Genomic DNA, 72,089 nt, shown 5'->3' with positions numbered 1-72,089 from the left:
CAGGATACAACACAATCCATTAAACTCAGTACATGGCCCACATAGGGCAACTGCATACCTCACAATACGTGACCCACGTAGGGCAGCTGCGTTGTAACGACCTTCTATTTAACTAGGATTTTTTTTTTATACTGCAAAATTTATAATGCTCTGATACCTACTAGATCAAACCAATCCATAAACCTAAACAGTAAGAAGCGGAATTCATATAAATACAATCAATAAAATATACAATACCAGAGTGCTAAAAGGTTCCTCAAAATATACATATAAGACTGTTACCCAAAATACCCTCAACTGGGCTAGGGCTATACATAATTTCTTTCAAAAATACTCACTCTACCTTTAGGGTAGTACTGAAGCCCCTCTATCTGTGAGTCTGATTTGCTCGCCTACCCATATCACCTGAAAAATGTTAAAGTAATGGGATGAGCCAACGCTCAGTAAGAGGAAATATATTATTGCTAATGTGTGGCAAATGAGTTACATTACTGAGAAGATCTATTTCTATATAAACACATATAACTGAATCTGAAAATATAGTACAAATAATATAATAACCATCATCCCATGTTGCTTAACATTACTGTATTTTTAGGTTTCTATACATAATACATTTACTATACATAAGTACGCCCTCTGTTAATATAAAACTGTATATACATATAATAGCTGAAAACTTCCCTGGATGGCTGTATGTCATGATTTAACCCCTTATGACAGGGTTGTGCAGCCCGAAGGCGGGATCTACCATGGCTGGCCAACTAGGAATAAACCACTATACTCCATCAATCTGATCAACCCTCCTCAACCCATATCTGATGGGAAGTCTGTCCGCTCCTGGGCATTTGATCGACCTACATACCACGTATTATCTGAATAGTTGGTTGCATTCTGTACTAAATATCTGTATATAGTAAAGGTACCAACTTTGCTGTCTGATCCATCGGGGTCTGATACTAAATAATACATTACTATATTCAATCTATCTCTTTTACCATGATTCTGTAATATTTGTATTAACCATGACGTTGTGATAAACTGTATCTGTATCAACTATATTTCTGAAATGAACTATAAAATTGTATGTCATCGTACTGAAAACTATTTAATCATGGTATTCTGTAATTTCTTGTAAAATATATTCACTACCTGTATATTCTATAAAACATAGCTCTGAAAAATACTATAAAGCATGTCTTCATACTATATCTATATTCTCAAGCCACACAATGATTTAAAACATATAATACATAATTGATAAACTGTATAAATTTCTGTTGGGAATAATAATCTGGTAAAATATACATTTCATACTGAAAATCATTATAAAATTGCCTAGCATAGCATATTTCTCTTACCTGATTTCTACTAAAATCTCCCTACTATAAAAGGTCCTACACCCGCAAGGTTCTCCACTTAACACCCTGAAAACCATAAATCTCATAAAAAAACATCATTATTTCTACGTCTATTACATCTCCTACAACTGCTACTAAACCAAATTTTGCATAAAAGACCTTACCCTGAATTTAGGATGAAATCCAACTTCGTCCCACCGACGATCCGCTCCAGCAGACTTGGAGAGAACTTCCCCAGGAGCGTCGTGGTGGCCTCAGATCGTTGATTCGGCGAATGACGAGGCCAAAATCGAAGAGAGATGGAGGTGGAGCCGTAGGAGAGAGAGAGGGAGTGAATTTTTGTAAATTTTCGATGTAAAAATCCAACTTTCAGTTATTTATAGAGTCAAATTCGTCGACGAGACATATCACCTCATCGACGAGTACTGTAGAAAGTTCGTCGACGAATCTGCACCCTCGTCGACGAATTTCATACTTCCAAAAATCCTCTCTCGGTATCTTCTCGTCGACAAGATCTTGAAGAACCCTCGTCGACGAGATCTTGAAGAACCCTCGTCGACGAAACCCCTGTGTTCGTCGACGAGGCCTGGAAAATTTCTTGAAATTATCACTTCCAAAATGTAATGTCGTTGACGAAGTCGGCTGCCTCCTTCTTTTATTGTTTCCATTTTCCTCCCTCTTATTTTTTAAATATCATTATTCTTTGAGTTGTTATATGCGTACCTCACTGTACGTGACCAACGTAGGGCAACTTCTTATCTCACAAAACGTGGCCCACGTAGGGCAACTACGTATTTCAATGTACATGGCCCACGTAGGGCAACTACATATTTCAATGTACGTGGCCCACATAGGGCAGCTACATACTCCACTGTACGTGGCCCACGTACATGGCCCACATAGGAGAGTTATGTAATTCACTGCACATTTACACTCACAACAGACAATATTCACAATCAATCCATATTCACCATCAAACCATGTTCACAGCAAAGCAGTACTTGCAACTGGATAGTATTCACAATTGATCAATATTTACAAGCAAACCGTATTCTCAACCAGCAGTATTCTCAAGCAAACAGTATTCTCAAACAGTTAATTATAAAGGATTATTCTTATACCACATAGTTTTTTCCAAAATTATAAATTATTACCAAATCATTATTTTAACTTGGTTGATCCGTCCGAAAAATCATACTATAATTATACAATTTTTATATTTGAAAATAATCGATTTAAATTTAAAAAAAAAAACCTAGTATAATTTCATTTCCCCTTACCTGCTCCTCGAAACTCAGCCTAAAATGAATGGGAAACCGAACCCTATATTCCAAAAATTCTAACTTAATCAGCTCAATCCCATAATATTTATCATTTAACATCTCTTAGATTCACACACTCTTAATACTTAATTTAATATTAAAAATATCCTACTTATCCTAGTTTTGGAGTGGTGCCCAAGTACCTCAAATCAAGTTTCTGTTCTGGCTAACTTGAAGAGAAACTCCCCATGAACCTTGTGGTGGTTTCTGATGGTCGAATCGGGCTAAACTTGGGCTGGATTTGAAGAAAATAAGTAGGAGAACTGAACTCTAGAGAGAGAAAATGAGAGAGGAGAGAGAATTCGCGGAAGAAAAAGATCAAGGGCCTATTTATAACCTAGCCTTCATCAATAAGCTAAAGAAGGACATTCGTCGACGAGGTCATTAGGTTCGTCAACGAATCCATTAAAAATCTAAATTTTCCCTACTCTCGATAATTCCTTGTCAACGAAACCCAGAAGGACGTTCGTCAACAAAAAGGACGAATTCATCGACGAGTGTAGTGACCCGAAGAATTATGGTATTTAAATAATAAAGAGGGAGAAAAAGGAAATTAAAAAGGGGGCACAACAGGTAGCGTTCGTCGACGACGTGGCGTATTAGGCTCGTCGACGAGAAAATACCGAGAGACTATTTGCCCATCTCTGAATTTCATCGACGAAAAGCAAATGTTCGTCGATGAATGTCCTTCTTGACCTCGTCAACAAGGTGACGTGGCTCGTCGACAAAGGCCACTGCATAAGTATGCTAAAATCGGATTTTTCAGCAGAAATCACGCGAGGAACTCTTTCTCTCTCTAGGTTTTCATCCCTTCCCCTTCTCTTTAAGATCTCGGGCCAGATTCTCGCTGGTTCGACTATCTGAACCCACCACAACGCTCCTGGGAAAGTTCTCTACAAACCTACCGGAGTGGATCGTTGGTGGAGCTACTTTGGAATTCATCCCTGATTCAAGGTAGGACTTTTTATTCAGATTTTGGTCTTCTCATAGTTATAGGAAATGTTACTCACGAAGAAATACTGAAGTTTAGTTCTAAGAGTTGTCGTTTTCAGGGTGTTGAACGGGAAACCCTGCGAGTGCAGGACAAGGATATTTAGGAGGTTTCTTTTCAGAAATCATGTAAGGGAGTAAACTAAAGCAGTCATTTTACATGCAAATTATTATTATTTATCAACAAATTAATTTTCAGGAAGCATGTATTTTATATATATATATATATATATCATGAAATGCTAGAAAATATGATTTTAGAATAGAATATATGGTTTTATTTAGCATTGTGTGGCATGAATATTATTTTACATGGAAAGTATTATGTTATAACAATTTTACGAATACGGTATGTTTTCAGAGATTATGAAATAATTTAGTATATTATGATTTCAAAATACATGAAAAATGAATTATTTATTCAAAATGATAAGTATGAAATGTTCAGCGCAAGGCTGTGATTGATAGCTGGCACAAGGCCGTGTATTATGTATGATTTCAGCGCAAAGTCGTATTTATGAATGTTCGGCGCAAGACCGCAGATAAGAAAGAAATCGACGCAAGGTCGTATGTATGTATGTATGAATGTATGTATGTATGTTATTTCAGAAAATGCTATCAATCTACTTTTGTTAGACAATTATATTATCATGTATTATATATTATCAGAACCCAGATGATATTTCAGTTAAGTTTCAGGTAAGGGTGTACAAAAATTATTAAAAAATCGAAAACCACACCGAAATCATAAACGGTTCAATTTTTCAATTTTCGGTGTCGGTTGCGGTTTACAAAAATAAAAATATTCGGTTTCAGTTTTGGTTTTAAGTTGAAACTGAACCGAAAAAACTGATTTACATATATATAATTATATATACACAAACTGACGGACACGGTAACACAGGGTTTTAGTTTTTAATTATATATTTTCACTTTCAGTTTTCACCTTTTTCAGTTTTCAATCAATTGATTCAATTTCACACCGCCTCCCCCCTCCTGCCTCCTCCTCTTCTTCTTCCTTAATCCTCATTCCTCAGTTCTTCACTGTGAGTCTGTGAGCGGCGTGCGTGCGCAGCGGCCGTCGGCCAATGTGCCTCCCCCCTCCTTTTTTTTTTTCATTTTTCTTCTTCTCTTCTGATCTTCTCGGCTCTCGCTGTGAGCCCGTGAGTCTGTGACTCCGTCAGCCAATTGTGTGCTGTCTGGCGTGCGTGCCTCCCTCCTCCGCCTCCGCCTCCTCCTCCTCCTCCTTCTTCATTTTTCTTCTTTTCTTCTCTGCTCTCGCCTCTCGCTGTGAGTCTGTGACTTCATTGTGTCGTGCGTCCATCGTCACTCGTCCGGCCTCGTCTGAGTCATCTCTCAGACTCTCACTCATCACTCTCACAGTCTCACAGGCTCACTCTCTCAAGTCTCGTCTCTATTGCGCCGTGCGTCCTTCGTGCGCCTGCGGCTTTGCCTCTCTCTTGGCTCTCATGTCTTCAATTCTTCAGATCAGAGCACCACCTACATCCTGCTGCTACTGTTGTAGCCTGTAAGGTTTTTTTTTTTTGTAAAAAAAAATCAATTTAAAATTGAAAAACCGCAACCGAACCGCCACATTTTTGGTTTTCAATTAAAGCATAATTTTGGTTCGGTTTCGGTTTCGGTTTCAGTTAGGAAATCACAAAACCAAAAAATTTGGTTTGGTTTTCAATTTTATCCAAAACCGAACCGCACCAAACCGTGTACAGCCTTAGTTTCAGGAGCATGGTACCGTAACTATATAGATCATATTACTATGTTCAGACTTGTGCTAACCGCCCCTGCTAGTAGAGGGGGTGAGAGATGGATAGTCGATGTGGCTTTCAGTGTAGAGTTGTAGACGTCCACCCCGCAGTTCAGACCAGGGTGTGGCAGGCCCATCGTACTTATAGACATTTTTGACTCCGCAATGGTCGCCTAGCTATTGTCGGGTCCCGCCTTTGGGATGCACAACCCTCCATGGGGGGTAATACATGACATCAGTTAGCTATACATCCTGGATAAATTTTCAGTATTATTAGCTATACCAGACAATTTATGAATAATATGATTTATTAAAAATATGAAAGTATATGTTTATACAGTTATTGAATGATTAATGTTTTCTGGTATGCAAAATGTACTATATATCTATATTAGCATTAAATATTTATGTTATCACACAATTGTATTTAGTTTATTTTCCCTTACTGAGAGGTGTCTCACCCTCAACATTAAATCATTTTCAGGAAACTTAGAAAGACCGTCAGATGAGGCCATCGTTGAGTTAGGTTGGTGCCATCCTGTTAGGAGGGTAAGTTTTGTACTAGGACCAGGAGATTTTTGTTGCGGGATCCTAGATATATTTTTGTATTTTTGGAGATTGTATATAAATACAGTATTTTGGATTGTAGTTGACTCTGGTAATATGTATTTTATGATTTGGAAAATATGATTTATATTTACTATTGCCTAGGTTTCCGCTGTGAACGTCAGATGTGTCGGCGTTACCCACGAGTTCGGGTGACTTTATTATTAAATATGTTTTATTATATGATAAGATAAACAGGTCGTTACAACGAGTCCCTACTATTGCCTCTTTTTAAATTTCTTTTCTCTTTATTTATTTCCCCTTTTTCCTTTTGTTTATTTTTATTTTATTTTCTGGGTTCGGGTTATTACGTTTAACTTGTGGTTTAGGTTCATTAGCCGATTGTTGTCCTTCAGGGACATCAATACGTGCTGGAATATTTGCAGTAGATATATGAGATTTTAATATAGCTTTGATATCTGCAAAAGAATCTGGAAATTGATTTTCAATCCCTTTTAAATGTATAATCTTTTGAACTTCAAGTTCACTTTGATTTGTGTGAGAATCTAAATGAGATAAATTCATGGCATTTCATGTGATTTCATGTTAGGCTTCAGACACTGATTTTGCTCCCCCTAATGTAGATAATACTGTTTCTTAAAATAACAAAGTATTTCCTTAAGAGCAAGCAATACACATGAAATCATTTAATAAAAGAATCTTGTTCTTTAGTAGATGACCATGAAAATTTTCAATGATTCTTTGCATCATTACATCTCCAGGATGTCCAATATATTCAGGCCAAAGTGTAAATAACTTTGGGTTATTGCACTTTTGGTGCAAGACATTATATGATTTTACCGCTACTTTTAATCTTTGGATGATACAGTCCAAAAGATAAAGTTAATTTTTAAAAATTCATTTCTTCCTATAAATAATAGAAGTAATATAAAAAAATTCTTTACTACCTTCATTTGTAGTTTCGATGTGATATCATTGATTATCCCACTTCTAGGGGGTCATCCCTTTTTTAGGGGTTATTCCTCTTCTGGGGTATCATAACCTCACATCTCGATGCATGTGATTATTTCAATCATAGCCACAACCATGCCCACGACCATACCTTTGACCTTTTCCTTGACCACAAAATGTTTTCATAATCACTTCAGGGAATAGGATCGACCCAGTTTGACAAGTTTGATAATATTTTATCAAAAGCTCGTTATTTTACTAAGCAACAAAAAGACATGATATGAATTCATAAAATTTACTAAATTTTCTATCCCTATATTGCTGCTACAAGAGCATATTAGTGAGATGAAAAGTGTTAGTAATATTTTTATCACATAATTTTAGTTTTTAACTAATTTTATGTAGAACTAAATTATATTTACTAATTGTTTAAAAATCTTACAACTTCAGGTGCAACTATTCATATCGAATTTTTGGTAAAATCTGATGGTCAAATAAAATTTTTTTCATAGGATAACTGGGCTTTTAACAATGATGTATTCAATTTTTAATTCATCCTCTAATTAGAGAGATAACACTTAAGAGAGAGAAGAATTATTAATTACATGGGAAGCTAAATATAAAATAAAGGAGGCAAATATGTTTGAGCCCACGCATGATTATATATATAATAATATATAATATTTTCTTAATAAGCTGCTCAATCCATGCAGCTCCCACACACCATCATACATATATGCATAAGGAAAATCATGGCTTTTACGCTACCCTGTAGGGATGTGATATTTCCATCTAAAATAGTATTTTTCAAATTCATTGTATTTAAATGGATTTTGACATCAATACGATATACAATTATTGTCTTTTGATGTCAAGTAGAACAAATTTAATTATCCATCTAAAATGTATTTTTCAAATTCATTGTATTTAAATAGATGTTGATCAAGAATATACGATATACAATTATTGTCTTTTGATGTCAAGTAAAACAAATTTAATTTTACTTATGTTTGACATGTAAATAAATTAACAATAAGACAATTTGTAAAAACAGAATGTAAAAGATTAAATAAAACTGTGATAATAATATTATTTTCACCCTTCTGAGGGACACTTAAATATGTTTATTTAGGAACATTATTTTATTTTTCTTAAATTGTACTCTTCAGAAGTATGATCCTAATTTATAATATTAAATTGGGTAATAATTTAACACCTCTTCCGGAGGTTAAATATACTATTTTATATGGAGAATAAATGTTTCACCTCTTCAGGAGGTCGATTTGAACATCTCTTCGAGAGGTTAAAAACATGCCCTCTTCATGAGGTAAATATTTAATATTTCTTCTAGGGATTAAATATATAGATGGAAAATTTAAATATATAACATCTCTTTTGGAAATTAGATATATAATCTCTTCAAGATGACTATCTCTTCGAAATATTAAATATATATACGGAAAAATTATATATATCATAGTCTTTTCAGGAGGTCTATATTTTCGGGAGATTAAATATGTAGACGGAATATTAAATACAATGCCTCTTCAGGAGGTCTATCTCTTTGGGAGATTTAAATATATATAGTTTCTTCAGGAGAACTATCTTACCATCTCTTCTGGAGATTGATAAAAAAAAAACATATTCTCTTTTGAAGAATATTATATTCTTGTGGGAAATAATTTATAAGAAATAAATAAATTAAATAAGAATTAAAGAAATAACTCAAATGGTTAGAGTCTTGTGCCGATAGCATGTTATGAAAAAATGTAGAAAATAAATAGAAAATTAATAGAGACGAGCAGACAAATAAATGAAGATGAGACCGAATTTTACATGGTTTCGGATATATCTACTCCATAGGTGGATTAAATCAAAACTTCACTATTTCGGTCGAAATTATAATATGATATGGATATGACCTTATACAAAATATCTCTCCTTAGTTATTTTATATCTCTCCTCTTTCTTTCTTCTTCTTTTCCTACTCTACTGACTATGTAGGAGGAGGTATTTATAACCTTCACAAGATAGCTAATGCTAACTTTATTAGTACAAACATATGGTCAGGTTCACATGAAGATATAATTAGTGCAAACATATGGGTCAGGTTCATAGGGATATGAATTAGTGCTGATATTAAGGGTAAGTTTATAAAGATATGAATTAGTGCGGACGTTAGGAGTAGGTTCATAGGGATATGAAAATGTGGACAAGATATGAATGAATGACAGCCACACTCATCCATTCATAACAGTTTATATTGTTAGTTTTTACTTTTTGTTGTTGATTTTGAGCTATTTGTCAAAAAACTAAAAACCAAATTTTGTAGGTTTCAGTTGTTTTGGCAGCCTGTTGTCAGAAAATTTAATATCCAACAATAACTTTTTGGGTTTAAATTATTCATTTTATGCACGTTTAAATTGAAATTCAAAATTAAATGATCATGTGAATTTAAATATAATTAAAAGAAATATATATATTTTAGAAAATAATAATAAAGTTAATTACAAAATACTTTTAATATATTTCAATTGTCATGTCCAATATAATTTTTAATTAATGTAAAATAAATTTTGAAAGTATAATAATTACATAAAATAATTATTATAAATTTTATTTTTATTATAGTACTTTTTATGTGTATTATTTGTAATTTTATTATTTTAATATTTTTATAATATTATATTATTTAAATATGAACATGAGCATTTTTAATTAAAATTTTAATTTGTAGTAGTTTTATAAATGTTAATTAAGTAGGTTGCTAGTTTTTAGTTTTTATTTTCATTTTTAGTTTTCGTTTCTATAATTTTTTACAATAATGTCAAATGGTCCTTTAGATTTTAGATTTATTCTTCCCAAAAAATAATATTTTTTTTACTATACATGTTTACTTTTTTTTTTATTACATAGGAACTTCAACCACCAACAAGCCCTTCAGACCCCCTGGTGCGACACCAAACTTACAGATCAGCGTCCTCCCCCTAAATTTGATAGCATGAAATTTCAGAGTTTATATTTGAATTTTGAATAAATTTAAACAAAATATAATATAAAATTATATTAAATTTCTTTCAAATTCACATAAATTCAAATTTAAGATTTGAAATTCATGATATGAAGCACTAATTTAAGATTTGAAACTCATGGTTTCAACCAATATTTTAATAAAAACTTTTTTTAATAATACATAAAAGTTCATCTACAATCCAATATGAGGCTTTAAATCTATGCCTAAGTGGATTAGACGCTAGTGTTAGTCGGGTAAGGGTATGGTTGTACATAGAGGGATTAGAGTAGGTTGTGTGGTTAGTTGTGTACAGTTTTAATTATGGATAGTCTTTGAAAAATTTTGTTATGATTATTGTAATTTCTCAAAGGTAATATTGTAACCACGATATTCTTCCGTCATAAGTGAGGGTAGTTAATAAACGTAGAACGGGGCCGCTATGTGGGTGGCAACCGACTCTTCTATAGACAGAGATCGTGAATTAAGGAGATAATTGGTAATAGTTAATGAATTTCGATGACGAAATTTTTGTAAGGAAAGGAGAATGTAGTAATCCTTAAAAAAAAATCATTATTAAAAAAATTAATTAAATTAAATTAAAATTTTAAAAATAAATAAATTATTATTATTAATTAAATAATATAATATAATATTAATATAATATTATAAAGATATATATTGTAACGACCTGAATTTAAAATGGAAATTTGAGTAATAAAGAGAGAGGGAAATAGAGATAGAAACAGAATGAGGCCGTAGACTTCGTCGACGAAGGCTTTAAGAATTTCGTCGATGAACACAGGGCTTTGTCGACGAGAAAATACCGAGAGGGGTTCTGAAGCAACCTGAATTTCGTCGACGAATACAGGGTCTCATCGATGAAATTTATGAAGAACTCGTCGACGAAGATCGGGCTCGTCGACGAATTCTGCTGTCTATATATATGAAAAATCTGATTTTTATTTCATTTGAAGCTTCCTTTCCACTCTCTCTCTCTCTCTCCTCTTCGGCCCTTTAACTCTCTCTCTTTGATTTTGAACCAGTTTTACACCGGATCGAAGATATGAGGCTACCACGACGCTCCTGGCGAAATTCTCTACAAATTTGCCAGAGTGGATCATTAGGGAAACGAAGTTGGAAATCATCCCAGAGTTGAGATAAGACTTTTTAAGCCAAATTAGATTTTATGGTAGTTATAGAAATTAATGTACGCATGAAAATATTGATGTTTAATACTGGAAGTTTTGAGTTTCAGGGTATTGATCAAGAAAGTATACGAGGGTTAGCCTAGGATTTTTGGGGGCTTTCTCAGTAGCCAGGTAAGGGAATAAAGTAAAGCAGTTATTTTCCACGCAATTATTATTGATTATAAGTAAATTTATTTCCAAAAAAGCAAATGTTATACTTGTATATTATAGATGAGATGTATGTTTCAAAAATACTGCTATTATGATTAAAATATATATATGTATATACGAGATGCTAGAAATGATGACTTTTAGCTTATAAAGCATGACTTTAAACGGCATATGTGTGGCATGAACATTGTTTTTTATGTGAAGTGAATCAAGATATAAATGATTTTGCGAGCAAGCACATTTCCAGGTATTTTGAAAAAACGAGTTATGTTATACTGAGTTTGACGAATATATGAAAAATGAGTTATTTTCAGAAGTAAATACCTGAAACGTATCTGGCGCGAGGCCATATTTATATTATCAGCAGGAGGCCGTATTTACGATGTTGGCGCGAGGCCATGTATTTATGCTATTGGCACGGGCTGTATGTATGATTTCGGCACGAGGCCGTATCTATGTTTTCGGCATGAGGCCGTGATGATGTTATGTATGTTCATGTATTATATGTTATTACAACCAGAATATTAGTTTAGTTCAGTTCAGGGCTCGATACCGTAGCTATATATATGTAGATCAGATATCTACATCAGATTAGTGCTAACCATCCCACGAGGGGATGGGAGATGGATAGTCGATGTGGCTTTCAGTAGAGTGTGGACGTCCACCTGGAAGTCCGGACCAGGGTGTGGCGGGCCCATCGTACTTACAGACATATTTGATTCGGCAGTGGTCAGTCAGCCATTGTCGGGTCCCACCTTCGAGCTGCACAACCCATCATGGGGGGTAATACATGACATTGCTAGCTATTCTGGGTATATTTTTAGTATTACAGTTATAACAGATGCTTATGTATGTTATGATTTATTAGCAAATATGAAAGTATATGATTATCTAGTATGATATTATGATTATTTCCAGAATTATGAAATGTACTGTATTTATATAAGCACTTTAAATGTTTATGTTACCACACAGTTGTATTTAGTTTATTTTCCCTTACTGAGAAGTGTCTCACCCCCAACATTAACACATTTTTCAAGAAACCCCAAAAAACCAGCAGGTCAAGGGCGCCGTTGAGTGAGTGGAGCTTCCTTACTAGAAGGGTAAGTGTTGAACTAGGACTAGGAGATTTTTGTTGCAAGGTCCTAGTGTCATTTTTGGATTTTTGAAAGATTGTAAATAAATACATTATTTTGGAATGTAAATAACTCTAATATTATGTTTTATGATTGGATGTTTAAGATTTTATATTTACTGCTGCTAGGTTTTTTGCTGTGTTTGACAGATATCCCCGCTACCCATGGGTTCGGGTTGATCATTTTATCCATTATATTACATTATATATTAATAAATTTAGGGTCACTACATTTGGTATTAGAACCTAGGATACTAAGTTCTGTAGACTCAAGAATGCAGCAGTAATAATACTAAAGTGTAGGATAAGGAAATTTGAGGTCTGGTTTTGTAGGTTAGATGCAGAAATTCCGTGGTGGTTTGTGTGATTTTCCTTGGGTGACGATTTCAGGAAATTCACTATAAACTATCGTCGGGTCGGGTATCTAGATTGCAGGATTGAGCCTTGAATAAAGATCCGGAATGACGAGTTAATTAGGAGAAAATATTATATGAGTTGAGTAATATGTATAGAGAAGGAGGTTTTGAGTTAAGTTACTTGTTTTTAGGATGGACCTTGGTGGCAATAGTGCCCACGCCAGTAGGAGTGAGGTGCTGGACCCTCAGGCACTACAGGTAGTGATTCAGATGCTGTTTTACGCAGCGTAACACAACAAGTTATGGCAGAGATTGCCAGGAGTTCGAAGGAATAAGGTGGTCCGTCTGTAAGCCACGGTAGTACGATTGAGAAATTCCTAAAGATGAGTCCTCCAGCTTTATCAGGAGGAACGGATCCTACAGTCGATGAGAATTGGATGCAGGAGATAAAGAAAATATTTATAGTGCTGCAGTGTTCAAAGGAACAGAAAGTGCTGTTTGCCACCTATAGACTGACTGGGGAGGCCGAGAGATGGTGGACAGTAGTGAGATTGTTAGAGCAACAGAGGACTGTTCCTGTGGAGATGACATGGGAGCGGTTTAAAGAGATATTCTTCAACAGATATTTTCCAAACTCTTCCAGGGAGGCTAAGATTGCAGAGTTCCTGAATCTGAAGCAGGGATAGCTGTCAGTACAGCAGTACGCGGCGAGGTTCATCGAGCTATCACCCTTCGCCCCGTACATCATTCCAGATGAGGCGAAGAAGGTACGACAGTTTGAAAGAGGCCTGAGGAGAGAAATTTACAAGCAGGTATTGATATTGAAGTTGCAGGATGTTGCTGAGTTAGTAGATAGAGCCACTATAGTAGAGATTGGTGATCGGTTGGAAGCTAAGGAATAGAGATAGAAGAAGAGATTCGCACCTTCCGGTTCCCAGCAGGGAGTCAGTTGGCTGTGCTGCGTGGAAGAGAGGTGGCCATTATAGAGATCAGATACAAGAGACTGGGCATCGTGGTTTTCAAGGTGTGCAGCCATCTCCAGCTTGCCCATTTTGTGGGAAGAGGCACCTGAGAGAGTGTCGTGCCGGGCGAGGTGTCTGCTACAGGTGTGGGGAGCTAGGACATATGATGAGGGAGTGTCCGACACAAACTGGTACTACTCTTGCTCCTAGACCTGCACGAGGAGGTTACCAGGCACCACGAGGAGGCCAGTAGAGGAATACGGCCCCGGCCAAAGTTTTCGCTTTGAAGCCGGGCGACGCTGAGGCGGCCGGCGACGTGGTGATAGGTACTGTTAGTATGTTTTCATTTAAAGTTATTGCACTTTTTGATTCTGGTGCCACCCATTCTTTTGTGTCCTTGGAGTGTGTTAAGTTATGTAGGGCGAAAACGCAATCATTAGATGTCGAGTTATTAGTGGCTACACTGACCGGGTCAGCGGTGAGATGTAGTAGGGTACTCCGTGGTTGTCCAGTTGATGTTCAGGGGAAGATTTTATCTGCTGACTTAGTGGTATTAGATATGCACGGGTTTGACGTTATTTTCGGCATGGATTGGCTAGCAGCTAATTCTGATATTATAGACTGCCGTGCCAGGGAAGTGATATTCAGACCTCCAGGGAAACCAGAATTTAGATTTACAGGGTCACGAGTGCAATCCTTACCTCAGATGGTCTCAGCTGTTCAGGTGAGGAGACTGCTTCAGAATGGTTGTCTGGGATTCATGGCTTTCGTGAAAGAAATGTCAGAAAATGAATTGAAGCTTATTAATACGCCTGTGGTGAAAGAATTTACAGACGTGTTTCCAGATGAATTGCCAGGTTTGCGGCCTGACCGTGAAGTATATTTTTCCATTGATCTACTTCAAGGTACAGCGCCGATCTCTAAAGCACCATACCGAATGGCGCCAGCAGAATTGGCAGAACTGAAAGATCAATTACAGGATTTGCTAGATAAAGGCTTCATACGGCCTAGTGTATCGCCGTGAGGAGCTCTAGTGCTGTTTGTAAAGAAGAAGGACGGGTCTATGAGGATGTGTATAGATTACAGAGAGATTAATAAAGTGACTATCAAGAACAAGTATCCTCTATCCCGTATAGATGACTTGTTTGATCAGGTCCAAGGTACACGGGTGTATTCGAAGATTAATCTTAGATCAGGTTACCATCAGGTAAAAGTGAGAGTAGAAGATGTATCGAAGACGGCTTTCAGGACCAGGTATGGGCATTATGAGTTTCTTGTTATACCATTTGGTCTGACAAATGCTCCTGCGATATTTATGGACTTGATGAATGGAGTCTTCCACCAATACCTAGACCAGTTCGTGGTTATTTTTATTGATGATATACTGGTCTATTCGAGAAGTTATGAGAAGCACAAGATACATTTGAGACGGGTTTTACAGATGCTCAGGGAGAAGAAGTTGTATGCAAAATTCAGTAAATGTGAGTTCTGGCTCGAGAAAATTGTATTTTTGGGGCATGTCATCTCAAGAGATGGAATTTCTATAGATCCCAGTAAGATTGAGGCAATAGTAAATTAGGCTAGACCGAGGAACGTCTAGGAGATCAGGATTTTCTTGGGTTTAGTCGGTTATTATCGTCGTTTTGTCAAGGGGTTCTCAGCTTTATCAGGGCCTCTGACACGACTGATGAAGAAAAATTCCAGATTTGAATGGGACGACAGCTATGAGTAGAGTTTTCAGGAGTTAAAGCAGAGATTAGTCACAGCGCCAGTATTGATCATCCCATCTGAGAGTGAGGGGTATACTATTTACAGTGATGCGTCTTTGAAGGGACTTGGCTGTGTGTTGATACAGCATGGCAGGGTAGTGGCATATGCATCTAGATAGTTGAAAGAGTACGAAAAGAACTACCCTACCCATGATCTTGAGTTGGCTGCAGTGGTACACGCACTGAAGATTTGGAGGCATTACCTATATGGTGAGCAGTGTGAGATCTTCTCCGATCACAAGAGCTTAAAGTATTTCTTCACACAGAAGGAACTGAATATGAGGTAGAGAAGGTGGTTGGAGTTGATTAAAGATTTTGATTGTACCATTAGTTATCACCTAGGGAAAGCAAACGTGGTTGCTGATGCACTAAGCAGGAAGTTTGGAGTATCAGCGTTGGCAGCTATGGAAATCCAGCGTCCGATCATGATGGATCTAGAGAGACTCGGAATTGAGTTGATAGAGAGTAATACTCCAGTATGTATCGCCAGCCTAGTGGTACAGCCTACTTTGCAGGAAAGAATTAAAACTGCCCAGAAAGAAGATCCAGAATTACTAGAGGTGATGGACAGAGTGCAGAGTGGTAAGGGAGAGGAATTCAGTATCGCAGATGTCGGAGCCTTGCGGTTCCATTCTAGATTATGTGTTCCTGCTGACACCGAGATCAGGAAGACCATTCTAGAGGAGGCTCACAGATCTTTGTATACGGTTCATCCCGGGAGTATAAAGATGTACAGAGATCTACGAAAGTCGTACTAGTGGAGTGGTATGAAGAGAGAGATCGTCGAGTAAGTAGCCCAGTGCTTGACGTACCAACAGGTGAAAGCTGAGCACCAGAGACCGGAAGGGTAGTTGCAGTCGTTATTTATCCCAGAGTGGAAGTGGGATCACATATCGATGGACTTCATGTCAAGACTGCCGACGATCTTACATGGCCAGAATGCCATTTGGGTGATTGTTGACTGGTTGACAAAGACTGCCCACTTTATTCCTATTAAGATCAGTTACTCCCTCAGCCGTTTAGCAGAGATCTACATTCAGGAGATAGTTCGTTCTCATGAGGTTCCTGTATCTATTGTGTTAGATCGAGACCCACAATTCACGTCACGATTTTGGAGGAGCTTGTAGGAGGCTCCAGGGTCTCAGTTATCGTTCAGCACGACATTCAACCCTCTGTCAGATGGACAGACTGAGAGGACGATACAGATATTAGAAGATATGCTCCGAGCATGTGTTTTAGATTTTTGGGGTAGCTGGACTCAGTTCATGCTAGTAGTAGAGTTTGCGTATAATAACAATTACCAGGCCAGTATTGGCATGGCACCATTTGAGGCACTATACGGTAGGAGACGTCGATCTTCTTTATATTAGGATAAAGTGGGTGAGCGGCGTGTAGTGGGACCAAAGCTTGTGTAGCAGGCATACAATAAGGTTCGATTTATCAAGGAAAGAATTAGTGCAGCTCAGAGCCGACAGAAGAGTTATGCCGACAATCGCCGTAGGAATTTGGAGTTTGATGTTGGGGACCACGTATTTTTGAAGACAGCTCTGTTAAAAGGAGTTATGAGATTTGGTAGGAAGGGTAAACTTAGCCCTAGGTTCATTGGTTCGTTTGAAATTTTAGAGAAAGTGGGACCGGTAGCCTACAGGCTCGCTTTACCACCTTCATTATCCAGAATTCACAACCTATTCCACGTATCGATGTTGAGGAAATACGTCTCAGATCCTTCTCATATTATCAGTTATGATGAGTTAGAGCTTAGTGATTCACTGGGGTATGAGGAGGTACCAGTATGTATTCTGGATAGGAAGGTACAGGAGCTACGTAACAAGAAGATTCCTTAGGTAAAAGTTTTGTGGAGGAATCATGCGGTAGAAGAGGCTTCTTGGGAGTCCGCGAAGCAAATGAGACTGAGGTATCCGCAATTATTTCAAAAAGTTTAAATGTAATTAGAAAATGTGAGTAAATATGTAGTTTTCTTTTATAGGTACATGTATGGTTTTAGTAGTGTAGTATTTTGTTTTGGGAGGAATTTCCTTTTAATATGTGTAATCTCCCAAGACTTGAGTTGTAACCACAGTATTCCTCTGCCATAAGTGAGGGTGAGTAATAAACAAGTAGACCATTTTGCCTAAGGGATGATAAATTATATGAATAGTAAATTTTGAGGACGAAATTTTTATAAGGAGGGGAGGATGTAACGACCCGAATTTAAAATGGAAATTTGAGTAATAAAGAGAGAGGGAAATAGAGACAGAATCAGAAGGAGGCCGTAGGCTTCGTCGACGAAGGCTTTAAGAATTTCGTCGACGAACACAGGACTTCGTCGACGAGAAAATACCAAGAGGGGTTCTAAGGCAGCCTGAATTTCGTTGACGAATACAGGGTCTCGTTGACGAAATTTATGAAGAACTCGTCGACGAAGATCGGGCTCGTCGACGAATTCTGCTGTCTATATATATGAAAAATCCGATTTTTATTTCATTTGAAGCTTCCTCTCCACTCTCTCTCTCTCCTCTTCTGCCCTCTCACTCTCTCTCTTCGATTTTGGGCTAGTTTTACGTCGAATCAAAGATCTGAGGCTACCACGACGCTCCTGGTGAAGTTCTCTACAAATTTTCCGAAGCGGATCATTGGGGAAATGAAGTTGGAAATCATCCCAGAGTTGAGGTAAGGCTTTTTAAGCCAAATTAGACTTTATGGTAGTTATAGAAATTGATGTACGCATGAAAATACTGATGTTTAATACTGGGAGTTTTGAGTTTCAGGGTATTGATTAGGAAAGTATACGGGGGTTAGCCTAGGATTTTTGGGGGCTTTATCAGTAGTTAGGTAAGGGAATAAACTAAAGCAGTTATTTTCCACGCAATTTATTATTGATTATAAGTAAATTTATTTCCAAAAAAGTAAATGTTATACTTGTATATTATAGATGAGATGTATGTTTGAAAAAAACTGTTATTATGATTAAAATATATATATGTATGTACGAGATGCCAGAAATGATGATTTTTAGAATATGAAGCATGACTTTAAACGGCATATGTGTGGCATGAACATTATTTTTTATGTGAAGTGAATCAAGATATGAATGATTTTGCGAGCAAGCACATTTTCAGGTATTTTGAAAAGACGAGTTATGTTATACTGAGTTTGACGAATATATGAAAAATGAGTTATTTTCATAAGTAAATACCTGAAACGTATCTGGCGCGAGGCCATATTTATATTATCGGCAAGAGGCCGTATTTACGATGTTGGCACGAGGCCATGTATTTATATTATCGGCACGAGGCCGTATTAACAATTTTGGCGCGAGGCCATGTATTTATGCTATCGGCACGAGACTGTATTTATGATTTCGGCGTGAGGCCGTATCTATGTTTTTGGCACGAGGCCGTGATGATGTTATGTATGTTCATGTATTATATGTTATTACAACCAGAATATTAGTTTAGTTCAGTTTAGGGCTCGGTACTGTAGCTATATATATGTAGATCAGATATCTACGTCAGATTAGTGCTAACCATCCCACGAGGGGATGGGAGATGGATAGTCGATGTGGCTTTCAGTAGAGTGTGGACGTCCACCTGGAAGTCCGGACCAGGGTGTGGCGCGCCCATCGTACTTACAGACATATTTGATTCGGCAGTGGTCAGTCAACCATTGTCGGGTCCCCCTTTCGGGTTGCACAACCCGTCATGGGGGGTAATACTTGACATTGCTAGCTATTCATCCTGGGTATATTTTCAGTATTACAGTTATAACAGATGCTTATGTATGTTATGATTTATTAGCAAATATAAAAGTATATGATTATCTAGTATGATATTATGATTATTTCCAGAATTATGAAATGTACTATATTTATATAAGCACTTTAAATGTTCATGTTGCCACATAGTTGTATTTAGTTTATTTTCCCTTACTGAGAAGTGTCTCACCCCCAACATTAACACATTTTTCAGGAAACTTCGAAAAACCGGCGGGTCAAAGCCGCCGTTGAGTGAGTGGAGCTTCCCTTCTAGAAGGGTAAGCGTTGAACTAGGACTAAGAGATTTTTGTTGCAAGGTCCTAGTGTCATTTTTGACTTTTTGAAAGATTGTAAATAAATACAGTATTTTGGAATGTAAATAACTCTGGTATTATGTTTTATGATTGGATGTTTGAGATTTTATGTTTACTACTGCTAGGTTTTCCGCTGTTTTTGACAGATATCCCCGCTACCCACGGGTTTGGGTTGATCATTTTATCCATTATATTACATTATATGTTAAGAAATTTAGGGTCGCTACAGATATATATTAAACCTTCCTAAAGGATCTTGATCCTTCAGGATTCACGCATAGTAAAGGAGGAGGCATCCTTCAGTTCCTCGTTCCCTCTCTTCCATTTTTTTCCATCTCATCTTTGATATTCGGTCGATCAAAAGTCTGAAATTACCATTGGATTCTGCTCGCCGCCACCGACATTTCTACAGGAACATATCTGTCGTGAGAGCGGTGTAGGCATATCTCTTCAGATAAGGTCAAATCTCAAACTTACCTCAATTTCTCTTAAACTATAAGCCCCATTAACGAACAAAAATTGCCAAGATACTCGTGGGGAGATTCTCTACAATCTAACCGAAACAAATTTTCTAATTGGAGCCCCGAGATACCAATCCTAAATCGGGGATAAGTTTGATAATTTAGACTTTTATTGGGCTAATTAAGGTATTCAGAACTTAGGGAAAGTTACTCTAACAATTGTGATGAATAATATGGTGAAACTTGAATTTCCGGGCTTAGGGGTTTTGAATGCCGTGGGGCGTTAGGTGGGCTTTTGTTGGGCTTTTCAAAAATCAGATAAGGGGATTAAGTTAAATCAGAAATTTTATGAAAACTTGAATCAATTTAATTGTTATGTTTATATAAATATTTATTATTTATTTATTTATTTGAAAATTTAAGGGTTATTTTGAAAACTAATCGTTTGAAATGGATTTTACAAATCTAAGATATATGGTATGATATTTTTGAATAAAATGAACGGTGGAAAGTTTGTTTGTTTATATGTATATATTAAAATGTGGAAAATCGTGTGGCAGATGATTTAATTTGTATGGATTATTATATATCTAGATTTGGGATTGTGAAATACTGAATTGTTTTAGAAATACTGGAAATGCTTGTGAAAATACTGGAACTGTTTATAAATGCAGGAGTTTGAACTAACGGCCAGTGGCCGGGTATCGTTTGATTGGCCAAGGACCAAGATTATTATTTGACGGTCGAGGGCTAAGTTTTAATTGATGGCTATATGTCGGATTGTATTGTGTGGCCGGGGGCCAGGTTTTTGGAATAATAGGAAATATATGTGAATTGATATTTTAAATGATGATTTCTATTATCTAAATTGCATGATATGCTTTAGGAACCCTATGGATCAGTGTATTGTGAGCACGGTACCGTTACTAGTTAGACCATGTGCACCCACATTGTCTGGATAGAAGTGTTGGGGGTCCAGTTGACTGCCTGCGTGAGGTTGAAGTAAGGGCGTCAGAGCTGCAATTTTGCTATGGATGCCTATAGATGTGTTTGTAGAGGATATTGTTTTTAACTTTGTTTAGGCTGATCACCCAAGTCTAGTCAAGCCTTCGGGTCGCATAACCCGTGTCATGGGGAAAGTAAATAGCATGTTTGTCACATGGAGTGTCTTATATACATATATGTGAATTTATGTGAATACGAGTAATTAATAAGATAACTTCGAGAGCTTATTGAGAAAAGTGAGTGCTCTGGTAGTACAATGGTATTAGAGCAGATGGAAGCTACTTGTATGGGCAGGCAATCTTTCCTATCCTCTGCTAATTGTGTGTGTGAGTGTAAAATAAGAATGTTTTCATAAATGTGATTATCTGTTTAGTGAACTGATTATTTTCTATACACTGAATGCATGTTGGTCACACACTAGCATTAACTTAGTCTTTCCCTTATTGAATTGTGTCTCACCCCTACTTTACAAACTATCTTTTCAAGAAATCCTAGAGATCGGGTCTAGTGGGCTAGAGGAGCCAGGCTAGAAGTGTAAATTCTATGTAGGTAGTGTGTAGATAGAGATTTTATTTTTGTTTAGTTTTATGGGATGTAATTATGTAAAAATGGATATATTTGTGTATAAAGATAGTTAGAATTCTGGTAATGTAATTTGAGGATTTTATATTTTATTTTCGCTACGTATGTGAGTTTTATTTTTTATAAATAAGGTATCAGGTATACTGACGTCACTAAAGTAACACTCCGGAGCCACGTGGCACGTCGGGGTCGTTACAATAACAGTTTATATTGTTAGCTTTTAATTTTTGTAGTCGATTTTGAGCTATTTGTCAAAAAACTAAAAACCAAATTTTGTAGGTTTCAGTTGTTTTGACAGCCTATTGTCAGAAAAGTTAATATCCAACAACAATTTTTTTGGTTTAAATTATTCATTTTATGCACGTTTAAATTGAAATTCAAAATTAAATGATCATGTGAATTTAAATATAATTAAAAGAAATATATATATATATATATATATAAATTTTAGAAAATAATAATAAAGTTAATCACAAAATACTTTTACTATTTTTCAATTGTCATGTCCAATAAAATTTTTAATGTAAAATAAATTTTGAAAGTATAATATTTACATAAAATAATTATTATAAATTTTATTTTTATTATAGTACTTTTTGATGTGTATTATCTGTAATTTTATTATTTTTATATTTTTTATAATATTATATTATTTAAATATGAACATGAGCATTTTTAATTAAAATTTTAATTTATAGTAGTTTTATAAATGTTAATTAAGTAGGTTGCTAATTTTTAGCTTTTAATTTTTGTTTTTAGTTTTTATTTTCATTTTTAGTTTTCGTTTCTATAATTTTTTACAGCAATGCCAAATGGTCCTTTAGATTTTAGATTTATTCTTCCCAAAAAATAATAATTTTTTTACTATACATGTTTACTTTTACACTACATTTGAGAGCATGAAATTTCAGAGTTTGTATTTGAATTTTGAATAAATTTAAACAAAACATAATATAAAATTATATTGAATTTCTTTCAAATTTACACAAATTCAAATTTAAGATTTGAAATTCATGATATGAAGCACTAATTTAAGATTTGAAACTCATGGTCTCAACCAATATTTTAATAAAAACTTTTTTTAATAATACATAAAAGTTCATCTACAATCCAATATGAGGCTTTAAACCTAAGCCTAAGTGGATTAGAGGCTTGTAATATTTTTTCAACTTATCTTAGCTTGATTGGTGCATCCATTCACTCTCTTCCCAAGAAAAAGTTATGTGATTTTCTCCAAATTTTCCATCACTTTCTTTTTAGGAATCGGAATTCTCGAACCCTTGAATCCTATTGAGTGCAAAACATATATTTTTTTTTCATTAAAGTCTACCAACGTAGCCCAAAGGTAGTGTTTGTGTGCTTAGTCTTGAGGCAGGCTTTGATTTGAATTTTTCAGTATTTGGAAGAAATTTAATATTTTTTAATACTATTTTTTTTTTATTTAAATTAGCATAAATTTGGATCCTAGCCCCAAAATTTATGCTTCTAAATGCTGAAAAAAAATTTGTGAGTTCAAGATACAATTTCACCCATAGTTTTGTTAGTAAGCATGTCATGGCCTTGCTTTTTAAATAATTTGAATAATTAAAAGACGAACTAGGAAGTTAACGGAACACTCAAAGGCATTGCAAGTTTGAATAATATTAGTTGTTAATAAGCTAAAATGTTAGAGCAAAGGAGAGTTGACTTTGAAGGGTTGGTAATATGCTTAATACTAATATCACAATCCAAATCGATATAGGAAAACAAATGAAGAGAACACCAGAAGCAGAGACAAGCAACAATCTCTGTTCATTTAATATGAGAACTTTAAGGTATGATGTATTATGAATTCCGAGTTTCCTTATATTTGAGATGTTTGTGTGACACTTGTCAATAACTTTCCTCGACCTTGTTAGCAAAGTTTTACCTAATCAAGTCTACAAACATGAAGATTACATAAGTTACCTGATCAATTTTATTTTACCAAAATCCCTTCCAAACACCTGCTAATTAATAGAAGAAGAAAAATTGTATAAAACATTTTATAATTTATGATAAATTTTTTAACGAGTCTAGGGTTGTGCATTTCTTAAGCAAGAGATGCAACTAACTACGTTCAATTTTAATATTGAATGTCTCCACCATAGATTTTTTTTTTCTTTGAAACTTTAAGGTTTTGAAATTTTGAATATCTTATATTGGTTATCAAAATATGTTTTATAACTGAATTATTAAAAATATAAATAATATTTTTATTTTTGAATTATATCAGAATTATCGTCGTTGATATTGAAATTAATTATCTAATCAGATATTCCTCAAACTTGTTAATTAATACGATTAATGATTTATACTTATTAATTATATTTAATAAATATAAAATTATCATTTAACGATCCTTATGAACTAAAAAAGTAGGAACTCAGAAAAGATTCTCTACAAAAATTTATTAAGGAACAATTTCAGCACACAACATTTAGTACTTATAAATTACAAGGCGTCGTATAATAGTTGTTCGTAGTGGGTCCACACATTATTGTACCAAATTCTGATTGATGGATTTTAGATCCATATATTAAGGATCTGCTGTTTCAGCGACAAATATTGTTGGTCGGAATTTAGGAATGTGCGCTTTGTCGGGAAATGTAATGCTATGGAATGCCCAAAAGATGTTGGATGGGCTACTCGAAGATTGGGCTCCTCAACAGTACGGGCCCGATCAACACTGCAAGCCCAAGTCCAAGCCCAAGCCCAATAGAAAATTATAATTTAGAAGCAACATTATTTTATTGTAATTGGGCTGGGCCATCTTACTTTGATTGTATTAAGCATTATCTCAAATGTCGAGCCAATAGAAATGTTGAATTATTCCAAGTCATCATCAATTTTTTTTAATTATTAATGATTAATTGGCCAGTAGACTTAAATTACACGATAACATATAATCGATCTTTCTTAGCGATCGATAGTTTAATCTGAGTAACTTTTAAATAGATGTTATATCTGAACTGAACCCTGAAATAAGTAAACTACTCGAACATTAGACTGTTGGATGAGAATAAAAAATTCTTTGACCAAATTAAACATGGAAATAGGTCTAAAAGGGAAAATATAAATATGTAATGATGCATCAAAATTATTAGATTGGATAATCTAACCATGCTATATTTTAGACAATCAATCATATAAGTGGATTTTAAATGATTCTGAAGTAAAAGTTAAATCATTTGATTGAAACTCTTCAAAAGTCACTCAAGTAATTTAAAATCCAATGATATAATTAGTTGTCTAAAACATAATGTGTTTAGACTGTCTAATTTAATAATTTCTTTATAAGAGGAACCTTATTCAATGCAGTGTCGGTATTTGAGTGTACTGAAATTAAATAAAAAAAATTATTTAATTAGCACAATAAAACAAACACTTTAAATAGCTAAATAAAACCATTTTTCATTTTAAAAATAGTATTCTTAAATTAAAATACCATATTTATTTTTTTAATTTCTATTATTGTTAATAGGTAAGAATTATTTATAGTGCAACTTGCAACAAGCATGAAACAGCTACAATCCTCTTTCTCTTCTTCTCCTCCTCCTCTAACTTGTTTCTAAATTTTTCTAACAACTTCATACCTATAGCTTGCTTTCGCAATTTTTCAATGTTTTAATTTGTTAGTATTAAATAACATATATATCCTCTTAGTAGAAGAACAGTGATCTTTCCATTCAGAAACTTTTAGTAAGTATATAATTATTTTGTTAATTTCTTAATTTTTTGAAGCTATTATTCTTATTTTGTCAACATACAATGATACCCAAGACCCATTTAGAGCTTAAGAAATATTTTTTTTAAAAGAGAAAATTTTAAGTAAAAATTTTAAATTAAAAAAAAAAAAGAGAGAAAGAATTCACTTTTTTTATATTTGATTATCGCGAAATGTGAAAAAGAAATAAATTATATAACAATTAAGGAATAAAATTTTAATTATATAAAATTTAATGAATAAATTATTATATTTTTTAATTTTTAATTATACAAACATTTTAATTTTAATAATATTTTATATAAATGTAAAATATGATGCGAAATAAATTATCTTCATATCTATATATATTTTTCATGTAAACTCTTTAATTTAGTGCACTAGAACTTTTTTTATTTTTTTATTTTTACAATTGGGCCCCAATTCATTTGGGCCTGAGGCCCATGAGATCCTCAATCATAGTCATAGATTCTGAGATATACATCTGACTGGGGCCCAGAACCTCGGGAACCAAACCAATTTGCAATGACAAATGCTCTGTTTCTTTTCATTCAGCGAAAGACAGAGACCGACGACTTATCTGAGTTGGGGAGTCTGAGAAGCCACACCCACCTTCTTTCTTTTCAAATCAAATCTCTCGTACAGCCTTTCTGCCCTGCCCGTCACAGATCCCGCCGCAGCAAAAAGCTCAGGTGCTCTGCTCCAATCTCCATTTCACCCTCTTTTCTCTTTTTATTTTATTTTATTTATTTTTGTGCAATGATGATGATCTCACTTCCTGCATCTCCAACTTAATTAATTCATTAATTAATTAATGATTTATTTATTTTCCATTGTTGCATCTCCTTTCACCTTTTGACTAACATCAATTGCTGGGGCTCATGCGTTACGCTTGTCCGGACTCCGTTCCTCTGTTCCTATTTCTTTTGACTTTGAAAGTGCGTTTGCTTCTTTTCGTTTTGGATAATTTCCCTTCCCCATCTCCTCCTTATACCCACTTCTCTTTTGATTTCTGGGATTTTCCCTCGCGACTGCGGCACCCATTTGGTTTCTTCATCTGTATTTCTGGGTAATTCTCAGCCGTTGGTGTTTTGGTGTTTGAATTATCTGATGTCATCGTCGTCGTTGTTGTTGGTACTTTTACTTCTTTTTTCTTAACTCTATTTTTATGGTGATTGCTTTGCTCGAGCTTGAATTTTTTTGTTGGTATCTTTGGAAAAATTGTTTGAAGTTGTGTTTGTGCCTTTAATTGCTACTCCACTATGATCTACAGTAAGTGATAAAATTGGCAAGGTTCTCAAGTGAATGAGTTATCTGTGTTAAGCAACAGAATCAGTCCACTTCCTCAAATCTTGACACAACCGATTTCTCTCCAACGGCTTCAACATCTGCAACAAACATATCAGCTCCAACAACCTGGTTTAAATTTAAATTTTGCTTCCGCACATCTTGTACTCAATATTTATTGCTTGTATTTCAAATTTCAAATGTAACAACCTGCATTGTATAAATAAACCAATATGCAGACTGATTTTGGCATTGAGGCCAGAACCTTTTATTCAAATCTTAATCCTTTCATGGTATCAGAGCCAATCTGCTCACGCACTTCTACACTGATCCTTCAATTTTTCAACCTCATCTAATGGCTGCCTCATCACCTGTTAATTTTGTCGCCCCCAATTTTAGCCAACTTGTTTCGGCCAAGTTGGATGAGACCAACTATCTCATGTGGTTGTCTCAAATTGTTCCGGTTCTCAAGAGCCATGATTTAATGGGCTTGGTGGATGGTTCTCTACCGTGCCCCTCTCAGTTTCTCATTGATGATCAAGGGAAACCAACAACTACTCTCAATCGTGAGTATATCCTATGGAATCGAAAGGGCTGGATTAATGCTACTCTTTCTGATAAAGTGGCACCATCTGTGTATGGTATCAATTCGGCGCAACCTGCTTGGCTTGCCTTGGCCAACAAATTTGCTTCTCCATCTCGATCTCGCATCAACCACTCGAAGCGGCTCCTCCAAACTTTGAATCAAGGTTCCATGAAGTGTGCCGCTTACCTTGATTCGGCAAAGCAACTAGCAGCACAACTAGGAGCTGTTGGTAAGCTCATTGATGATGATGATTTAATTGCTTACATTGTGAGTGGTTTGAATCATTCATATCACCTCTTTGTCACTTCTCTGTCTCTTGCCACACGAGACAAAGCTCTCTCCTTTGAAGACTTCCAAACCAAGCTACTATCCTGTGAGTTACTTCTAGAGACTCAAATTCATTCAATCCCACTTGAAACCAATAATTTAGCCTTGTTTGCTCCCAAACATCCCCAACAGCCTTACAACCAAAAGCTAAAATACCCCACAAAAACCCACCCCAACACCTCCCATTCTCCGTACTACTCCAAACAGCCAACACCTAATACCCAATCTTCTCCTTCTCCTCGACCAAACCGACCCCAGCAAACCTTTAATACTCCACGAACTCCTTCATCGCATGGACTATGCTTATCAAGGTCGCCATCATCCTACTCAATTAGCGGCTATGGTTGCCCAAACTAATGCTGTTCATGTTGCCGACAATCCTTGGTTCGCTGACAGTGGGGCTAATCAGCATATTATAGCCAATCTAGAGCAGCTAACTCTTGTGCAACCGTACATTGGACAGGAGCATGTTGCTGTTGGTAATGGACAAGGTTTGAATATCAAAAATACTAGTTCCATCGTTCTACATACCCCTACTTCTTCACTTAAACTTAATCATGTTCTTCATTGCCCTCAAGCCTTTGCTAATTTACTCTCCATTAATCAATTTTGTATTGATTATCACCGTTTCTTCATTCTAACTGATTCTCATTATTTTGTCAAGGACGACTGCACGGGGAAGACACTGTTAGAAGGACAAAGTAGTGGTGGACTTTATCCCATCAATTTGCAGTCATTAGTTATCAATAAACCACTTGCAATGGCAGCGGTAGTAGGAATCAAAGCGTCGGTTCCAGTTTCGCATTCTAGATTAGGACATGCTTCCCATTCAGTTGTCACTCAATTATTAAATATTCTCTACCTTATGTTGTTTCATTGAATAATAGTGACTTTTGTGAGCCTTGTCAACTTGGTAAAGGCAAACAACTTCCCTTTTTAAGATCTCATCGAATAACAAGTTCACCTTTGGAATTTTTTCATTATGATGTTTGGTCTTCCCCAACTCAATCTCTTAGTGGTTGCCATTATTATGTTGTTTTCATTGATGATTTCTCTCGGTTTATGTGGTTTTATCCTCTTCAAAATAAATCTGATGTCTATGTATGTTTTCTCAAATTTAAAGTTCTTATTGAAAATCAATTATCTTGCAAAATTAAGAACTTCCAAATTGATGGAGGTGGGGAATACATGTATAAACCATTTCAATCATTCCTTGCAATGAATGGCATTCATCATCGCATCACATGTCCCCACACTCCACAGCAAAATGGTACTGCTGAGAGAAAACATAGACATATTACTGAAATTGGATTATCCTTACTCGCTCAATCTCATTTACCTCTCACATACTGGGTTGATGCTTTCTTAACTGCCATATACCTTATTAATCGTTTGCCTACATTGGTTCTTAACAATGACACACCTTTCTTCAAATAGTTTGGCAACCATCCTGATTATACATCTCTTCGAACCTTCAGATGTGCTTGTTATTTGCTTTTGCGGCCATATGCATCCCACAAACTCATGTTTCGTACTAAAAGGTGTATATTTATGGGTTATAGTTTCCATCAACACGGCTATGTGTCTAGATCCAATTTCTCATAAAATTTTTATCTCTTGTCATGTGATTTTTTATGAACTTAGGTTTCCTGCAAAAGATGGCTTGACGTCCTCACAACCTTCCATGGTGGCTACCTCTCCTAGTAATTCCTTCCCTATCTCGTTCCCTTCAAATTTTAATTCTAATTTACCTATATCTAATATTGGTTTTGATCTATCTCTTAGTACTCCTGCAGATTCACCTACCCCTCATAATTCTCCTGACCGAACCCCTTTACCATCTCCACATGCCTTCGTTCCTCCCACATCTAGTACATGCCCTGTAATGCCCCGAACCCGAAAAAGGGGTCCGGAGGGTTATTTTAAATAAATCTTTGATGCGAAGTAATTACATAGCGGAAGATTTCCATAACAAATACTAGAGTACTAAAAATCATCCTTTATTACAATAAAAATCTCAGTATCACAATAATAGATCTGAACTTATTAAAACATAAATAAGATATCAACAATAATAACATCAATATCAATTTAATACATCCTTAGGAATTTTAGAATAACCCAAAATAACAAGATTAACATTTTATCTAAACCTCTCTATCTACTCCCACCCACGCTTCCACTGTGCTACTCTCATTACTGTCATACTCCACACGACATCTAAAAAATGATATATAATGATGGGGTGAGACACTTCTTAGTAAGAAGGATTAAATTATCATCAGTGTGTGGCCAATGAGTTTTAGTGTATCATTTATATAAATAACATTCAATGCGTGTATCTTATAATTAACTCTGTATACTGTAGGTCATGTAGACATATAAAGTAATCTATCCTTTGTTGACCACATCTAGTGCATACCCAGGCACTCACTGACATTGGGCCCTCTTCTAGCACCCTACCCCATACGGTAGGCCTACTCAGCAAGCCTTCCCAATCCAACAAGCCCTTGGGCTAAATCCCGAGGATCAGAGCATTATGTATCGCTGTCCTCCTCTGCCTTCATATCACCAAACATGTCCCTCAGATAAGCAATTGCACAATACTATGGTACCATACTCATCTAACCTTATTTATCCATTTATTCTCAGGCTGGCCTGTACACGGGAGGAATAATCCCATGCTGACCCGTATGCCCATTCATACCATTTATCATTTCAATATCCATGGATTCTTTTTAACAATCATAATCTCAACAGGTTTAATTTAAACAATAACTGAAATATTCTCATGCCACACATTTAAATGATAAATCATACTTTGATAACATTCATATAATCATATACCTCATATTATAATCATATATTCAGGTTTGAAACCAACATAATATTCATACACTCATATTTCATACTTTAATCGGTTAATATTGTAAAACAGCTGACTTAATTTATTCTCCTTACCTGTTCCTGAAGATCTACCTATCACTTTCCTGAGAAGGTGCCTGTAACTTTGAAGAACCAAAACCCTAGCTTCACTGGACCTTGTTGCGGAGAAAGACAACCGGTAAGTCGCGAGGAGAAGGAGAGAAAACCGACCGGAAGCTATGCTAGAGACCCGGGAGGCCTTAGAAGAGTGAGAAACACGAAGGGGTAAGGGAAACACACTGGAGGGTCGAAACCCAAGCAGAGCAAAAGAAGGGAGAGGAAGAAAATGAAATAAAAACGACTTGAAACCTATTTATAGAGATGCTGGCCCGCAGGAAACCCTCGATGGTTTTTCTGGGTTTTACGAAACCATCGATGGTTTGACACTTAAATTACTCTCGGTAGTTATAACCGTCGACGGTTTTTCTAAGACTCCCTGAAACCGGCAACGGTTTGATCCTGTGTCAAACCAATTTCCTTCTTTTCTTTTCTTTTATTTATTTTCTGATTTTGGGTCCTCACATGTCCGAATATTTCTCCACCTCCACCTCCACCTCCACCACCCTCCTTACCCGCACCTATAATTCTTCTTGCCTCTCAAAGATCCCATCTGATGACCACTCGGTCTCAAGCAGACCATCTCAAGCCCCGCACCTTCCTTGAGTATACGACATTCTACTCCACAAAACATCCTCTTAAGGCTTTCATTAGTATAATAATGCCATTTGAACCTCGTTCTTACAAACAAGCCTCATTGCTTCCTGAATGGTGCATGACTATGTAAGAGGAATATGATGCTCTGGTTGCAAACTATACATGGACACTCTGCCCTCGACCCTTGAATCATAATGTTATTGATAACAAATGGGTCTAAGAGATTAAGCAAACATCCAATGGTCAGGTTGATTGGCTTAAAGCCTAATTAGTGGCTAAAGGTTTTGAACAAGAATGTGGCATAGATTTCACTGAGACATTCAATCCATTAAACCTTCCACAATTCAAGTTTTTCTTGCTCTTGCTGTTCACTTTGATTGGATATACGACAATTGGATGTTTCTAATGCTTTTTTGCATGGTGTTTTACAAGAGGAAGTCTATATGAAGCAACCTCAAGGCTTTGTTCATCTGGATTTTCCTACCTATGTTTGCAAGCTTGAGAAGTCCTTATATGGACTCAAACAAGCCCTACGGGCTTGGTTCATGCGCCTATCTCGATCTCTACTTCAGTTTGGATTTATTTCCATTGGTGGACTCTTCATTATTTATTTATCATCAAGGAACTATTCACTTGTTCTTTCTCATCTATGTGGATGATATTCTTGTGATGGGCACACATCCTTCCCTTATTGCTTCTCTGATTGGCAAGTTGCAAATGGAATTCAAAATGAAGGATCTTGGTTCATTAAATTATTTTCTTGGCATTCAAGCTCATCGAGACTCTACGGGCGTACACCTCGGGCAATCAAAGTACATTGGTGATCTTCTCAATCGCACTAAGATGATTGGTGCCAAACCTTATCCCTCACCATGCTCCTCGAGACTTCAGCTTTCAACTCACGATGGTGAACCTCTATCGGCAGCTCAAATTACTGAGTATCGCCAAACTGTTGGTGCTCTACAATATTGCACTTTGACTCGCCCGGATATTGCTTTCTTAGTTAACCAACTATGCCAACATATGCATTGTCCAAGATCCTCTCATTGGTCTGCTGCTAAGTGGGTTCTCCGCTATCTCAAAGGAACAATTGACAATGGCATATGGTATCAAAAAGGATCTCTTACTCTTCAAGCCTATTGCGACTCCGACTGGGCCAGTAATCCTGATGATTGCCGTTCAAATACAGGCTATGGTGTATTTCTTGGTCCATGTTTAGTGTCTTGGACTGCTAAGAGACAAACTATTGTAGCACGCTCCAGCACTGAAGCTGAATATTGGACTTTAGCAATCACCACAGCCGAACTCTATTGGGTTAGAATGCTTCTCAAAGAACTATGTATCCCTCTCTTTATTCCTCACACAATTTGGTGTGACAACATTGGTGCATTAGCCTTAGCTTCTAATCCTGTCTTTCATGCTAGAACCAAGCATATCGAAGTGGACTACCATTTTATCCGTGAGAAAGTTCTTAATAAAGATATTACACTCAAATTTATTTGTTCCAAAGACCAGATTGCTGATGTTTTTTCCAAAGGATTAAGCACAAGCCGATTTTATGAGCTTCGGCACAAGCTGCAAGTGTGCCTACTCCCTTCTAGCTTGCAGGGGGATGTTAGGCAACAGAATCAGTCCACTTCCTCAAATCTCAACACAACAGATCCCTCTCCAACAGCTTCAACATCTGCAACAAACATATTGGCTCCAACAACCTGATTTAAATTTAAATTTTGCTTCTGCATATCTTGCACTCAATATTTATTGTTTGTATTTCAATTTTGTATTTCAAATTTCAAATGTAACAACCTGCGTTGTATAAATAAACCAATACACATACTGGTTTTGGCATTGAGGCCAGAACATTTTATTCAAATCTTATTCCTTTCAATCTGCACGTCTTTTGATCTGAATTATGATTAGTTGCATGATTCCAGATTGAAAAATTGAAACTTATTCCGTGTTGATCCGGCTTCAAATCGTCATGCCTTAATTATTGTGCGTTGATACTTTTGTGTGTATCTCCTCAAAATTTGTTATGAAGTTTTATCATATAGAACTAGCATCTATAGTTGTAAAAAATTTTAAATTTCATCCAGATTAACTACTACGGGTTTCATGGGGTTGCTGAGTTCTTTTGAGCATTTTAATTTGATCAGAATATATGATGATGATTTTGCGTGATTCTAATATGAACTTTTCATTGATATTCTAACAAACTATGAATTTTCCATGCTGTGCTTTAATAATACTGGTTCTTTAGCTTCTCTTTGATGTAATTTGCCTGCTAGATCTTGAAATTTGTTGTTGTCTTCTGAAGATTTATTGGAATTTCTGTAGTATATAAAAGCTTTTTAATGGGAATATGAATGTGATGGTTTCAAATGGGATTAATGAGTCTACATGGGTTTTTCTGGTCAGATTCAATCTGAATTATTTCAATTTTGTTTTGTTTTCTTTCAAATTCTTTAATATTGTTCTATCAATTGTGTACCTTGCTTGCCTTAACTTGATCTGCCATCGGCATTGATAGTTGTCATTATTTTTCGGATTGTTTGACTGAGCTGCATTTTTTTAAAAGTATTTCTTGAAAAATTTATAAATTGCATCATGTTGAATTGTGGAGTTACCCTTACTGCGTGGATGTTATTTTAAAACAAGAGGACTAATAAATTTGGTTGGTTTGATGAGTTAAATAAATCCTTTTTTTGGATATCTTTCTTATACTATTATGATTTTGGACCATCGAATTTTGAAATTTTAATTCATTTGGTGTACTATAAACCTCGAATACCTTGATTCAACTACATTGCATTGATCTTTTGCCTTCATGTGCTTGCAGACAGCTTGCCAGAGCTTCGCCATACTGTGGGTATATCCTAATTAAACAGCCGAGAGAAAGCTTCACCATGTAAAAAATAGTGTCTGTAGCTTACTCTGCAACCTACCAATATGTTCTGGACTTGGGACTAATGATTCTTATAGTTCTTGTGCATTAATTGTTTTGTTTGTACATAATTAGCTTATACTGAATCTGGAGGATTGAAAAGTTTTGTACCAACTGCTCATGACTTTGAGGAAGAGCATGGGACGGGCTTCCCCACTGTTGCTGGTTCTTTTGGCTCTTGGGTTTTTCTTTGCCACATATAATTTTTTAACTATAATAACTCCGAATAGAGGTAACAGTTCAAGGAAGTGGCTGGCCGTTGATTCAAGCAGTCAGTTATCTTCTGATCCCATAACTGAGATGCCTGAGAATGCGAAAAGACCGAATACTGCCAAGTTACCTTTCCATGTGGCCCTAACAGCAACTGATGCACCTTACAGCAAGTGGCAGTGTCGCATTATGTACTACTGGTATAAGAAGATGAAGAACTTGCCTGGTTCGGAGATGGGAGGATTCACTCGAATTCTGCATTCAGGAAAGCCTGACGACTTGATGGATGAGATCCCTACTTTTGTAGTTGATCCTCTTCCACCTGGCTTGGATCGGGTAGCGTTCTTGCTTTTCTTTTCGTATTTTCTTGCTTCTCTAGTTCTTGTTTTGTTCTGTAACACTATATCTAGTTTGTTGAAAAGTCTTGGGCTAGTTTCTTACAAGTCACGACACAGAACACTTTTGTGTGATCTTTGGGCCATCTTATTTTTCCATCCACAAGCTCAATTTTTGGTGCTTTAGAATCATTTAGATCTTGAAACAGTTGTTGTACGTAATTCATAATTGATAAAGAAATACCCGGAGAAAGAAAAGAAAAGAAAAGGAATGGAGCTAAGTGGAGGAAAAGAAATCCAATCTCTAAGAAGAGGTGGCACATTTCTTATTCTGGAACCAATTTAAATTTTTGGCATTCTTGAATAATTCAATAATTATGGGATAACACAGCATAAATCCCATAGTTGAGCCATAAAAACATTTTCATATGTTGTATCCTACACAGGAGACAGCATACTATGGATTCTGCAGATTCCAGTCTTCTACTTTTTGTGAATTTGAAGCAGGGCTTTTCTATCTCATCTCAATTCTAGAGTTCTGTTTTAATCATCTGTGAACTTTAATGTGCTTTTTTTTTTCACACATCACTGACATTTAACTGAAAATACAAATATGTGCTTGTGAGTAGAATGGCTACTTCCAACTGTATGTTCAGCAAAAATAGTCTAATGTTCTCCATGCTGATTTTCTTCTTTTAATTTGATATATGGTGGTGATCATTGCATTCTTTGAGTCATTCTTTTTGCTGGTAAATTTTTATTTGTTCTACCCTTGATATATTTTCACATGCTATATGCAGGGTTATGTTGTTTTGAACAGACCATGGGCCTTTGTTCAGTGGCTGGATAAGGCTACAATTGAGGAAGAGTGGGTTCTCTGTATGATTGATGTGCTGGAATTGATTTGCATGTTAAATATTGAAGAATAACCTTGTTTGTTCTTCTATTGGTGCAGATATATATTGATGGCAGAACCAGATCACATTTTTGTAAAGCCTTTACCTAATTTGGCGCGTGGAGGATATCCGGCTGCCTATTCATTTTTCTACATTAAGCCTGAAAAACATGAAAAAATCATAAGGAAGTATTATCCCAAGGAGATTGGCCCAGTAACAAATGTTGATCCTATTGGAAATTCTCCGGTCATTATCAAGAGGGTAAATACGCTTGTCTGTGGTGTACCTACTGAACAGTGGCTGATCTTATTTTTAATGACTTGGCATTGAATTTCTCAAACATTACGCCAAATTATAATTATTTTTACCTTGCTTTTGGGCACATGGAATTCAGGTCTTGGATTTGGATTCGTGTGGATTTGGACAAAACATAGTCTAAAATTGCATTGAGTTTCTTCAAGATCCATACAAATCCAAATCCAAGGCCCAAAATCGATATTCTCATAAACTACCTTAAAAAATTTTAGATAGAATGATGCTAGCTTTCCACAGTTAAAATATTTCACTCACTTCAGAAAAGTGAGTTACACGAATTGCTTGAATTGACTTATTCAGGATTTGCTGGAGAAGATTTCTCCTACCTGGATGAATGTTTCTTTGAGAATGAAAGATGACCCAGAGACTGATCAAGCTTTTGGATGGGTGCTAGAAATGTGAGCAGAAGTGGAAAGTTAATTGTTGCCTATTTTGCAGTCTAGTTTATGATCCTGGTATAGGGATTAATGTCGTGTCTTTGATTCTTCTTGGTTGAATTAAGGTATGCATATGCTGTAGCATCTGCTCTTCATGGAGTGACGCACATTCTTCAGAAAAACTTTATGATACAGGTTTGGCATCTAATATAAATTAGCCTTCACAGGACAGTATATCTTCATTTTTTAATTTCTCTTAAAAGATCTCCAATATAACATTGATTTGTGTATATAGAAACTGTTCCTAAAGAGTCCTTGCAATGCTACTGTTTCAGCCTCCTTGGGATTTGAAAATTGAAAAAGCTTTTATAATTCATTTTACTTATGGATGCGACTACAATCTAAAGGTGAATACCTTCTTCCACCCAATTTCTCCTAATTATGGAAAGTTGATATTCTAACCATGATTATGTACTTTTTGTCTTCTTTGATTTTGTCTTGGTTTTTCACATTCCCAAAGCTTAGTTTCTTTCTTTCTTCTTCCTCTTTTATTCTTTGGTTTGTTCTGCTGTGTTTGAACCAATGTCTGTATGCTCATGTATCTTCTTTCTTATTTATTGTCACTTCTTTGTTATATATTGAAATCTATTAATGTTTAGGGTGAGCTAACATATGGGAAAATTGGAGAGTGGCGATTTGACAAGCGATCTTATCTGCGTGGACCACCACCAAAAAACCTTTCCTTGCCCCCTCCAGGAGTTCCTGAAAGTGTGGTATGTCTATACTAATTCCAACATCTATGTCTTACTACCTTGCAAGATTTTCCTCACATGCATTTTCATATTTTATTCTAATACTGAATTGTGTTTAAATAATCTGTCTTCAAATTAATGTGAGCTTACTTGAATATGCTTTCACATTCATGCTGTGAATTCTGATGTCTTATCTACTATTGTTGATATGGTGTTTACATGAATTCCATTTTGTATTATATGATCTAACGAGTCAATGACACATTTGAACTTCATCACTAGTTTTGACCTTATTCCATGAAGATGGCCAGACTCTTTTTCACTGTTTGCTCTAGTTGTTTTACCTTGCACTGTTGTTTGTCACAACCTTGCATGAAACATTTACTTCTTTTTTTTCTTTTTTAATTTCTTTCCATCATGTGTTGCAATTCTGATATTTAGACAATATACCATGCTCGAAGAATTTTTGGTCTAAAGGAAAGTGCAAGGACGTTTTTACTAATTCCTTAGTTTCTGTAAGTGGGTTGTAATTTTTTACGATAGATTGTACTGCGGGTCAAGTTATATGTGTGATGTAGGGCTGTAATATCAGAATTAGAGAGAGAGAATTAAGGGAGCGTGACAGAGAGAGGACAAGAAGAAGGGAGAGACATTGGGATAGAACAGAGAGAGAGAAATAGGGGAAAGGAGGAAGGAAAAGGAAAGAAGAAATGAGGAGGAAGAAAAGAAGAGGGCACACGAGAAGGGGGGGGGGGGTGGAGGGTTAACCAGTTCTGGAACCGTTCTTAATTCAATTTATAACTTTAATACAATTCGAACAAAGTGCTTATGCAACCAATACTACAACCAAAAAAAAAAATCATAAATTAACCCTAAAATATTTAAAATACACACCTAAATTAATTAAATTTCTAAAATATCTAGGTTAACTAATTTTTTAAATCTTCAAACTGGATATGATCGCCTAGAATTATCCACCAGTTTTTCCATCAGTTTGATTTGAACTTAATTGGTGAAGCCTGAAATACTCACCTGCGAAGCATTCTTTGCTATGAATACAGTTTCCCAATATTATGTACGAAATAAGATTTCAAGAGGGTTGTTTTTGACAGATTCATGTTTCATGTGTTTTCTGTTGAGTACTTAGTCTGGGCTTAAACATGTAGTCCTTTAGCTCGTAACTTGGATCTATTTGATGGAAATGGCATAAAATCTGCACTAAACCTGGTTTTAAACATGCAGCCATGTCTTAAATTAATTTCACTCCAATTTATCCGGGCAGCTTTAGGTTTGAATCTTAGGTTGCATCTTTTTTGCCTCTACAGTGTTTATCAGTGATGATGTGAGAAATACAAGCAAAATAGGGATCCAGTGGTTTCATGAAATAAGAGGTACAATAAATGAGGGAAATGTCAAATGTGGAAATAAAAGAATAAGAAATGGGCATTATCTTATTTGTATGATATTGTTCCTTTTTGTTCAACATTTCTGACATCATCTCAAAGTTGGTAGATTTATTTAGTTCACCGATTAATTAAGCAAAGAATCAAGCCTCGCCCATTCAGATATTTAACCTGATCTTGGAATTATCTATGCATACACAACCAGTGTACCCTGGGTGTCATGGGTTCAATCACCATCCATTTGATCACATTTTTTGTGGCAGTAAGGTTTGATGGCACTTGAGGAATGCGTAGCAGGAGTATAGACATGTTTAAAAGATATATATAGAAAATTTAAAATTTACATATAAGCTACACAACGTATGTGTGTACTTGTGTGCATGGGTATGTGTGTGTGCATGTGTACCTTTTTAGGAGTTTGTTTGGATGCTCTTTAGACCCCGGCTGCACAATGCTGGTAGTCCAATCCCTTTCCCTAATCCTTCCCCACCCTATTTTAAGTTTGAAGGATGGCTAGAGTTGTTTGACAGACAATGAGCTGATGACTCGGATTGTGGAAAGTGATTTTGACAGTGAGTTTATGACTGATGGTTGTGCATTACGAGATGAATTTTGCACTCCTTAACTCTGTGAACAGTGTCTCTCATAAGTTGGAGAGTCTGATAGGTCAGGGAGGATTTCCTGTTTTCAGCGACGACGGCTTGAGAAAGGAAATAGATTGTGTTTAGGTTGAACATCAAACAAATGGGTTTATAGGGATGGTAACTTGCCCAATTCTGTCTTTCAAGTGCAGTAAGTCACATAAAAGGATACAACCACTTTTGTGTAGGCTGCATATTTGACTGTGAAGCCCCCCCTCCTTCTTGAAGGAAAAGAAATCAGGGTTATGGTAAGAGTAAGATGAAAAAAAAGAAAAGGTCAACATGAGCTACCCAATTTAGAGTGGTCTATAAATTATGAAGGAAAGGTTTGAGAAAAGGGCCTTTTCATGTTTTTTTTTTTTTTTAAATGATTTAGTTTCATTTTTTTTAGTCTTGAAGACTTTTTGTCCTCTTTGAGATTGTAATTCTTTCCTCTCTTAATAAACTTCTTTTGATCTTGGGGGGAAAAAAAATGTTTATAAGCTTTCTAGTTTCTATCCAATTATATATATGCTTGATTGAAGGCAACTATGGATCTACTCTCTTTGCTTGTACCATGTGCAGGTAACTCTGGTAAAGATGGTGAATGAAGCTACTGCTAATATTCCTGGCTGGGAAGCAGAATAGAAAACGTGTAAGCCAATGTAACCCAAATTTTGGGGAGCGTCTTCTGGTTATAGTATAACATCTTGAAAAAAGACTTACAAATGGAAAATAAAAAAAGGTTTGATTCCTTAAAATAGGACCATCTCCTATCTATCACACACACACACACATAGGTACATGCATGTATGCAAACATACATAGATGCAGACATTCATATATACACCTATTCAACTCCAAGCCAACGCTAAGCACTGTATGTAACCCAAGGTTTTGAGGGAGAAAGGTTTCTGGTTTTGATGGTCTGTGCAAAAACAGTGAAGTGCACACATGGAACCAATAAAAGAAAAGAGAAATGAAAATGTTTTGATTTGTATGATGCCTCTAATGAGTATTATCAATTATTGTTCAAGTCCAAAGCAACAACAAACACTGTAGCTTACATACATAGACACATGAAAATTGAGAAACTGTAATGTTGTATTTGGAAGCATCCATATCATACCTCAAATTTGGATTTGTCAAGTGAAACTCAATTCAAATTTTGTATTGCGTTTCATCCAAATTCTAGCAAATAAAGATCGGGGGTCCAGACTTCAAGCCTCCCTCAAATGGGATGTGCGTTTGATTCTGATCTTTAAATTCTTGTGACTAGTTTAGTTCTAAACAGCTCTAGAGTTGGGTTTTGGGAAATAGATGTTAAATGTCTCAAAAGTAGGAAGACGTGGAAAAAGCTTGAATTGCTTTCTGAAATGGTTAAGTTGACATGCTAGAATTTGCTTATAGGAGAAGGATTGTCCTTACTTTTTAGGCATGGGGAGGTTGTCTATGTTCACTCTCAAACCTGCCCTAAAGTTTGTAGAGATCATGGTATGTGAACCTCTTGATAATTAATTATCAAGAAATTTATGAATGTTGCGAAATTACTGCCTAGGGTATACAATTACACACAGAAAATATGAAAAGAGAGAAAATCAAGAAGAAAGAAGAATACGAATACGCTGAAAATACTCGCATATGATAAAAAAAATATATTGCGCTGTAACTTCTAACGTACTGTATCGATGAAATAAGCTTTGATCAATGGAAGTTTCGCTAGACCGAGTGGTGCCGACTAATGGGCACTTTTGGTTCAAAATTATGCTTTGTTTTGGCTCTCTTGTTTCTTCATCTGCCTAGTGAACGTGTCGAGGTCGTTTGATAATTTTGAATTTTGAATTTCGGATTGAAGATTTTTGTTTGATAAAATGAAAGAAGAAAATCAAAGGGAAAAATAGATTCCTTCACACACACACACACGAACACACAATGCATCTACCAATTTCTAAATGAAATCTCTACAATTATGTGCAGCTGCGAGTAGGGGTGAGCAAACGGTCGGTTCGGCCAAATTCAGGTAATTAATCAAATTAACCTAAAAATTCGGTTAAATAAAAGCATTAACCGAACCGACCGAATTGGAGGAGGAGACCGAACCAGACCCGACCGAATTACCTGAACGGGTAATTCGGTTAACCGATTTTAACCAATTTTAATCGAAATTATTTAAAATTGATTATTATACAAAAAATTTAAAAAACCAAATCCAGCTTAATTAAATACCTTATTTATTAATTTTATTAATAAAAATGATATTTTACCATAGAACAAAGAACCCAAAACAAGAAAAACGATGACAAAATATAATAATAATAATAATGACGAGTATAAGCAAACTTAATTAAACTCCTTAATGCACTTGCATAAGAAAAATAGGGTTGTTCACAAGAAGCATAACCATTAACTAGTGTTCATAAAATTGTCAAACCAAATGACGAGTATAAGCACAAGTTTAGTTTCTACTAAAGGCAAATTAAGCAAGACAATCCCAGAATTCAATAGAAAAAAAAAAAAGTGGGGTGGAGTGAATTGGGGGTAGGGTTACCCACCGTCAGCTAAATTAAGAAACTCTTAATTTTGAAGAAAAAAAAATTTATAATGACACCATTAGAGGCTCACAACTAGTTAGTTAGATGTCTTATCCCTATTTAGATAAAATCTAATCAATGTAAAAATAAAAGTATAGAACCCTGTTTACATAAAATCTAATAAATGTAAAAATAAAATCATCTGCATTCCAAAACAATCTAGAAAATCTTCCTAAAAAAATATAATCACAAACCAAATATGAAATTTAAAGGTCTGCAGTGTCTACTTAGATTTGAGTTCAAGAGTACAAAGTTCATAATATTATGTTACAGACCAATGTAAACAGTTTGGCAAAATAAAAATAAAAAACAAACATAAAATATAAATTGTTTCGAAAAAATTAAAATAAAAATCTAGGACTTCAATGCTTCATACATCTGACAAATGACAGCTACAATTTCATGGCTTCTTGTATTAGAAACTCCCACTTTTCAGCTTCTTACATTGCAAAATACAAAGCACAATTTTTCTGTTTATTTCACCTGTAAGTCTGCAACATACCAAAATAATGATAATTGATAGCATGTAATTTATATGACAAAACAGTAAAGCATAATCTCAATATGAAAGTATGAAACCAACCTTTTGTCTTTCTTTGTTTGTCTTATTCACCAATTGTGGACTCCAATGCAATCTTTGACAACTCTAAAAAATTGTACAGAAGCACTCGTAAGTTATAATAATTAATCATTCAATGAACAAATGAAAATTTTTGACAATATATAAATATAATATTACCTTTTTCTAGATTTTCAAGGTCATCTATGTCTTCTTCAACCTTAAATGGAGTATGTGAACCCCGCATCCAATCTTGTGTACAGATAAGAGCTTGAACAATTTAGGAGTCAAAGAACTCCTAAAGGCATTGAGAACACGCCCCCCTGTGCTAAAAGCAGACTCTGAAGCAACTGTAGAGATGGGTACTGCTAAAACATCACGAACCATATGTGAAAGGACGGGAAACCTTTGACTAATTAACCTTCACCACTCCAAAATATCAAAGCCCTCCACGTCCTTTTCACAATCCTCCCCCAAATACCTATCCAACTCTGATTTATTATCTCCACCTCCAATTTGAGTCTTGTACTTTTGATACAAAACTTTGAACTTTCGTTCTACTGCTTCACCTTGACCGGTGGAGCAAGTCGAGCTTGAAGTTTCACTTCTGTTTGATTCTTCATTTTTAGATTGTGACAACTTTTTATACTCAGCAAACAATTCCATTGTTGTACCCTGAACCTTTTTCCCCACCAATAAACCTTTGTCACCTTCATACATAGTAGAAAGAGCATATTGCACAAATCCCAACTTACGTCTAGGGTCGAGAACAGATGCAACAAAAATCAACATATTCATTTTGTCAATGTTTCCTCAGTACTTGTTGTATTTATCCTTCATTTTCATGCTCATTAAACTCAACTCCAGGTTATCACTATTTTCCCACTCTTTTAGAAGACAATCAATCCCACTAATTTCATCAAAAAAGGTATTACTTGTAACATACAAAGAACCTGAAACTCGTATACTAAGTTCATAGAAGTGTTCCAAAAACATCACAAATTTTCTAACTTGTTCCCAATCAAAACTACTTGGTATGTCATCCCTAGTCTCAAGCTCAATTCTAAATGAAGGATCTTCATCCATAAACCTTTCAAAAACCATTTCATATCTTTGAGCTGTGTCTAGCATCAGATAAGTAGAATTCCATCGAGTGCTAACATCTAGGCATAACATCTTTTTGCATTCTACTTTTTCTACTTCTGCGCAACGCTTGAAATTTTTCAACCTAGTAGGTGAATGCCTAACATATCTGACTGCGTCTCTAACACGAGCAACTGAATCCCCCATTTCTTTCAAGTTGTCTTGCACAACGAGGTTAATTATATGTGCAATGCACCTCATGTGCAAGAATTTGCCTCCACAAATGTCTTTTCTCCAATTTGAAACTTTTCTTTTTATGTAGGCAATTGCAACGTCATTTGAACTTGCATTATCTACAGTCATTGTAAACACATTATCAACTCCTCAGTCAAGCAAACACCTCTCAATGGTCATACCTATCTCTTCACCTTTATGATTATAAATTGGACAAAAGTTAAGGATCTTTTTGTTTAATTTCCAATCATTATCTATAAAGTGTGCAGTCAAACACATATAATTGACCTTTTGCAAAGAAGTTCATGTATCAGTTGTGAAACTAACCCTTTGAGAGGAGGTTTTCAAAAACTTTTTCAACTTTAACCTCTCTTCCATGTAAAGGTCATAACAATCCCTAGAAATTGTCCATCTTGATGGAATTCAAAAACAAGGGCATGCAACTTTCATAAGATGTTTGAATCCCATATTCTCTACAAATTTAAAAGGCAATTCATCAACAGTAATCATGTAAGATAATGCCTTTCGAATTGCCTCTTAGTCAAATTTCCAATTTGTAAGAGTTGCCTCTAACCCCTCTGCATTTTTTAAGGCTAGTTGATAATTTAATTGTGTCTGTTTTGTTTCTTTAACATGTGGATTTTGTGCACATCTAACCATATGATATCTAAGTGTGCCCGTACCATTCTTTTTAGGATCAGCACAATAATCAATATGACAACAATGACACTTACCCTTAATTTCACCAGACTCCGTCACAAATTTAGTGAAGTGATCCCACACTTCAGATCTTGGTCTCATTCTCTTCCTAACTTTTTGATTAGATTGAGTAGGAGGATTTGAAGGCTGTTGTTGGGAATTAGCTCGCGTCATTATTGCATCCTCCAAGTTTGGCACCCCCACCTCTATAGGCAAGTCATTGCTCATTTTCCCTCTAATATTTGAAAAAAATAAAAAAGAAGGGTAAAGTCCATCATAGAAGAGTACTAATCCAAATTTAAAAAAAAAAAAAAACTCTGATCACAACATAAAGCATTCTTACCTTAAAAACTTTTACATAAAACAATATGCTTACCTATTGTATTCATATTCATAACTTAGCAAGTGGCAATCATATGTAGAAAGCTCAAAAAATGTGGTTTTGGGTTTCAATTATTAAAAATGCATGCAATGAGCACGCGTTGATCACCCCACTGAAATTTAATCGATGCATTTGTTGTGAATAGCATTTTAATGAATAAATTTGCATCACTTATTTCTGGCTAAAAGAAAATAAAATTACAATACAACATTTTTCCACAAAATAAAATGGAAGCAAACACTTGATAATGTTTCAATGGAATATGTTCTCATTGAACTTTCAAGATTTAAAATTTTCAAGCACTAAATAATGCATTCCAATAAAATTAACCAAGAATTAGGATAAATTTTCTCCAGATTTCACCTAATTTTCATGGCTCTAAGGTGGTGTTTGGGAGCATCCATTAAATATTTTGAAGCTGAATTCGTAAATACACACAAAACCAAATTTGTTGAATAATCTAAAGGTCGTAACTATTTACACTAAAACTGAAATACTCATCCTAAATGCAAAATCAACTTCAAAGACAAATCATATTTTCCATTCTTAACCTTCTAATAATTTCTACCAGAAATTAAAAATGAAGTAGCAAAAATGTCGATAAATGCAAACCCAAAAAACACACATAAATATAATAACAAAAGTGGAAGAAGAAGAAGAAGAAGAAGAAGAAGAAGAAGAAGAGGAGGAGGAGGAGGAGGAGAAGAGGAAGAGTTACTGGGGTCCGGGTTTGCACGGCGAGCTGGTGGCTGAGAGTCTGAGACGCTGAGGACCGAGACGAGAGGCTGGACTCTGGAGAGCTGAGCTGCCGAAGACTCGAAGAGGCCAGAGGGGATTTGCCGACTCCGAGAGGTGGTTTGATGACTCCAATGGAGAGGCAGGAGAGCTGCGGCCTGCAGGCGTGCGCCGTGTGGGGCAGATCGGCACTCGGCAGAGCACAGAGAAACTAAGGAAGTGAGAAACCTAAAACCCTAACTCTAATCCCCAATCCCCACTGCGAGTCTGTGAGTGTGAAGTGTGAAGTGAACGAAGCCTTCCCCCCCCCCCCCCCAAGCTCAGGCCCCAAGCGGCCAAGCCCGAGTCGCCCAACTGCCCTATTATAAATTATATTAAAAATATAAACTATTAGTAATTCGGTTAATCGGTTAACCGATATTTTTTTAACCGTTAACCGAACCGAAATCGATTACCCGAAAGTTTGTAGAATTTTAACTGAACCGACCGAACCAGATTTTTTACCCGAACCGAACCAGCCAATTTCGGCTAGTTAATCCGATTAATTCAATTTTCACCTAATTATGCTCACCCCTATCCGTGAGTGTGTGATGATGAGATAGGAAAGGACCATATTGTAATGGGCCTACCGCTCATGTGGGCTGTGATTTGAGGCCCATAAAAGGCCCATTTCCTGGCAGAGAGCACCATGTTTGTGGCTTGTGGAATTGTGTCTGGCATGCACAAATGGCACTTTTTTTTCTTCTAATAAGAGGAAGCCCGCCACAAGGAAGAGTGGGAGATATCTGTTCTAAGAAACCCATGGAGCATTTTTAGTGGGCCCCACGACTGCGCCCTTGTGCACTGAAGCCCAGACCAGGCGGTACCCCACTGGACCTCAATGCTCAGTACATTGAACTACAACCCACTTCAAGGCCACCCATGGAGCATGAATTTTTTAAAAAAATAAAAATAAAAAAAAAATATTAGTGAAGATATCTTATTTCATATTATTTTACCTTTTTTTTTTTTTTTGTTCTTGTCAAAGTGAAATTTTTAAATAAATGATCTTATTTTAACCATTAAAGTGTATTTTATGAATTCATAAAAATGAATAATAGGAAATGACTATTTACTTAAATTTTACTAAAAGAATGTGTATAATAATACTATTTTCTTTTTGGAATAATATAATTTTTTTTACCTGCGTACTATTTTCATAAATTAGATGTGTACATTAAAATCTACTATTGCATTATTTCAATTTACAGGAATTAAAATGTAACCTAAATTTAATACTTGAGTTCATTAATTAATTTTGAAAATAATAGTAAAAATCGAAATCAACACAATTAACTTCTCTGATTACACAGACCCCTTCCAAGCATAGGTGGTCGAGTTTGAGATCAACCTTCATTTTTATTTTTATTTTTTGACTGCGTGTGTGCAAGCTATTTACGAATGGGGTGGGCAGGAGCAGCATGGGGGGTGGAGTTGGGTCGATGGCAGGCTAGCAATCTGAAATTTACCAGAGTCCACCATGATGGAGGAGCACTCGTGACTCTTCGTCTCTTCCCCATCTTCTCTGTTCTTCATTAACACCAATGCATCTCAGATCATCAATTAACCCTACCTTAACCTACCTGTATATACAATCATATTAATAATCAATAATCCAAAAAAAAAAAAGCCAACGACAGAAAGAAAGAAAGAAAGAAGAATAAAAATTAAAGAAACAAAAATTAAGCAGCCTCGATCTGTTTCTATCTACGTACGTATGTACAACCTGCAGAAGCTTACCCTGTCACTGTTTCAATTCACTTCCATCTTTCTTTCCTTCCTTGCAGCAGCTTCACGTGCTCTCTCTCTCTCTCTCTCTCTCTCTCGCTCTTCCCAATTCCCTTGGAGGGTTCATACAGCTGCGTGTGCATGGTTGATCCGCCAAGAGCAGCCAACAGGGAGGGAAGAACTGAAAGTTACCAGTAAAGTTGAACTTCACTAATTTGAATAGTAGTATTATTATAATTAAGATTTAGCGATACAACAATTTTTTTTTTTAACTACTGTAAGATAAAATTGCTACTGTATATGCACAGTGCCGGCTGACCATAAGGCATCGAGCAGTGTGCCTCGGGCCCCAAAATTTTTGGGGCTCCCAAAATTTTTTTTAAATATTAATATTATTTATGATGTCGTTTTTTCACCTTGATTTTTCTCATATTTCAGAAGTTGGGGCCTCAATTTTTTTTTAATGTTAACATTATTTATGATGTCATCTCTTTTTGTACATTGATTTTTTTACTATTTCAAAAGTAATTAAATTTATATTTTAAAAAATAAAATAAATTTAATTTAATTTTTTCTTTTTCATGTCTCAATGTCGTTCAATTTTTTGTTACAATAAATGTAATCTTGAATATAAAACTTTAATCGGTGATTTTGCATATCAAAAAGTTAAAAATTTTTATTTTAAATAAAAATAAAAATTAAATAAAATATTAAGGATTTCACCTAGAACCTGAAGAGTTGGCTCAGTTTATGCATGTCGGCGCATTGATCCATACATGGGTACATGTATATAATATATGATAATAAATGGTATATATATATATATATATATATATATTCGTACAATAATTTTCACACGTATGTACAATAATTTGAAGTGAAGTTTTGACGAAGGAAATTATTCCATTTGAACATTTTGGATTTGGGATCTAGCCAGGCTGGCATCCCAGTTGATAAGTATTATTATTATTTTATTATTTTATTTTTTTCTGGGGACCAAGAATCTGGAGTGACCAATGTCCTCTTAGGGATCCAAAGTGACCAACTACTCGTAGTTCATAATTCAGAAATGACATGATGATAAATCAAATCGATGACTCATTATTTGGAGTATTTTCTATGAGAGTTTGATGGAAGGACCATACTAATCTCCTAGAACTTTTTTATTTTTTTTTTCTGTATACATATAATTAAGGCTTGATTTTATTGTTATTTACAAATAACTAATACAACATTAATTATTTTAAGTCATAATTAATTAATTAATTCCACACACATGTATACTAAAATTAATTAATCAAACCCAATCCTTTCTTTTGGATTATGCCCATTTATTTTGGGTTTGATTTGATGATTTCTAGTGATTATTCGAAGGGTTGATTATTGTTTTCTGCGAGTATTGGGTTTTAACTATTCTTCTCTCTCTTTGCATTTATTGTGTGCATGTTTCATGATTCATCAAACTCCAATTCAAAATTTCTCATATCACTTAACATAATGATATTGGATCCATTTTTAATGAGGTATTGTCTGTTTTGGCCCACTAGTCTCACATATTTGTCCTTCGATGTGAGATCGTGACACTTGTCAAAAATTAAATTGAACTAATTAAAAATGAGAATAATTAATATGAGTGTTATATGTCCACTCCCCACCCAAGTTTTTTTGAGGAATTTTAACTAATTTTACCACTAAACTGGCTAATGTTTAAGGTTATCTGGCTCTTTTCCACAAGCTTTTGGGAGGGTTTATAGTGGATTTAATCATTAAAACTAATGGCACTAATTTATGAGCACAAGATTTCTTATAGGAGGAAAATGATACTGCGGTCCATTATAAATTTGAGAAAGTGATCCATTTGGCTTGCCTATTCAATTAACTTCATTTCAAAACTATGTAATAATTACTAACAATATTAATAATAATGATAAAAATATAAAGACCATTGCTAGGCACCAAGTTGAATTGTTTGTTAGATGACGACTAAAACGAGGTGGTGGTTCCTAGATTGTCATTAATTAATTAGTTTGCCTTGTTGTAGCTGGAGACAGGAGAGCCAGAAGCTAGAAACGCGTGATGAGTTGGAAACGCGGTTTACATTTATTTTTCCTTTCATTTTGATTTTATCTTGATGGATGAAACTTTCAAATTTGTAATTTAATGTATTAATTGTGATTTAAATATCAGCCCTATAAATAGAGAACTGAGGAATGTAAGAGACATAAGTGAGAAACTTGTGTAATTTTCCAGAAAATAGTGAATTTGTGGTGTGTGCTCCGTGGACGTATCGATATTGACCAAAACATGTTAAATTTTTGGTGTCACGTCTTTCTGGTTGCTCACAGGTTCCTAATAAGTGGTATCAGAGCCCGGTTGGAGCAAGAAAGTTAGATCGGAAGTGATCCCGAAATCAGAGCTCCGTCCAATGGATTGAAACTAAGTTTTGAGGTCACCATCATATTCAGTTCACCGAGACGAAGAGAACCGAGCAAGCCGGAGCTCGAACGGAGTCCAAATGAAGCCTCATGCACCCTCACGTGCCTTGCCTAAGACTCTTTGCCATGCACCGGTCACACGCCGATGACTAGCTTCTCACGTGCCACACGCGATTGCATGCGTCTTCCTCGCCCAAACCGCCTCAACTCGACCCGACCCGGATACAGCCTCAGACCGGGTCAACCCGAGAATCGGGCCCCAACCCGAATCCGACCCGCCACGTCAGTCGAGGTGCCATGTTAGCAGGGTGCCACGTCAGTCGGGTGCCATGTCAACCGCCCCGTCAACAGGTGGACCCCACTGCCAAGTCAGCAGGTGTCCCGTCAGCCCTACCACGTCATCAGGTGCCCCGTCAGCGTTGACCAAGTTTGATCAGAAACTTTGACGAAGTTTTTCAGAGTCGTTTTGGGTCCGTTTTTTGAGCGACTTGAACCATTTCTTGGGTTTTCAATCGTTCTGGATCCAACCGCGCTATCCATTTGAGCTAATTTTATCTTTAAATCAGCGAATCGAGATGTCGAATAAAAAGAGCTCAAAAATCAAAATGTTCAATGGCAACAATTTCGGTTTCTGGAAGATGCAGATAGAAGATTATTTGTTTGAGAAGGAATTGCACTCACCGTTGAAGGATAAGTCAACATCCATGAACGAGGACAAGTGGGAGCTTGCGATGAAGGATGAGATGAAGCCCCTCACCTCCAACAGAACGTGGGAACTAGTTGAGTTGCCCAAAGGCCTTCACAACAAGTGGGTGTACAGAATCAAAGAGGAGCGAGACGGCTCCAGAAGGTACAAGTCTCAGTTGGTAGTCAAAAGCTTCGAACAAAATGAAAGGATTGACTACACCGGCATCTTTGCACCAGTTGCGAAGCTGACAACCATTACATTAGTCCACAGGAATCAAGTAGACAGGAAGGTGGTGACTTCAGAGAAATTGAAGTTGTGATTAACTTCAGTTGGTCTTCATGCCTGAAGACATATTTTGAGCACATCATTTATTCATGATACTGATTGAGGAGGCGTCTCTGTCTCCAAGTGAGAGAATGTTGTAGCTGGAGACAAGAGAGCCAGAAGTTGAAAACGCGGTTTACATTTATCTCTCCATTCATTTTGATTTTATCTTGATGGATGAAACTCCCAAATTTGTAATTTAATATATTAATTGTAATTTAAATATCAGCCTTATAAATAGAGAGCTGAGGAATGTAAGAGACACAAGTGAGAAACTCAGAGAGCAGAGAGGAGTAAGAGAGGAAAAGAGAGAGTGAGAGTTGTAATTTTTTGACAAATAGTGAATTTGTGGTGTGTGTTCCGTGGATATAGGTCAATATTGATCGAACCACATTAAATTTTTGGTGTCACATCTTTCTGGTTGTTCATAGGTTCCTAACATACCTAACACTCAAAACATAAATTAATAAATTCAGTTACTATGAGTCTATTTGTTATCGTTATTGTTTTCTGTTTTTTGTTTCCATTTCTTCACAGTGAAAAAACATATTATAAAAATGCGTTTATTTATGTTGTTAGTTTTATGTTTCTGTTATCGATTTTCAATTATTTGCCAAAAAACTGAAAACCAGATTTTATGGTTTTCAGTCGTTTTGACAACCTGTTGTTAGAAATTTTAATATCCAGAAATAATTTCTTTTTTTATATTAAATTATACACTTTCAAATTAAAATTAAAATTAAAATTAAATGAACATATGAATTTAAATATAATTAAAAAATATACATAAATTTCAAATAATAATAATAATAATAATCAAGCTAATTACAAAATATTTTAACTATTTTTCAATTGTCATGTCCAATAAAATTTTTATTGTAAAGTAAATTTTGAAAGTTGAACAAACGTAAAATATTTATCATACATAAAAACAAAATTAAACACCCAGACCATTCCAAAATCCAAACCAATTAAGCAGTGAAGCCTTTCAGCTTCAAATACAGTGGGCAGCACATGATGGTTTTGAAGGTTGTACAGCATATTATATAATTATCATGGCATGGTTGTCACTCACCAGTCACAAAAACCAGAGCCACGTGAAGTACAAACTTCACCGAAGCTAATTTAGCACTATTCTCTCCAAACCACTAGTTGACAAGCACCCACAGGCCACAAGATACTTACTTAGATGGTAACAGGACACCAGAAGCTGTCCATCTTGTTTTTCTTACTTCGTTTTTTTTCCCGAGAAAGTGTGAAAGGAACAACACCCACCCATCAGCACATACCACAAAAGCAATTCTGCTTTTCTTGTTTTTGTTTTGTTTTCATTTTTTTTCTCTCTTTTCTGGCGAGATCTTGCTCTGGATTAAAAGCAAAATCGCACCCTAAGCAGCCCATTAGTGTACTTTTTTTGCTTTCTTCTTTCAGGAGTTCCATCCTGCCTCTTGTTTGGAGAGAGAGAAAATTTAAAAAGAAAAAAAAGCATGCAATCTATCTTTCTGGGAACATCGAGTACTGTCACCCCCCAAATCAATCAATTAATTAAATAATTAAATTGGGGGTATAAACTGTAAAGTGATTTTGTGAACAAATCCACAATTGGGTCCAACTGGGTACTATAGATATGACTGTCCTTAGATCGATCATGGTCTTGCCATTTTATTTTATGCAGGCTCTAAGTAGGTATCCCCCTTGACCCAAATTTGTTCTCTTTTTTAATTTTATAAAGATAGAGTTGTCATTTAATTTAATATATTTAAAAAAAATAAAAATAGAGTACTAATGGTAATTTTTTATGGTGCCAATAATTTTTTTTTGAAAAAAAAAACCCTAACAATTTTCTAGAGCTTTTAGGCAAAAAAAAAAGATTCGTAAAACAAGACCAAAAAGTTTTCTATAATTTAATACTATGTCTGACTCTTAGATTTAAATTAATAAATTTTTTAAAAAATATAATAAAAAAATAATAAAAGTTACAGTGGACTATAATTATTTTTTAAAAAATCTAACTTATGTTAAAATTAATTTTGTTCTATTCTATACATGGATGAGAATAGACATTCACTGATCATGATTATTCTTTATCTATTCTATATCAGGTACTAAAGAAAAAAAAATGAATTATTATTCATTTTATTGTAATAGCATGTTCTTTTGTTTAAATGATTTTATAATTTTATTATAAAATGCTCTACTCCTAATATATATCACTAAGCCAAACGTAACCTAATTTTATTGTCTTTAACTCTTTCAATTGTACTTAGAGAGTTTTTTAGTCTGCCCTATATTTATATCTTTTGATCGAGTAATTAACTACCTACCACTCCAAGCCACGCCTGCTAAGCAAGATGCATTGCGATTTCCTCTTCTGTGGATGCACCGGAGTATGATTCGAGACAGGAAGAGAAAAACTTTTTTCTCCGGCTCTTTTTCAAAAATAATTATCCACGTTTTCCCTCCGCACCCATGCATCTAGGAATTATTTGTTCCTTCATGATTTATAAATATTTTATTTAGTTATGCACCGCAATGCGCGTGCGCTATGAACTAGTATTAATTCAACGAATCATACTTTATTATGCTTTGATCTTGCCTCTTTGAGTAATTACTGCCAGTAGTTTACTTTTTCCTCTTTTGTTTTAGGTTTTTTAAATGATTTATATAAAATGACTTGAGCGGCATTTGAATCAAATAAACTATCTCAATTTATTCGAGTGCAAAAAGTATTTGAGTCATAAGTCACACAAGTTATTTCTATAAGTCTTTCTAAAAATGCAAAGGAAAACAGGAAATGACGCTTATAATTTCAATGAGATGTATATTGACCTTGAAATCGGATAATAACATCTTCTATAAAGATAATAGACATACGGCCCATTGCTTAATCTGTTTATCAAAATAGATGAAGTGTTGACTTTTTAATTTGACTTCAATTTGAAAGACGTTGCGCGTAACATTTATCTAGCTAGCCTTTTATGAATATTTACTAATTTCATTTGCATTCACTTAATTTGTCTAAATAAATCATGATTATTTTCATTGTGAAGCGTGCATTTTCTTCGGTAATAATTTATTTTGAACAAAATTCGATTTATGCACTTAGGCTAATAGATGAGCTAATGGTGAAATATATATATTTTATAATGTGATTTCATATTATTTTATTTTATAAGTTTTTGGCTTAACTAATGGTATTAAGGATCTTAGCTTTTTTACTTAGAATTATTCTTCTTTTTTTTTTTTTTGCCTTTCAACTTACATTCAAAATTTTGGTTTGTAATTTTTTATAAGAATTTAGGGCAACTTTCATGTTTCTTCTTTCTAGATTAATAATCCTTATGCCTCGTTCTCCTATTTGTGAGAACGAGACATCCATCTCATATTATGAAGTAGATTTTTGATTTTCTATAAAGTTAACAATATAATATTACTATCACGTCATTTTATAGTCTCAAAACAAACACAAAAAAATGAAATACTATGAATATCATGGTCGGACAAATTCTAAAAGATCATATAAATCAAATACTTTCGTTAAACATGTATTTTGGGGAATGTCCTTAATTATAACTCGCCTCAATTTGTGGTTTTAACATTTTCTAAATGACCCCAAGACAAATCATAGAAATTCTCAAAATACTGGAAACTATATTCTAAAATTTTACTAAATCATAGAAACTTTTTTTCCTTAATGTGAGAAATTATAATCCATCTTTCACCGCATTTTACTCTGTTGCTTGTCTAGCACTTCTCTTAACTTTTTCATGGTTGACTCTTCCCTTATTTTTTGCATCAAAATATAAGCAACTAATTATGAGAATCATCTGACAGGAAAAAAAAAAGTGTTTAAATAAAAACTCGCAACATAAAACATTTTCAATATTATTTATTTCACCTAAAGCACCATTAAAAAATAATTAAATAAATAAATTACATGCCCCCATCTTCTAATCTTCTCTCTCCCTCTCTCTCTCTCACACACACACACACACACACACATGTGTTGGCAGTGTGAGCTTGAAAAAGCAAATGGAATACAGTCTGTTTGGCAAATTGCCCATTCATCATCATAGTCTCCACCCCACAGGGTACGCCTCTCTCTCTCTCTCTCTCTCTCTCGAGTCTCGACTATATATGTACACACAAACTTCCTTCTCCTTAAATCACCATCCTTCCGAACTCTTCTCTCACTCTTCGAAGTTTAACACCATGAAAATCCCATCGCTCATTTTCTCATCCCTGGCTCTTCTTCTGGTCTGTGTATCTGGGCTGGGCCCCCGGTGCGCCAGGCTGAACCAGGGCTCGAGCCGCTCGACCCTCCAGGTGATGCACGTGAACAGCCCGTGCTCGCCCTTCAGGCCTCTAAAGCCCATCTCCTGGGAAGACAGCGTGCTCCAAACGCTGACCGAGGACCAGGCAAGGGTCCTGTACCTAGCCAGCCTCGTCGCCCGGAAGAAGACCAACTTGCCGATCTCTTCCGGCAAGCTGACCTACCAGAGCCCTACCTACATTGTGGAGGCTAAAATTGGCACGCCGCCGCAGACAATGCACATGGCCATGGACACCGGCAACGACGTCTCCTGGGTGCCCTGCACCGGCTGCGTCGGGTGCTCCTCTTCCACCGTGTTTAACTCCACCAATTCCAGTTCCTACAAGGGTGTCGGCTGCAACGATGACCGGTGCAAGCAGGTACTTCGTCTGGGCCTTTTCTTCTTTAGTCTCGAACACACGCGCCACGACCGGGGTGGCGCGTTGAAAGGCTCACTTTGACTCCTCATTGTGGACTATGTAATTAGTTACATACGCTTAAACAGCTGATATCAACAAATTTATAATTAAAAATTATTTCTTTAATGTATATTATTTTACGATTTCATTATTTTAATTATATTATTTGAAATGAGCATTCCTTAATTCAGTTTTTATTTTCTTTCAATTTTATATATAAATATTTTCTGATTTCTGATTTTTAAGTTTTATTTTTATGATTTTAACACTGATACCAAATAGTCCTTCAATAATTAATTTACTATTTTATTAAATAAAAATACATATTTAATTTCTTTAAAATATATTAATAAAAACTTTTATTTTATTTTCTTTCACCATATATATTTCTTAAAAAAAAGTTAGGGGTGCACCGTGCACGTGACTTTGAGAGGTACCGAAAGGGTCCCACCCAACTCCCGTGACTTCCATCTCTGGCATCCACAGAATCCTGCTTCCCCAATAAATTAATATCTATTCTATTGATTATTTATTTCATTCATATATTATCATTTTTTTAAGTTAAAGAAAAAAATATTGAAATTTCTTAGAGAAAAAGGTCGTGCTATGTTTTCCTTAATCAATAAATTAATATTTTTTGTTAATTATAATATCAGTAATTAAAATTATAATTGAATTACACTATTATATAATCGATTTTTTTATATATAAAAATCAATTATGATATTATTGTCCACGAAAGTTTACATTAATGTATTTAGAGAAAAAGAAAGAAAAATCAGCAGTAGGAAACTTTAGCCCTGCCTAGATTGTGATCGACTAACTTTTACATGAAACCAATATCAGGTGCCAAACCCCGGATGCAGCGACGGCGGCGCGTGCGGTTTCAACTTCACTTACGGCAGCTCCACCGTAACCGCGAACCTCTCCCAGGACAGCGTCACCCTCGCCACCGACGTCTTTACGAACTACGCCTTCGGCTGCATCAAGATGGCCACTGGAAAGTCGGTGCCACCGCAGGGGCTGCTGGGGCTGGGCCGCGGCTCCCTCTCGCTCCTCTCTCAAACAATCAAACAGTACAACAACATCTTCTCCTACTGCCTCCCCGCCTACAGCTCCTCCGCGGCCACCGGCTCCCTCCGCCTCGGCCCCGTCGGCCAGCCCCAGAGGATCAAAACCACACTCCTTCTCAGGAACCCTAGAAGACCCTCCCTCTACTACGTCAACTTGATAGCCATCTACGTCGGGAGGAAACTCGTCGATTTGCCGGCGGGCGCGCTGGCCTTCGATCCCAAAACCGGCGCCGGTACCGTCATCGATTCAGGTTGTTGCAACTTACAAATTAGTCCCTTATTTTATAACGCGCTTCTTCTGCTTTCCAATAATGACCCTGCTGATCCTTTATTCACCCAACTAGGTACGGTCTTCACCCGGTTCGTCACCACCGTGTACACGGCGGTGCGGGACGAGTTCAAGAAGCGGGTCAGGGGGCCGACGGGGAAATTGAATGCGACGCAACTAGGGGGGTTCGACACCTGCTACACCGTCCCCGTCACGGTGCCGACGATCACGCTGGTGTTCAGCGGCATGAACGTCACGCTCCCCACCGACAACCTCATGATACGGAGCTCCGTCAGCAACACCTCGTGCCTAGCCATGGCGGCCGCGCCGAACAACGTCAACTCCGCCCTGAACGTCATCGCCAGCATGCAGCAGCAGAACCACCGCATCCTCTTCACGGGCACCTCGCTCGGCGTCGCCCGTGAGCGTTGCACCACATACTGAAAGTGAAACCGGTCCATCTCTTCTGTTCCCATCTGAAATTTTCCTTTTTTTCCGAAATTGTCCTTGTTGCCGGGGTGGGCTGTGCGTGTTTTTGTCTTTTTGTGCCGGTAAGGGTATCTTCTGGAAAATGGTTGTGATGTGATGTGCGATCGTCTTACTTGTTTTTTTTATTTTTTACCGAGGTTAATTATTAGTTTTTTACTGTTTTACTGACTGTTAAAAATGGAAGAGGGAAGAGGAGGAGGACCCTGAAAGAAATGTCCAGGATCCGGATCATGGGTGGGTTAGTAGTTTTGTTTGGGTCGCGGGTCATCCGTTCAGATTTCGGATGTCACGGATTGTAACACATTGGTTCTAGGAAATATATGAAGGGAGTCAAATAAGTTATGATTTAATATGCACCATTGGATTTGAGTTTTTTTTTTTTTTTTTAATGGAAGAATTTTCTTAGCATCGTGGTTAATGATATGGGACCATTTTCCCTTCATTATTTGTTGGGTTAAACCTATAAATAGTTTTAAAAATTAGATTAAAAAATATTATTAGAAAAATATTAAAATAGATATCTCGGACATATTGTTTATTAACAACAACGGCAAACTTTGAGTCTCACTATGTACGGTTAATTATTTGAATCATTTTTTTATGTTAGTTCACTTGTTCGAGGGTATTACTTTTGACTAGTTTAAGAGCTATTAAATCTTTTTTCACAAATTTCAAATTATTTTTCATTTATCTCTTTCTTTTTACATTCCGTTTGAAACTTCGAAAATATTGATAATAACTGAGAAATGTTTGACTAATAAGAAAAGTGAATAATAAAATAAAAATAAATACACAAAATTGATGAATAAAATCATCAATATTTCATTTTTTTCTAATTTTTAATTATATTATTACAAAATTTTATTTTCATAAAACTTTCATATAAAATGAAAATATAATAAAAATTGTGTTTCCTTTCATTTCATTATTCTAAGCAAAATCTTTTCTTCAAACGGACCCTTAGGGCATGTTTGGAGTTTGAAAAATATTTTTAAAAAAAAAGTAAAAAATTAAGGACTCCACATTTTCATATTTGATTATGAAGAAAAATAAAAAATAAAATAGAAAATATACCAAACTGGTGTACAAAAATTTGATTTTACTTATTATTAATATTTTATATTCTTAATTTTTAATCATATAGAAGGAAAATATAATAGAAAATAAGTATCCTCCTTATTTTCCTTTCCTCTTCCTAAGCAAAATCATTAATCCAAATAGGTCTTTAGTATTATTTACAATAACTAACTCATTATTCCTTACTACTACACTTCTTGACTTACGTTTCAAATGTTCAAACCATTTAAGTTATCTCTTCCTTATCTTTTATCTGTATTATACCTAACTTATTACAAATGTGTTCATTCTTAATTTCTCCTAATAATTTATCATATAATTTGTTTTTCACAACTAATGTAACGATCCCAAAAATAATATGTGGGTGAGTGTAATCCATAAAGAAATTTTAATTTAATAACTAAATAATTAAATAATATAATATAATTTTATATATATATATATATATATGTTAATATAAGTAAAAGGAATTTAAAGGAATTTTGAGGCTTAAAGAAGCTTCAAGATTTCATTCTAATTGAAATCCCAGAACCCTCCTAGCGCAATCTGCTTTCTCTCACTGTCTCTCTCTCTCCACGCTCTCCCTCTCTCCTCGATTTTCTCAGCTAAATATGCATCGATCGAAGAATAAAAAATACCCTTGGGTTCCAAATTTGACCACGAACATTTTAACTAAAGTAGATTTGTCGTAGGAGCGTCATAGGCACCACCCGTGGGATAAAGTAAGGGGAATAAATTATGTTAGGAATTTTCTAAAATTCAACCGATTAAACTTGTGATTCCAAGAATTAATATATATGTTTTCTGGGTATTCGTATTTATGGAAATTGGATTTTGGATTATTATTATTATTATGAATTGATTAAACTAGCGTTGTGAGCCTAAGGATTTTATAATAATTATTATTTCCAATATTAACTGATTAAATTTAGATATAAGGCTGCAAGGTTAAAGTAATAGATTTTTTGAAAGATTTAACCAGTTGAAATTATTAGTTTGAGTTGTTAAACATGTTTTGGTAAATGATCAAAATGAGTAGGTTTGACCATCTCAGTTTAGTAAATTATGGTTTAATGTTTAAATCGTGTGGCATGAGAATAACATTTTATAATTAAACTAATTGTAATTGCTGTGAGTTATGAACATATATGTGTGAGAGGTTTATTTGTGAAAGCTCTATGTGATGTGAAAGTTCCTATGTGGGCCACGTACTGAGAAGTGCGCAGTAAAAGTCCTTGTGTGGGCCATGTATTGAGAACGATGGAAGGGATGCTCCATACGCAGCGAAGAGGCCGAAAAGTAAAGGTATGATGTAGAGATGTACATTTCAATTATGGATGTGCATGCATGAATGCGAATTGAATATATGGTAATTGTGATGTGATATGGTAAACATGTATGCAGATTCTATGGTATGGTTGATATTAAATGTGTGTGAGTTTTAGTTGGCAAATGAAAGTTAATTATAACAAAGTCTTAAATGTAATTTTATACTGTGGCATTATGTATGATCGAAGCGAGGTAAACTTTCCATCCGAGGGCTTGCTAAGTAAGGTGAGTGTCCTGATAGATATCAGTTGTAGTTGCACCTAGGCTAAATGGGTAGAGTTATATAAGGTATCAGATCAAAGAGGTGTTACATGTATGGGCATGTAAACTCCCCAATTCTTAGGAAACTCTCACTATAAATAATAATGTATGTGAAGTGAATGCATCGTGATTGGGGATATGTTGTGGTGTGATCTGTGATGGTGGATGTGCTATGGTAATACGTGTGATATATGTGTATGTGAATTTATGTGTTATGGATGATGATGTATGTGCGAGTACTGTCTGCAAGTGTTTGTTCAGCTATTGTTGAATAATTAAATTCTTATATTTTTACTACACTAAAACTCATCTGTCACACACTGATAATAGTTTATTTCATCTTTACTGAGAGGTGTCTCACCCCATCATACAACCTATTTTTCAGGACTGTCTCGTGATCGAGCCTAGCGAGCTCTAGAGTGGGGTGATAGTATAGCTCATTATAAAATATTAGGGTATTAGTGAAGGATCAAATTCATCACTAATACTTATAAATTCGTCACTAATAGTATTAGTGACGAATTTATAAGTATTAGTGACAGTTTTAAATTAGTTGTTATATCTGTCATTACTACTAACTATTAGTGACAAATTACAACCGTCACTAAAACCTTAATATCGTCACTATAAATTCTACATTGGCTCTACCCAAATTCATCACTAATAGTGGAGTATTAGTGACGATTTTTAGATTCATCACTAATAGTAGGGTATTAGTGAAGGATTCAAATTCGTTACTAATACGAATTTGTGATTTGTTACTAATAGTACAATATTAGTAAAGGATTTGAATCCTTCAGTAATAGCATACCATTCGTGATGAATCCAAAAACCGTTACTAATACTCTATTATTAGTGACGAATTTGAATCTTTCACTAATACTTTATTATTAGTGACAAATTTGAATCCTTCACTAATAATTAAAAAATTAAAAAAATCTTTAATATTAATTTTTTTAATCATCAATTCTTATAAAAATCTGTAATTACATTTTCGCATATATAACCTGAAATTAAAATTACTACAAAATTCATAAATCATTCAAAAATTTGAATTCAAATACAAATTCAATTAAAATAAAGAAATAATATCTGTTCAGATAAAAAAAATTTTTAAAATATTCAAAATTCAAATACAAATACTAGTACAAATTCAAATTAAAATACAAAAATTCCATTTGTTCAAATAACAATAAAAATTACAAAGAAATAATCAAAAGTTGCATCTGACGGCTGTAGTGCGTGCATGCATGGCATCATCCTAATTTTATAACTGCCGCGAACCCTACAAATTAAGAATCATAAAAAAAAAAAAAAAAATTAGTATACAAATGGAGAGCCGACGCTCGGTATAATCAGGAAAAAAAATATAGAGTGTAACTGTAGTAACCGGAAAAAAAAATATAATAATAATAATAATAATAATAATAATAATAAAATAAAATTAATTAATTAAATTAATAAGTAAAATGAACAGTATGATAAGGAACAAATATATATATATATATATATATATATGTGTGTGTGTGTGTGTGTATATATATATATATATATATATATATAAAAGGTATGAAAGCTTCTTAAAGAAGCTTTACTTTACTTTACTTTACTTAAGGTTTATTATATATATATATATTATTAAATTAACACAAACTTCTTTAAGAAGCTTTGAAGGTAAAATCCAAATTTAATTGGATTTTTGGTGGATGTGAGTTCATTCTCTCTCTCTCTCTCTCCTACGACTCTCTCTCTTCGATTCCGGGTTAGTTTTACGCCGGATCGACAAACCAAAACCACCACGACGCTCCTGGCGAAGTTCTCTACAAGTCTGCCGGAACGGATCGTCAGGAAAACAAAGTTGGATTTCATCCCAAATCCAAGGTAAGGCTTTATATTCAATATTTGGATTTTTGACAGTTGAAAAAAGTAATATACGCGTAAAAATACTGAACTTTAATACTGAAAATTTTCAGTTCCAGGGTATTGATTGGGAACGTTGGGAATCATCTCTAAGTTAAGGTAAGACTTTTTAAGTCGAATTTGACTTAGTGGTAGTTATAGAAAATATTGTACGTACGAAAATACTAAACTTTAATTCTGTGAGTTTTCATTTTCAGGGTATTGAGTTGAGAACCTTGTGGGTACGGGAAAGATTTTCTTAGGGGCTTTTCAGGAATCAGGTAAGGGGATAAACTAAGCTAGTTTTGTTTTGAGAAAATGTATGTATATATATGTAGCATCTGGTTTCAGGAAAAATAAATATATTTATATATATAATTTATATTTGGAAAATACTGTTTAAATGATGATATGTTGAATACGTAGAAAATTTCTTTAGTGTGGCATGAGTATAAAAATGTTGTGAAATACTGTTTTTTTTTTTAATGGGGACGATATGGATTTCTATGATGGAAAACCGGCGTACAGGCCGAGATATTTTTATATGTATATGTGATTTGCCGGCGTATGGGCCGTGCTATATGGATGAGATTTGCCGGCGTACGGGCCGTGCTATGTGATTTGCCAGCGTACGGGCTGTGCTATGTGATTTGCCGGCGTACGGGCCGTGCTATGTGGTTTGCCAGCGTACGGGCTGTGCTATGTGATTTGCCAGCGTACGGGCCGAGCTATGATAAAATGTGTAATACCGGCGTACGGGCCGATGATTTTCATGATACACGTATATATGTGAAATGATATGATTGATGTGAAAATAAATGATATGAGATATTTATGTATCACGGTTTTAGTATATGTATATGATATCAGAACCTGGTTGGCTTGGTCTAGGCTAGCACTTGCACGGTACCGTTGCTATGTGTCCATGGTCTTCGTGATCATGATATCTGTGTTAACGCCGCTGTACGGAGTGGTGTGAGATTGGATGGTCGATGTGGTTATTTTCAAGAAGTGTGCTGTTATCGCCCCTGATGTACGGACCAGTTTGGGTAGACCCATCGGACCTATAGACTACTGTTTGACTTGGCAATGGTCGGCCAACCATTGTCAGGTCCCACCTTCGGGCCACACAACCTAGTCATGTGGGGGTAATACATGACAACAGCCAGCTAACCTACCAGGATTGTTTTATATTATTATTAGTGTATGAGATGAGACATGTATGTTTTCCCAGATTTGATAAATAGTATTGAATATGTTATGTATGGTATATGTAGAACACATAATATTCATGTTGCCACACACTGGTATTAGTTTATTTCCCTTACTGAGAGGTGTCTCACCCCTAAATCTTATACATTTTTCAGGAGCCCCTGATAGGAGAGCGGGAAAAGCCCCGTTGATCTAGATCAATTGTTTGCCCTCTTTGGAAGGGTAAGTTTTTGGTAGGGACAGTTAGGTTTTGTGGGAATTGTCCCTAGATTTCATTTTTGAGATGTATATACTGTGAGATAGTAATTGTAGTGACTCTGGTATGTGTTATGCACATTATGATGAGATGTATATGATTTTATACTTTCTGCTGCGTAGGCTTCTGCTGTATGTTTTGTTATATCCCTGGTGCCCACGGGCCCAGGTGGATTGTGACCTGCTGAGTTGGGATGTATGATGTGATGATAATTTATTTATATATAAAAAAAAATTTGTGAAAAAGGAGCAGGTCGTTACAGTAAAGAACTGACCCTTTATACGGACCCAGATGTTACTACTCATACAAAATATCTGCACCAAATAATCATACATAGACAACTCGCCCTAAACAGGAACATACGAGTGTAACTCATACATTACTGGAATGCAAATGTTGCGGAAAAACATAAACATTTATTGGGATTTCTAATTCAATTTATTCTTTTCATCCTTCGAAAATGTGTAACAAGCCAATGACATGAGAATTTTGTCCCCATCATGAAACAGGTGCAACTCAGGTCGTATTCTCATATCTTCCATATCCCAACAAGCATTTGCAGTGTCTTTTGTCTTCCCATTTATATCCAGTAATGTACCAATGACATTCTCACAAATATTCTTTTCGATGTACATGACATCCAAGTTATGACATAGTGGAAGATCTTTCCAGTATGGCAACTCGAAGAAGATGCTTCTCTTTGTCCAATTCAACTCTCACTCAGCGCGTTTTCTTTTTCTACTAGTAGATGGTTTCCCAAGTTTCACATCTCCGATCAACCTTAGCTGGTTTAATACCTCTTCCCCACTTAGTCGCTTTGGCTACAACCTTTGTTCAGGTTTTCCATTAAAGCTTCTGATGCCACGAGTCCTCCAAGGATGTCCAGTTCGTAGAAAACAACGATGACACATAAAACATAACTTGCAGCCATGTTTCAAGGATAAGGACCTAGCATCCTTATTACATACTGGGCATGCTAAGTAACCTTTTGTGCTCCAACCTGACAGGTTGCCATAAGCGGGGAAATCTAATTGTCCACAACACTGCAGCATGCATCCAAAATGTTGTCGTGGTTTCCACATCGAATGTCTCTACTACCAGGTGCCCTCAGTTCGAGAATGAGTAGAGACATATAGATGAAAGGTTCTTTCATACATCGTCATGGCAGCATATTGTATGACATCATTATAACTGACCACATGCTATACGGGTTGTTCATGTTACCGAAAGGATTGAACCCATCTGACGCAAGGCCAAGTCTGATGTTGCGAGAATCAATAGCAAACCACGGATGCATTTTATCAAAATCGGTCCAAGCTTCAGAGTCCACTGGATAGCTAAGGGTGTTTCCATCTTGAAGACGTTTCTCTTGATGCCATCTCATATTTGTAGTAGTCTTTTTGTACATATACAATTGTTGCAATCGCGGGATTAATGGACAATATCGCAAAGCTTTTTTGGGGATCCTTTTACCTTTCTTCTAATATTAGTTGTATACCTCGATTCACCACATTTTGGGCACTTATTCACATTTTCATGTTCACTATAAAAGAGTGCACAATCATACCTACATGCATGTATTAAAGTGTACCGAGACCCAATTCACGCATGTATGCCTTTGCCTCATAAAAAGACTTCGTAAGTGTTTCGCCATCAGGTAGTGCCGCCTTAATGAGGCTTAAATACATGTTGAATACGCTCTGATATAACCTATGCATTGTCCTTGCATGAAGAAACTTTATCAGAAACTCTAATTTTGATAACTTTTTGTAGTTTGGATATAGGAGCACCCGTGCATCCCTCATGAGATTAGCAAATGGTTTATCAAGTCGATTCAACGTACTAGGATCACAAGGTATGGTACCTGCTGAAGTAGATTCATCACCAATACGCGACACACCGACATCGCCCGTGTTCACTACAATCCCCCTTTGCAAGTCACCTTACATTTCAATTACCCCTTCCAAACATGTATTACCACCTACTATATTTGCCCCCTCATCTTCATCATTATCATCATCGCTCTGAACTGCATAATCTTCACCGTGGAACACCCATGTTGTGTACCTTTTCTCCATTCCAAAGTCTAATAAATGTGAATGAACCAAATCAATGTGTTTGAATGTTATCTTTTGGCATTTCTTGCAAGGACACCTTATTCTACTGGATTTGTCTGCATGAGGACGTGCAAACTCTATGAAATCATGCACCCCTTTCACGTATTTTGGCAAAAACCTACCCTTAGTGTTCATCCAACTTTTATCCATGTTCATTAATTATCCTATAACATGTTCAAGTAATTGGTGTTCATTACATTCTCGTAATGTTTATAACGCATGGATCGTGAATCCTATAATCAATCATCATACTCTAAATGGTATGGATCCTATCCCATTAAGGAATGTTGCATTTACATTGCGATCAATCGCTTAAATTCCTTTGTCGTAGTTATTGTAAATTTGGGCAGCATCTCCCCATGGCTCGCCAAGTACATGAGATGGGGGAAGTAAACATATTGCTAGTTTTCCATTACTAACAAATTGTCACGACACCCCACTATGCACCCAGAGAACACAAGTAGAGATGCATTCGAAATATATAATGACAATTGACAAAGTGTGAACGATGACAATAATGTAAATACAACTTCTTGAACTGTCCATATTGGACAATCCAAGAATAGTTGAAATATAAACATTACTAATTGTAAGTGAAACAAATAATTAACATGTTCAAGTGATTATTAGTCAACATAGTATGACTAATAATCATTTGAATTATAACAATTGATTTGTCTCACATGTACGATTAGGTATGAATGTATAGTAACCGTTCTTGGATGGGTCTAAACTTCAATGAATACATGAAATGATAGTAATTAATTTGACATTTTATTTTATACGACATTTAGTTCTTGACTTTTCACTGTATTCTATACATTGTTGTTCTTAACCAAGTGTTTTAGATTTTCAATAATAAGCCTAAGATCGCCTCTTTTCTTATGAATTTCAACACGTGAAAAGCGCGAGTTAGAATGACTTTAAGTTTTAACTGATCATGCATATATTTCTTTGTACATAGTTTTATTATGGAAAAACTTTAACGAAATTTTGGCAGCATGCCGTCTGTAAATTGGACATTTTTCAAAAAATTCTTTCACTAAAACTTGATAGATTCAAGCAAACAAATCACAATAATATGCATTATGTAGATACTATCGAGTTTGAGCATGCGAGAACCTAAATCCACTACCAGCATACAATTCATAATGTATTGCATCAACCATGCAGTTGGCGTTCAACACAAGCATGTATTTCAGTAGTTCAATTTAAAATTTATATCACATAATACCATCCATCAAGACAAGATTTCCAACATTTCAGTAGTTATTTTGATTAATTTTTTATAATTAGTTAATTTCGATTGGAATAAAAAGATACATTATGTGTTTTTTTTCCCTTACCTTCCCTAGGAATCTCTTTTATAGGTGAGACATACTTCTTGCATCAAAAGAAAGCCAACACTCTCATCATTTAAAAATGAAATGTGTCACTAAAATACTGACATTAGTTGATTGATTATGGTGTGGTGGTACTAGCAAGTAATACTCCTGAGTGCATATATACTCGATAAGATTATATTGATATGAAAATATACAGGAATTACTCAAGAGACAAAAAGTAGCTGTTTAGCAACCAAGTAGCGAAAATATACTTCACACGTCTTCTACTGGTGGTAGTATATTAAATCATACCCAATCATTCTCCAAACATGATTTTTCTTTTTTTTTTTGGCCAAAGCAAAGACCACACTAATAAGAATCATAATAATAAAAAAAGATCAGCAAACAATGCATTTATCATAACTTAAGAAACCCCTTCACCCTGAAACACTACCTATTCCTTTCCATCTGGACCTCCCACAAAATAACTCAACGGCTATAATTTCCGCAAAGCATCTCAAAGATTGGCATTCACATTACTCAATTTACATCAAACCTCTAAGAAATGATTCTAAACAACCCTACCCCTCCCCTCCCCCAAAGTTGGCTTCATTTCAGAGCCATTAGATAAAAAAAATTGTCATTTTAAAGTAAAAAACTAAACACAATTAAAGATAAGAACTAAAACTAGAAAATATAATGCAATTGAAGGATCAAATTTTATTTTTTTTTATCTCGAAATTACCTAGGAGAATTGGCACGCTTTTGCCCTTGATTTGCTATATTGGACTAAGTACTTCCAAATGTGACTTCAGCTCCCTAAGCCTGCCAATCATTTGTCAATAGAGAGAAAACTAAATCAATGCTATTAGACACTAAATAGGAACTGCATGGAGAAATCTTACTTTTTATTTTTCAAAAAAAGAAAATGAATTATTTAAATGGCAGATACATCAATACCAAATTTGGAAGCTAAGGTATGGAGAAACAAATAAACAATTCACAAATCTAAAGTGTCAAAACAATGATATTTTGGTCCAAGCAAAATATAAAAGTAGCCCAACAAGCAAAAAAGTTTTGCTTTCCTTTTTTTTTTTTATTTGGGTGGCGAAATACATAAGCGCGGTGATAAGAGGGTGATCACAGGAATCGAACATCATAATTAAATAAAACAACAGTTGTCCATATATTGAGAAAGAAAGAGGGGGGAAAATGGAAGGGAATGCACTGGGAAACACATTGCAAGAAGAGGAGGCTATAAAAGCTCTATTAGGCAATAAAATAGATCCCAAAAAAAAAAAAATGACTTCATGGGAGTACTTGGATAATGGGTAGAAACTAGGAGTTGAACACTAAGAAAAATATGAAAATTTCTTGTTTAACACTTAAAATTCTTTTAGGCAGTGATTCATTAAATTGTATACTGAAAATGAAAAATTTTTGTTTCTTAATTGTTTTGAAAAATTGTACACTGAAAATGAAAATATGAAACTATTATCCAACTAAACAATTTCAAAACTCTATAATGGATAATAGTATTTCAAATTATAATTAAATGCATCATTTGTTGCCATGCAAATAGTCAAGTTGCTAAAAATTAACCTAAAAAAAAAAAAAAAAAACAAAGGAACTAAAAACTTGATGAAGTCAAAAACCCTAACCTAACCTAAAATACTTAAATCTCTATGCCATTAGATTAACGTGTTAACAACAAAATCCGAGTGTTGTCTCTTACAAGTAGGCAACTCACTTGTATTTTATATTCTAAGATGATTATAATATTGCTATAATATCTAATAAAAAGGTGATTAGACAATTAACAATACTAAACATGATGTTGTTATAATACTAATCGTGTGACCACTTGCTTCTAACAATAGGATAATAATATTAATTAAATTAAAAAACAAAAAGAAGAATCTAAAACACAATGGAAATTAAATTAAATGAAAGAGGTGATCAATAGGAAGTTAATGGTTCCCCTTGTGCTCAAAGTCAATGGATCATGATTCATTTCATTGTGCCATAATTCCTTTTCTAAACACTCTTTACTATTGGAGAATGCTATCTAGTCTTAGCTACTAATGGAGTAAATGATGAGCTAAAGATTTTTATTTTGACATGGTGTAGAACATGGCCCGTTGACACTATCATCTAGTGCCTGTTTAACTTGTATGACTGAATGTCTATTGATAGTAAATATGTGTTATACATATATGTATATAGAGGATCACTCTTTACATTTCTTATTGAAAAGGAAATTCTTGGCGGAATGATGAGAGGAGATGCCAAATTGAGACAACTTTCACTTCTAATATTTACTTGCACACATGACTCACAAAAGTATAGGTGATAGCATGGTTAGGTTTGGATTTATTTCATTATGAAATCTAGCTAACACAAAATCAGACTTGCAATTTTGAAGAAACTAATTATGAACCGAATTTACCCCCGATTTAGGGTTGGTTTCCTAAGTCACATATATGTTTAATTATCCTATCTCATATTTGATCATTGTACTAATGAATACAAATTATTATGCTTTTATCCATTCTCTCGTTTAGCCAAGAGTTTTACTATGTTTCATCAATATTGAGTTATTATTTTATTTTATCCCGTATGGAGTAAGTTCTTATTATCTTATAATTACTTTTTAAAAAATCTTTTAAAAGTTTATGTAATGACAAGTGATCAATTCATTTTGTTAAAAAAAATGATAAAGAATGAGGTGACGTGAAAATTAGTTATGTTTGTTTTATTTTTTTAAGAAAAAAATTTAGTTAGGAGGTCTACTAGACCTAGGCTACATTTATAATAAAACGGTTAATATTAAAAGTTAAACATTGTACAGAAAGCATAATTTAATCCTTGTACATTGTTAGACTGCAAAAGTAATTATTATGTAATTTTTGGGACATATAATTACTAAGTTTTCATCCTTTAAAAATAGTTAGTATATATAAGAAACTTTACAAGCTATTTATCACACGCTCGTGACAAAATCGCAAATGAGAGGATATAGGATATACCACTCTAATTAGACAAGTTAATGATAATATAACGTTTGTTTCTCCAGCCAAAATAACATTAAATTGGCAAGAATAAATTTTGCAAGCTAGTCGTCTTTACTCTTACTGTGTGAGTTTATAATATCTCGACAATGTAATTTTGTATTCTTTATTAAAAATAAAATAGTTTGATATCATTATTCTTACCAATAGTATACGATGGGATCAAAATTACGTGCAAGAATTTTTAGGGCATTTTTAATTCACCCCCTTTTCAAATATGTAGAACACAGGAATTGAAGTAAGAACACAAATTAGAACAAACATAAATGGTATGGTCAAAATATAAATGCCCTATGTATGTTTTACTTTCGTTTTTCATCAAATTGGAGATTAGCCTAAAGTAATCTCGCATTAGATAATCAGTTTCACCTGAAACTGTCTCAAGCAGACAATATGCCAATCTAAAATGGCAACAAAAATTCCCAATTGAATGAATCCCATTCTAATTGTAAAAATTTTCCATCACTAAATCTTAAATTTTAAACTCACATTCATTCGTAGTTTTGAGTCATTCCCTAAATTCCATTCAGCGCTAGTCTCAAACAATTGCCAGATTCAAAAATGTCATGCCACAAATGAAATACTGAAAAGTAGCACCAAATGTGAAAGAGTAGCATGGGAAAACGATTTCGGACAGAATCAAACTGAAAGAAAACCCATTAAAGTTCTAATCTAACATTCTTTCCCTTCGTCCCCTTTTCTTTCTTAGCAACAAACACATAATTAGGGCTAAAATTAAACCAAAACAAAATAAAAGCCAATGGCCAGCTAGTCATTTACCTCCGTGCAGACCCTCCTGCGAAGAAAACTCTTCTATTTCATCATCCACATTACAAGAAACCTCCACCGAGTCTCGCTTATGCACTGATGCCGGTCTGTTGTTGAGCCCCAGTCTCAAACGCCTAAGAACCGGAATCGAATTCTCCCCAAGATCGTGGTCTGAATCCATAACTAGGGGCTGAAAACATTCATCATCTTCGAGATTGCGCAGGGTCGCACTGCTCGAAGGTCCCAGAGCTTGTTCGTCGGAAAAGGGTTCTCGAGTATGGACTTAAGGCGACGGGCCCTCGGCTGTGATGGTTAGTGAACGAACAACGACGGGCTCTTGGGCTGTGATGGTCTGCGAATAGTGAGGGGCCCTTGGGCTGCGACGAATGGCGACGGCATTGCGACGGAGAGAGGAGAATCCGGAGGGGAGGATTGAGAGAGGATCGAGAGAGGAGCGGGAAAGGGATAAGGGAAAAGAGGGAACAGAGGAAGATTGGGGCGAAACCCGGTAAATAAAAGAACTAGTAGTGACGAATCCATAACTATTATTCCTAGTGGGAAATTAATTAATTTTTTTTAAAGAAAAAAACTAGTAGTGATGAAACCTCCAAAACGTCACTACTAATGGACTAATAGTGACGAATACTACAATTGTCACTAATACTCGTCCACTAATTTTTATTTTTTTATTTTTTAAATAAAATGGCAGTAGTGACGGTCCCAAATCCGTCGCTAATAACAAACTAATAGTGATGAATGTAAAAATTCGTCACTAATACTTGCCCTTTAAATTAGTTTTTTTTTTATTTTTTTTAAATAAAAGGGTAGTAGTGACGGTCCTATATTCGTCACTAATAACCACCTAGTAGTGACGAATAACCAAATTCGTTACTAATACTCTACTTCTAATTTTTTTAAATTTTTTAAAAATAAAAAAGCAGTAGTCACGCTCCCAGATCCATGACTAGTACTCCGCATAAAAAATTTTTATTTATTTTTAAAGAAGGGAAATATTAGTGACGGTTCTCAAATCCGTCACTAATAAGGGCCAATAGTAACGAATATACACATTCATCACTAATACCTTGAATCAAAAAATTTTATTTATTTTTAAATAAGGAAAATATTAGTGATGGTTATCAAATCCGCCACTAATAAGGGGCCAATAGTGACGAATATACATATTTGTCACTAATACTCTAAATCAAAATTTTTTATTTATTTTTAAATAAGTGAAGTATTAGTGACGGTTCTCAAATCCGTCACTAATAAGGGCCAAAAGTAACGAATATACACATTCGTCACTAATACTGAGAATCAAAGATTTTTATTTATTTTTAAATAATGGAAGTATTAGTAACGATTATCAAATCCGTCACTAATAAGGAGTCAATAGTGACGAATATACATATTCATCCCTAATACTCTGAATCAAAAATTCTTATATATTTTTAAAATAATAGTAGTGTCGGTTCTTCAATCGTCACTAATAAATATCTTTTAGTGACAGATTTAATTCGTTACTAATATCGTAGAAATTGTCGCTAATATTTTTTCGGGATAATTTCTGCGCGAGACATGATTTCCTGCAATTTTTTTTTTATTTTTACTGATGAAAATATTAGTGACGGATTCAAATTCGTCATTAATAGTGTCGTAAGTAACGGTTACTAAAACT

The 72,089-nt window shown here is 35.2% G+C and overlaps 2 protein-coding genes and 2 long non-coding RNA genes across 11 annotated transcripts; 2 read left to right on the top strand and 2 right to left on the bottom strand.

Moving 5' to 3' along the window:
• The first annotated feature begins 25,912 nt into the window (after positions 1 to 25,912).
• Positions 25,913 to 40,038, top strand: LOC131164275 (hydroxyproline O-arabinosyltransferase 3). 7 transcript variants are annotated; one of them, XM_058121331.1, is made up of 11 exons: positions 29,050 to 29,148; positions 29,252 to 29,310; positions 34,026 to 34,094; positions 34,206 to 34,676; positions 35,476 to 35,543; positions 35,631 to 35,832; positions 36,187 to 36,284; positions 36,389 to 36,458; positions 36,599 to 36,670; positions 36,923 to 37,036; positions 39,624 to 40,038. In XM_058121331.1, exons 4-11 carry the CDS (start codon positions 34,251 to 34,253, stop codon positions 39,684 to 39,686), a joined length of 1,113 nt encoding a protein of 370 aa, XP_057977314.1. In that variant the 5' UTR covers positions 29,050 to 29,148; positions 29,252 to 29,310; positions 34,026 to 34,094; positions 34,206 to 34,250; the 3' UTR covers positions 39,687 to 40,038. The 7 variants fall into 7 exon arrangements, with proteins under 7 accessions (XP_057977311.1, XP_057977313.1, XP_057977312.1 ...); XM_058121330.1 differs by lacking the exons at positions 29,050 to 29,148; positions 29,252 to 29,310 and adding an exon at positions 25,936 to 26,099; XM_058121329.1 differs by lacking the exons at positions 29,050 to 29,148; positions 29,252 to 29,310 and adding an exon at positions 25,936 to 26,099 and having other exon boundaries at positions 34,026 to 34,106.
• A 6,547-nt stretch (positions 40,039 to 46,585) lies between these two features.
• Positions 46,586 to 47,396, bottom strand: LOC131164276 (uncharacterized). Its single transcript, XR_009139239.1, has 2 exons — positions 47,101 to 47,396; positions 46,586 to 46,943 (listed from the first exon to the last, which is right to left on the bottom strand). It is a non-coding gene; the product is annotated as an uncharacterized LOC131164276 (long non-coding RNA).
• Positions 47,397 to 54,499: 7,103 nt separating this feature from the next.
• LOC131165091 (aspartyl protease AED3) lies at positions 54,500 to 57,446 on the top strand. Of its 2 annotated transcripts, XM_058122779.1 has the most exons (3): positions 54,500 to 55,227; positions 56,113 to 56,590; positions 56,684 to 57,446. In XM_058122779.1, the coding sequence occupies exons 1-3, from the start codon at positions 54,568 to 54,570 to the stop codon at positions 57,049 to 57,051; spliced, it is 1,506 nt and encodes a 501-aa protein (XP_057978762.1). In that variant the 5' UTR covers positions 54,500 to 54,567; the 3' UTR covers positions 57,052 to 57,446. The 2 variants fall into 2 exon arrangements, with proteins under 2 accessions (XP_057978762.1, XP_057978761.1); XM_058122778.1 differs by having other exon boundaries at positions 54,544 to 55,227; positions 56,113 to 57,446.
• A 3,540-nt stretch (positions 57,447 to 60,986) lies between these two features.
• LOC131164396 (uncharacterized) lies at positions 60,987 to 70,904 on the bottom strand. The gene is made up of 3 exons (XR_009139261.1): positions 70,424 to 70,904; positions 67,318 to 67,397; positions 60,987 to 61,048 (listed from the first exon to the last, which is right to left on the bottom strand). It is a non-coding gene; the product is annotated as an uncharacterized LOC131164396 (long non-coding RNA).
• Between the last annotated feature and the right edge of the window lie 1,185 nt (positions 70,905 to 72,089).

Source organism: Malania oleifera, chromosome 9 (assembly GCF_029873635.1).
Source record: "Malania oleifera isolate guangnan ecotype guangnan chromosome 9, ASM2987363v1, whole genome shotgun sequence".
In the NCBI taxonomy this organism is placed as follows: Eukaryota; Viridiplantae; Streptophyta; class Magnoliopsida; order Santalales; family Ximeniaceae; genus Malania; species Malania oleifera.
Note: the sequence above shows the minus strand (reverse complement) of the source record. Positions and strands in the feature narration are given on the sequence as shown.

Coding starts and splice junctions, on each gene's coding strand:
- LOC131165091 (XM_058122778.1), top strand. CDS start 54,568: ATGGAATACAGTCTGTTTGGCAAATTGCCCATTCATCATCATAGTCTC. Junction 55,228..56,112: donor ACGATGACCGGTGCAAGCAG/GTACTTCGTCTG, acceptor AACCAATATCAG/GTGCCAAACCCCGGATGCAG.
- LOC131164275 (XM_058121328.1), top strand. CDS start 34,251: ATGACTTTGAGGAAGAGCATGGGACGGGCTTCCCCACTGTTGCTGGTT. Junction 36,285..36,388: donor TTTGGATGGGTGCTAGAAAT/GTGAGCAGAAGT, acceptor GGTTGAATTAAG/GTATGCATATGCTGTAGCAT. Junction 37,037..39,623: donor CAGGAGTTCCTGAAAGTGTG/GTATGTCTATAC, acceptor TACCATGTGCAG/GTAACTCTGGTAAAGATGGT.